General features: G+C 40.3%; 2 protein-coding genes and 1 pseudogene across 2 annotated transcripts; all 3 read right to left on the bottom strand.

Moving 5' to 3' along the window:
• Nucleotides 1–9384: 9384 nt before the first annotated feature.
• Nucleotides 9385–10396, bottom strand: LOC146651719 (meprin A subunit alpha-like). Its single transcript, XM_085383178.1, has 3 exons — nt 10363–10396; nt 9864–10085; nt 9385–9611 (listed from the first exon to the last, which is right to left on the bottom strand). Exons 1-3 carry the CDS (start codon nt 10394–10396, stop codon nt 9385–9387), a joined length of 483 nt encoding a protein of 160 aa, XP_085239304.1.
• Nucleotides 10397–39281: 28885 nt separating this feature from the next.
• adgrf3b (adhesion G protein-coupled receptor F3b) lies at nt 39282–61358 on the bottom strand. Its single transcript, XM_085383064.1, has 17 exons — nt 61299–61358; nt 61001–61013; nt 60565–60699; nt 54320–54472; nt 52017–52072; nt 51843–51901; nt 51087–51229; nt 46427–46657; nt 45679–45915; nt 45365–45502; nt 44783–44982; nt 43733–43918; nt 41723–43036; nt 41193–41234; nt 41023–41052; nt 40864–40937; nt 39282–40069 (listed from the first exon to the last, which is right to left on the bottom strand). Exons 1-16 carry the CDS (start codon nt 61356–61358, stop codon nt 40872–40874), a joined length of 3063 nt encoding a protein of 1020 aa, XP_085239190.1. The 3' UTR covers nt 39282–40069; nt 40864–40871.
• LOC146651718 (uncharacterized) lies at nt 56462–57203 on the bottom strand (annotated as a pseudogene).
• Nucleotides 61359–72089: the final 10731 nt, after the last annotated feature.

Genomic DNA, 72089 nt, shown 5'->3' with positions numbered 1-72089 from the left:
CTTTCCAAAATAAAAGCTATACTATCCGCTTCTTCTGGGCTATATTCTCAGCAGCATAAGGAGAATCATGTGCTAACAGCTGTCTAAATGACTCGGCTAAAGTTAGTAGCATGCTTGCTTTTTTTTGTCTGCTTCCACTTGTCTTTGCACTAGGATGATGTCGGCGTAAATGTGCAGTCATATTCGTTGTGTTCCCACTAGTGCTTTCAGGTTAATCTCGTTGAAATGACCTTAACGCCACAACACGGCAAATCTCCGTTAACGAGCTACCGCCGATCGCTCCGTGCATGGGGCTAGACGGCCAACACGTTAACGAGCTAACTGCGCTAACACACTAGTTCACACCAATGTAATTGAGCATTGCATGGCACATCCAACATACTGTTTTACTTTAGTCCATGACTCGCTTACCTTCAGGGTCATACGTCACATGAAAACCAAAATAATTCCAAACGCCAGATCTGAATGAGAGTGGGGGAGGTCCATGTTAAAAGGAGAGCTTAACTTCTGTCTCGCTAGCTTGCCCTGCGCTCTTCCTTCTGACTATGCTGTCTGCGTTGAGCGCTCAGTGGATCTGCGCTCGACAGTGCAGCCTAGGCGGAGTAGTCGAACACAGATTCACTGAGCGCTCAACACAGACAGCATCGTCAGAAGGAAAATTGATAAAATAAATTACAAATGTTGTATTGTTCGATACATATGCGTACCGAACCGAAAGCACTGTATCGAACGGTTCAATATCGATACGAATATCGTTGCACCCCTAATATATATATATATATATATATATAGTATATACACTGGGTGAATGTGCAGTAGTAGCAGTAGCAGCGTCTCCCACAGTGTGTGTCTGACAAGGTAAGCAGCAACATAGGGGCACCACAGGGGACTGTCCTCTCCCCCTTCCTCTTCACCCTCTACACCACAGACTTCAGCCACTGCACAGAGACCTGCCATCTTCAGAAGTTTTCTGATTACTCCGCGGTGGTTGGATGCATCAGGAGGGATGATGAGACAGAGTCCCGGGCTGTGGTCGACTCCTTTGTCACGTGGCGTGAGCAGAATCATCTGCAGCTCAACGTGGCAAAGACCAAGGAACTGATCGTGGACTTCAGGAAGACCAGGAAACACTTGACCCCTGTTTCAATCCAGGGGGTCAGTGTTGACATTGTGGAGGACTATAAATACCTTGGAGTTCACATCGACAATAAACTAGACTGGGCTACAAATACCACAGCACTTTACAGAAAATGCCAGAGTCGTCTCTATTTTTTGAGGCGACTGAGGTCCTTCAACATCTGCCAGAAAATGCTCAGGATTTTCTTTGAGTCTGTTGTGGCCAGTGCGATCCTCTATGCTGTTGCATGCTGGGGGAGCAGGCTGAGGGTCGCAGATGCCAACAGACTTGATAAACTGATCCGTAAGGCCAGTAATGTTGTGGGGATGGAGCTGGACTCCGTCAAGGTGGTGTCGGAGAGGCGGATGTTGTGCAAGATAAAGACAATGTTGGATAACATCTCCCACCCACTCCATGACATGCTGGTCAGTCACAGAAGCACGTTCAGTGAAAGACTGAGATTACCGAAAAGCACCACTGAACGACACAGGAAATCATTCCTGCCTGTGGCTCCCTGTACAACTCATCCACTTAACACACTGTTTACTACAACAGCTACACCCTTCTTGCACATGTTATTTTCAGCTATTTATTAATAAGTGACTTTTATGTATACATATGCCTGCATATATCGTGCTATTCTTAGTTAGTGTATTGTCTGTCTTTGTAATGTTTGTTTATAATGGAGCACTGTGACGAAAAATAATTTCCCCTAGCGATCAATAAAGTATTCTGATTCTGATTCTAAACGGCGTATATTTTAAAGTAAAGGCTTTAAAACAAAGTAAACGCAGAAAGTACAAACATCGCTAATGGCAAATAACTTTGCCGACATGTGGTCAACAGTAATGTTTTAATGTTCTTCATTATTAAACATTTGCACATAAATAAGTGACATAATATTCATTACCCACTTTTAAAAGTTTACTCTTCGGCCGCCCCTCTTCCGATGTTTTCTTCGGCAAAATTATCCACACCCACTGCCGCGCTATGAAGTCTGGGATATGTTGGGCCATGAAGTCTACACCCCCACATCCTTAAAATTCAGGGGAAATGAAGGACGCATTTGAGCAGCCTTAATTATGACAGCCTTCGTCGCGTCGCTGTGACGTAATCAGCCATAAAATGTGGCCTTTAAGGCTGCAGACCCTGAATTGGGATACAGCCTGTGTTTTGGAGCCTCTGGTCTCATTTCCATCTTACTCTGGTACTTCTCATCTGTGATGTCATTGCTTGGTGGGGCCAGTTGAACAGGCACCTCAGTCTTGATTAGGTGGGTCAAATCTAGAAAACCATTGAGAAGATGCTAATTTAAAATGTTAGATAGAAAAATTAAATGGGGCATCACATTTCAGATCCTTACCACTGAAGTCGGCAGTAACAATGAGATTATTGTTCTTGAGGAAGCTCCTCCTTTGCAGATGTGAGTGGGAAATGAATGTGCTCCAGCCAAAGTCTTGACTGCGGAAGCATTTACAGCTGTCATCCCACACTGGTCAGGATGTGGCTGTTGGTTTGTTCCAATGAGCATGAGTGTCTGAGTGGACAAAATAAGAATATTCATGTTTGAAACCTGGATGTTGGGGACACATTATTAATCCTTTATTTGTCCAGGTAAAAAATCTCATTGAGATTAAAAATCTCATTTCCAGGAGGAGTCTGTACATTGCCGAAAATGTACAGAGTTTGTCAAAACTAACAGAATTGTCAGAAATGGTTAAAAGACTTAATTCTTTAGCTAATGTCCTGCATGCGCTTGCAGCAGCCATAGACCAAAGTTAGCATTCATTTGAAGTTATTTTTTCAGCCTACAGCAAATACAATATTTAGGCAAACGTTTGCCTAAAGTGATCCACTGTGCACTGTTCTCCAGGAATTAGTCAAAGCTGTCTATAGATTCTTGATTGTGAGGCAGATTATCCACAATTTTCATATCCTTTCAAGGTTTTCGTGACTGGAAATAAACCTTTGTATGGCCATAATTAACTGCAAAGTCAGGTGATGTGTTTGTTTTTTAATAAGTTTAATTTCACTAGCTGGGGCATGTTTGGAGGTGTGGTCCTGCTCCTGAAATTCCAATACATAATCTCCAATTCACTAGCTGGGCCCACCTCCTCATTTTAGATTTGACAGCGTTTAGTAGGTAAAGGTAAACACTTGGACATGAATTGAGCTTGAGGTTTGGGGAAGGCCTTGAAGGGGACTGACGATGGCTCCTGGGCCTGGCAGATCCCCAAAGAAGGCATCCAGAAGCAGTAATAAATGTGCAATATGAAGGTTGAAGACGTCAGTGTTAATAATTTGATTTTCAATTCAACTTATTTATACAGCACCGAGCCACAGTGACGGACACCTCAAGACCCTACAATGATGTCTAGAGGAAAAGCCCAACAATCGTATGACCTCCCATGAGCGAGCACTTTGGCGATGGTGGGAAGGAAAAACTCCCTTTTAGCAGGAAGAAACCTCCAGCAGAACCAGGCTCAGGGAGGGGGAGCCATCTGCTGCGACAGGTGGGAGAGAGAGAAGGAGATCGGGGCAAAGACAAGCTCAGGAAAACCGAACGTCGCTCCATGGTGTGAAGTGGATGAGCTCGGACAATTAGGAAGGAATGGCAGGAGAAGAGATTAAAGGAAACAATGGAAATCTTAATAGATGAATGAGGGGAATCCTCGATCAGGTAGCGATGTGGCTCGACTTTGAGCTGAAGCTCTGACAGAGAAGAATGCTGGATTTGAGATTTGAGGTAAGGCTTGACGGCTCAAAAAGCTTGTGTGAGCTTGTCTTTGAGTAGAAGATGGAGAGGTGGTGCTTAGCTGGTTAATTGCTTCAGATAAGGTAGCGATAACAACTGAGCTGATTTCTGAATGAACAGAAGTGACAGCAGCAGCTTGGGAAGAGTTAAGGAATTGAAAGACTGATTAGAGGAAAATAATCTTCTATAATAATAACCTCCAAAATCATCCAAGAGCAGAGAGATGATAAGCCATTTAGACGTAGTCAGAACCGTGAGTCGACTTAGAAAGCGGTCTTGAATGATTGTGTTGAGGGTGGATGCCTGATGATGCCAGTGAAAGCACGTGTCACGAAAAGCACATGAGAAGTGAAGGGATGCCATGAATAATTATACGCCTAGCATAGTTTGGATGTCTTGAAAGGAGCGATAGAGGACAGAACCTGGCATCCCGGTGCCACGAAGGTTTACCAGTGCTTTGTGAGGGCAGGAAAGATGGCAGCGAAACTGGCATCTCAGTGCCGGAACGGTTTGCAGCTACATCTTGTGGAAGACTGGACGAAACTGAAAAACTGGCTTCCTGGAGAGAGGATTTTTTTTTTTTTTTTGCGCAAGTGATTGATGGCAGAAGCTGCCAATCCAGTGCCAGAAGGTTGAGCTGCTTAGCGCATGGGAATGGAACCTGGCATCCCGGGGCAAAGAGCTTTTTCTGCACTGCAAATGGGGAATAGAGACACGGAACCTGCCATCTTGGTGCTGAAAGGAACGTCTGCTGCTTAGCATGTGAGGGCTAGATGCAGAGAATCAGAATCAGAATACTTTATTGATCCCTGGGGGAAATTATTTCTGAAGCTGGCATCCCAGCGGTAGAAGGATTCACTGCTGCGTTGCTGTGATAAATGCAGAGAAACTGGCAACTTTATATTAGAAAGCATTCTGCTGCATTTGCGAATGAGGGATACAGAAGAACCAGGCATCTCGGTGCCAAGCTTCCTACTGCATTCGTAAAGGAGGGACAGAGGAAGAGAAGCTGGCATCCTGTTGCCAACGTTTGCTACTGCATTTGCGTAGGGGCATAGAGGAAGAGAACGTGGCATTGTGGTGCCGAAAGCATGCTGCTGCATTTGTGAATGAGGGATAAAGAGAAACCCTGGCATCTTGGTGCCAGAGGAGTTTACTACTGCTTTGCAATAACGGATGCAGAGAAACTGGCAACGTGGTGGAAGTTTGCTGCTGTGATTACGAATGATGGATATAGAAGGAACTGGCTGGAAGGATTCTCTGCTGCTTTTGCCATGATGGATGGATAACTGGCAACTCAGGGGTAAGAAGCTTATCCCTGCGGTTTGCACATGGCAGATATAGCAAGAACCTAACACCACGGTGCTAGAGGGGTTTGCAGCTGCTTGCAATGATAGATGTGGAGAAACTGGCAGTTCAGTAACCCGGTGCCTTTTTATTTATTTATTTATTTTTTCTATCTAGAGAACTGCCAACCTGATGGTAGAAAAGCTGCTGCTGCTTTTGTGGATGAGGGATAAAGGAATCTGGCAACCCGGTGCCGACATTTCCTGCAGAGTTTAGCCAAGGAGGGATGAGAGGCTGGGAACCTGGCAACTCGATGCCGACGTTTGCTGCAGAATTTTTCGAAGGAGGTGTGGGTGGCTGAGAACCTGGCAACCCGGTACCGACGTTTGCTGCGGAGTTTAGCAAAGGGGGGATAAGTGGCCGAGAACCTTGCAACTTGGTGCCGAAGCATACTGCATTTGCTACCGAGGGATGGAGTACTGGCAACTCTGTGGCCTTTTTTCCCCTAACTATGCTGATAAACTGGCAACTCAATAGTCAAAAAGCTTGCTGTTGCTTTTGCGAATGAGGGAGAAAGGAACCTGGCAACCCAGTGCCAACGTTTGCTGCAGAGTTTAGCCGCGGAGTTGTAAGAGGCTGGGAACCTGGCAACTCGGTGCCAAGGTTTGCTGCCGAATTGTTCAAAGGAGGGATGGGTGGCTGAGAACCTGGCAACCTGGTGCCGACGTTTGCTGCGGAGTTTAGCAGAGGAGGGATGAGTAGCCGAGAACCTGGCAACTCTGTGCTGACGTTTGCTGCAGAGTTTAGCAGATGAGAGATTGGGAACCTGGCAACTCGGTGCCAAAGCATACTGCATTTTGCCACCGAGGGATGGAGAACTGGAGACATGGTGCCTTTTTTGTGTGTGTGTCGTCTTTGCTGAGAAACTGGCAGTTCGGTGGTAGGAAGCTTGCTGCTGCATTTGCGAATGCCGGATAGGGAAGAACTGGGCAGGGATGAAAAAAATCACGACGATGGAGAACAGTAAACAGTATGGTGTCACGGTGGGGTGTGCCGAAGTGTTTTGACTTCAGGACCCAGATGCAGATGCAGAGAGAGCAGCGTTGCAGGAGACGGGATGTGACTTTAACCAAAAGCAAGCTTTATTTAGCTGGTTGCAGACAAAACATGAAACTAAGAAAACAAAGAGGAATAAGATAAGATAACTCTTTATTGTCATTGCACAGTCATATATAGTACAATAGTACAATGAAATTGGAAAACTGTCCTACGTCAGCACTACATATAACACAACACGACCCGATACAACACATCACAACGCAACACAAACAACACAACACAGTATAATAACTTAGTAATAAAAAAGAAGAAGAAGTGTATGTGTATTGCACACTGTTATTATTGCACATTAATTGTTATTGCACCTTGTTATAAATATAAATATTATTATTGTTACTGTTTTTACCGTTGTTACCTCCCCCCCAAAAAAGTCCAGGGAGGTAGCCAGTCAGGTCAGCTATTTGCATTGATCAGGGCTATTGCCCTGTTGTAAAAGCTGTCCTTGAGTCTATTTGTTCGGGACCTCAGCAGCCTGAACCTCCTGCCAGACAGCAGCAGCTTAAACACCCGGTGTCGTGGGTGTGTACAATCCCGTAGGATGCTGTGTGCCCTCTTGAGACAGCGAGTGTTGTACAGGTCCTTCAGGGAGGAAAGAGGATGTCCAATTATTTTTTTGGGCCATATTGATGACCCTCTGGAGTGCCTTTCTGTGTGCTGTGGTGCAGCTGGAGAACCACACCGATGCAATATGTCAGCACACTTTTAATGGAGCAGCGGTAGAAGACAGTCAGCAGCTTCTTCTTCAGGTCCATTTTTCTGAGGATTCTCAGAAAGTGGAGACGCTGTTGGGCCTTCTTTAAAACCACATAGATGTTAGAGCTCCATTGGAGGTCTGTATCTATGTGCACACCCAGAAACTTGAAACTGGAGACCCTTTCCACGCACTCCCCGTTGATGCTGACAGGCTGCAGCTCAGACTTCCTCCTTCTGAAGTCAACTACCAGTTCTTTTATCTTGGTGGTATTGAGGTCCAGGTTGTTATCTACACACCAATCTGACAGCCTCTGAACGTCAGCTCTGTACGCCATCTCATCTCCCCCAGAGATGAGCCCCACCACAGTGGTATCATCTGCAAACTTGATGACTGCGTTGTCTGGGTGGGAACTAACACATGTGTGTACAGAGTGTACAGTAGGGGGCTCAGTACACAGCCTTGTGGAGAGCCGGTGTTAAGGCTGAGGGCTGAGGAAAGATGAGGCCCCATTCTAACTCTCTGTACACGGTCTGAGAGGAAGTCTCTGATCCAGCGGCAGGTGGTAGAAGGAAGTCCGATTTCCAGCAGTTTAACTATTAGTCTGTCCGGGAGTATCATATTGAAAGCAGAGCTAAAGTCAACAAAGAGCAGCCTGGTGTAACGGCCCTGCACTTCCAGGTGAGAGATGGTGGTGTGGAACATTGTAGCAATGGCATCTTCAGTTGATCTGTTAGCTCTGTATGTGAACTACTATGAAACTCAGTGAAAAAACTATGAAGAAACCATGAACACTGAGTAACTATGAAACACAGTGAAGACAAAAACCTATGACACTCTATGACTGAGGGATAACAGTCAATGCGACGCTGAACACAGCAAGACTGAGCACTTAAATACACACATGAGGTGATCAAGGGAAGTGGAGACACATGAGGACACAGCTGACTAGAATCAAACATAATAACAACACAGGGGAGAGAAAAATTAACCACATGAACCCAGAACACACAATCTACTTCAAAATAAAACAAGAAACTAGACATGACAACACTAAGCTGACAGACCTAAAACACATGATAAATTAGACAAGAATCCAAACATTGAAGCCAAGGAAACAATAAATAATGTTTCAGAGGCCCAGGCTGTGACAGTATGGAGCTAGCGACACATTTCCAGCTTGCATTAAATTCTGTTAGTAGGAAGGAGCACAGAGCTGAGCTTCCGCCTGCTACCTGGCGCTGGCGGGTGGGTGGAGCTACGAAGTATGCTATAGCTTTGCTGTCGGAGCTGCGATGTGTTTGGAAGTGTGGGTTCAGCGCTGATGTCCGTCGGCTTTCCGGCTAACTCGCCGGCACACTGCACCTTCTGCAGAGATGTATTCCACCTGTGTGCAGTTCCTCCACTCTTGTACATCACCCTATGTTCCTCCCTCTTCCTTAAATGTGTTGTTCCTGCAGCCATTTTCATCCTTTTTGCTAAATCCACTACTATGTGTCCTTCTGCTGTTCTCTCCTTAAAACCATACCTACCCAACACCTCCTCATCTCCTCTGTTAGCTTCACTTACATCTCTTCTCAAGTCCACATCCCCCCTCCTGGGTACACTCAATTCCTCTATTTCTTTTCTAACTGACATCCAACCTGAGGAGTGTATGCACAGACATTCAATGTCACCAGCTTCAAACTCACACACTACATCTACCTACATTCGTTCCATCACTCTCACCTCCACACTCCTGCTTTTTCTTCTCTAACACTGCATCCTACCAGAACGTCCCGCTATTCCCTTCCTTTGTCTTCCTATAACAGCAGCACAGTTTTCATTGTGGCGGAGTTCTATAGGAGTTTTTCCCCTTAATAAAGTAAATAATCCTTTTAAAAACACATTTGTGTATTTACTCAGGTTATCTCTGTGTGACAAATATGCAAAAAAAACCCTCCAAGAAATCAGGAAGTGGAAAATAGTTTTTCAACAACCCTCCACAGTTCGAAGAACCGCAACTTTCCATTTTTTAATTTTTGTTTGTGCATGCAAATTGTGACGTAAGAACCAGCAGTTGACCTGGTACACCATAGTCAGTAGAGACTAAAAGAAGAAAAAGAAACCACTTGTCTTGCTCAATCTATTGGTTAAACCAACCAGACTAGCAGACACAGAAAATAAAGACACAACAGAAACATTTCATCTGTGCTGTACCTGAGAGAACGCGTTAACTGTTGGGATGGTTTATGTTGGGAGTATGACTTGAAATAACATCATTTGAATGTCATTTTTATTCTGCTGAGAAGTTAAGCAAATGTTCCAATGAACATTTGCCTCGATGCAAAGCTGTTTGTTCAGACATTTGCTTCAACTTCATGAGGAAGCTTAAGGCATTTTCTATGAAATGCTCATCCTTGCTAATCTGCTTATTTAACAAATACCATAAAACGTGCGTATTTTCTTCATCCTGCAAACAGTGTCTGTGCCATCATCTGTCTTGACCCATACAACCAGCCTGTCCGCGGGGCCCCCTGTCATCTTGTAGAAGAACTGCAGACACTGAAGCTTCCTCTTGGGGTAGAGGATTCGAGGTTCCAGCATAGCAGACTCCTGAGGCTCCCCAGTCATAGTGTTGAAGTGCATGAAGTATCCAGCATCTAAAAAAACAAATAAATATAAGACAATCTATAATAATGTTTAATTCCCTCTGAAATCATCAGAGGCCTGGATCATCCCACAAATGCTTGCATACTCAAAGGTACACTGATCCAGCAGGGTGAGCGGCCCGGCTGTATGAGAATGAGAGGAGGGGTATGCACATAGGAATGTGTTTTACACAGTCCTATAGCTGTCAGATTTTTAAAAAAAAAGTCGACTCATTGAAGCCCAGTGTGACAACATATACATACAGCAGTTGCACATCCTGGTGAGCCTGAGGGTGTCCATCTTGCTGAAATCAAGGTACTGGCCAATAAAATTGTAGAACTCTGGGATTTTGGTGGTGATAGTGGGGATGGATTCATTCTTGTTGGAGGAGAAGTGCCTGTAGTGCATGACGGACTCATAGTCGTATGCAGTGTTTTGATCAGTGATGAAGTCGTCATTGTATTTGTTGAAGTTATGTGGAAGTCCTGCAGGAAATGTTCTCTTATTTAATAAATGTTATCATAAAAAAGCAATCATAAATAACTGTACATTTGACACTTCAATTATGTGTCACAATACAATGCATCATAGCATTACACTATAATGATCGTAGCATGTATGTTTGCGTGTTCCTTGCCTCTTGTGCACAGCACAGGGTTTGCTAGTGTAACTATCTATGCAGCAGTACACTTTATCCTAATATTTTTTTGAGTCAATTTCTACATAGAAAATGGCTGAAAAGAATGAAAGAACTACATATACCTGACGTAACCTGGTCCAGCCAGATGTTGTCCATGCGGGACTGTTCATGGTAAAATCCCAGAGCATGGAGCAGCCAGTGGCGTGTCCAGCGGGGTGGCCTGGGGGGGCACAGGCCACCCCCCCAACCAGACTGACCACCCCAGGTGCCACCCCGAAGCTAAAACAATACAATTTAATGAAATATCAAATGTACGATTATGGTTTCACAGTGAAGCTCAGATATCCGAGGGTAAGTGAATGCAGCACCGGCTTCTGCATCATGTTAGCAAAGGTAGGAGAGCCAAGCACGAAAGACGGCACCGCAGAAAACATTTTTTCGGCGAAAGGTTAACAAGTTAACATAGCTGGACTAGCCGTCGGACATTTGCACGGTGGGCTGATGACTTATTTATTTATTTTTTGCATGAACAATGAGAGGTGGTGGATTGGCCAGATGCTGGCCGATGTGTAAAAATAACTCAGTTGTTTGACTTGCAGTCAAGCCAGCCTCCAGTTTGTTTTACGTTCCCTGTGTATCCCTGCCTCACCTTCCCTCATCCACCTGTTGCCTCTGTGGAAGCTCCGCCATAGCCACCACCATACAACACTTGTGTCAAGCCAGCCTCCAATTCGAGACTTGCAGTCAAGCCAGCCTCCAGTTTGTTTTACGTTCCCTGTGTATTCAAAGTATTACGGGAATGGATGTGGAAACCGGATTTCAAAATAAAAGCCAACTTCGAGTGAATTAACAGATATGTTAAGAACATAATAACATATAATTTAGGCTTCTTCTTTTTTTTACAAACTCTAATGTTAGATCTATATGACACAGCCTTGTACCCTAATTGTGCCCTGTCACTATCAAGGCCATCTTATTTTGGATTTCAAAGTAAAAGCCCTGTGAATCTTCATTTTTGAACTACTCTTTCAATGACTTAATAATGCTCTTAAAAGCAAAAGTCGTATTTCCAAATACCATTTGGACTTTATATCAACACTTTCCAACCACAGTCTTTTTCACAGTGATACCATATCAATATCAAGTCAGTCTGATTTTGCCTTTCATAGTAATGGCCCTTTGAAATTGCCAATATTTGACTTAATCTTCTAACGATTCAAAATGCTCTAAAATGAAAAATTCTTGTTTCCACAGGGTAAGTCCACTTTAGATCAACAGTATACAGACCCACAGTGATACCATATCAATATCAAATCATTCTGATTTTGCTCTCAAAAATAAAAGCCTTTTTAAATTGTCCATAATTGACCTACCTTTCAGTGATTTCAAATTGCTCTAAAAAGGAAAATTCCCGTTTCCACAGGGTAATTCCACTTTAGATCAACAGTATACAGCCCCACAGTGATACCATATCAATATCAAGTCAATTTGCCTTTCAAAGTAATGGTCCATTGAAATTGTCCATGTATGACCCACTCTTTCACTGACTTCAGAATCCCATTAAAAGCAAAGTTGCTGTTTCCACAAGATCATTTCACTCTACATTGACAGTATACAACCCCACAGTTTTATCACGTCAGTATCGGAATTATAATTGTTCATTTGGTACTTATAATAATTAAACGCGGATGCTGTTAACAGGACAATTATTGTTTCCACTAAGTAATTGGAGTTCATGCAAACCATACACAACCTCTACAGTGGTAACATCTCAATCTCAAATCAATCTCGTTTTGCATTTCAGAGTACAAGCCTTTTGACTTTGTTTATAGGAGCTTCTCTTTCCACAACTTCAGAATGGCATTAAATGGAAAGTTCCAGCTTCTATGAATTAATACCAGTTTGTGCCAACACATATCATTGCATATAATCTAACAGTGGAGTTGGTGACCATACTTTTCGGTGACATTAGAATGCTGTTAAATAGGAAAATCCCTGTTCCCATGCAATAATTTTTCCTCTAAATCAATAATATAGTCCTTCAAAGTTGTACGCTGTGAAAATCAAGTCGTTCTTGTTTTGGATTTAAAAATAATCGCCCTGGAAATGGTTTGCAAGCTGTTTTGTAATTTCTTTATTTAGAATGACATCTTTCCACAGACTTGAAATATGAACGTACTATCAATTACAACTTACTGGCAATTTCAATTCTGTCATAATCAATTGAGTCTGATTTTGCTTTTCAAAATGAAAACCCAATATGTGTTGAAACAGCAATTTTCATTTTTAAAAGATTCTGAAATAATTGAAAGAGTATATCACATATGGACAAATTCGACGGGCCATTAATTTGAAAGGCGAAATCAGACCAACATGAAATTTACATGGTTTTACTGTCGGGTTGAATACTGTTGATCTAAAGTGGAATTATCCTGTGGAAACAGCATCTTTCAATTTAAGAGCATTTTGAAATCGTTAAAAGAGTAGGTCGTCTACGGGAAAGCAAAATCAGACTGACTTGAAATTGACATGGTAACATCGTGAGGTTGTATACTGTTGATCTAAAGTGGAATTACCCTGTGGAAACTGAAATCTTCCTTTTTAGAGCATTCTGAAATCACTGAAAGTTAGGTAAGTTATGGGCATTTTCAACAGGCCATTATTTTGGAAGGCAAAATCAGAATGACTTGAAATTGACATAGTACCATGGTGTGGTTGTACACTTTTGATCTAACATGGATTCATCCTGTGGAAAGAGCAATTTTCATTTTTAGAGTGTTCTGAATTCTTTAAAAGAGTAGGTCGTATATCGGCAATTTGAAAAGTCTTTTATTTTGGAAGGCAACATCAGACTGATTTGATATTGATATGGTATCACTGTGGGTCTGTATACTGTTGATCTAAAGTGGAATTATGCTGTGGAAACAGGAATTTGCCATTTTAGAGCATTTTGAAATCACTGAAAGGTAGGTCAATTGTGGACAATTTGAAAAGGCTTTTAGTTTGGAAGGCATAATCAGAATGACTTGATATTGATATGGTATCACTGTGGGTCTGTATACTGTTGATCTAATATGGATTCATCCTGTGGAAATAGCAAAATTCTGTTTAAGAACATTTTGAAATCGTTAAAACAGTAGGTCGTATATGCTCAATTTGAAAGGGCTTTTATTTTGGAAGGCATAATCAGAATGACTTGATATTGATATGGTATCACTGTGGGGCTGTATATGTCATCCAGGGAAGGACGGACTTTGTTTTGCTGTGCTGTATTTTAATGTGAAGTGTACATATTTATTTTTTATATTGCATGTATTGGTTATACTTTGTGCAGTGTTTTATTTAGTTTGCATGTTTTAGTTACCGTCAAATTGTCCTGGAGAGACTCCGCCCTTTCCCCCGTTTTTATTAATTGGACACACCTGAGAGGAAAGGAAAGGTAATTTACAGAGTGCTCAATGACACATAAAAGGGTTGTAGCCGGTGTTCACAAGGGACACGGACAGGGAATGCGAGAAGAATGCGAGCAACACAGACAGAGGAAGAGACATGATCGGAGGGGAGATGATCAGAAAGAGAGAGACGATGAGAGGAAGACGATCAGCGACTGGAGAGGAGCAGATGCCCAGCGACTGAGGAGAAAGAGATTACCAGCGCTTGGGGAGCAAAAGATGACCAGCGGCTGGGGAGGAAAAGATGACCAGCGACGGGGGATGAGACAGTGGCAGTCGGACGGCAATAACGATAAGAGCCAGCTTGTGTACTGCGAGAGAACAGGAGCAGTGAGACAGCGGTACCGATTCCAGTTTAAGGAAGCGGCGGGCGGAGTTGAGAGCTCTGCCCACCCGGGTAAGTCTTTGACTTATCCTTTTTATAAAGTAAACTGTCAAAGGAATAGTGACTGCCGCTCCCTCCCTTCCTTCAGTGCACCGGGACGTGGAATGCGGGGAGGAAGGCGAGGACTCCGCTGGGTTTCCCTCTCTGACTACTACGCTGGATTTCTTAGTTTTCTGTGACTTTTAGGCCGTGGTGGATCCCACTGGACTTTTAATGTTGTGTGTTATTGATTTTTATTGTGTCTTCCCTTGGCCAAGGTTGTCTTAATTCATTTTACATTTTTAACTATTTAAATATAATAAATTATATTTTTAATCTTACAGTTTAAATTGTGTGCTTTCCCTTGGCGGCTCCACTGCTCTGCCCGTTTTGAGGAAGGTTTCCTTCCTTTTTAAAAAACACAAAATATTGTGGAAACATAATCAGCCTTTCCGCCCCGTGTCACATATACTGTTGATCTAAAGTGGAATTACCCTGTGGAAACAGGAATTTTCCATTTTAGAGCATTTTGAAATCACTGAAAGTTAGGTCGTATATGCTCAATTTAAAAAGGCTTTTATTTTGGAAGGCATAATCAGAATGACTTGATATTGATATGGTATCACTGTGGGTCTGTATACTGTTGATCTAAAGTGGAATTACCCTGTGGAAACAGGAAATTTCCATTTTAGAGCATTTTGAAATCACTGAAAGTTAGGTCAATTATGGACAATTTAAAAAGGCTTTTATTTTGGAAGGCATAATCAGAATGACTTGATATTGATATGGTATCACTGTGGGTCTGTATACTGTTGATCTAATATGGATTCATCCTGTGGAAATAGCAAAATTCTGTTTAAGAACATTTTGAAATCGTTAAAAAAGTAGGTCGTATATGCTCAATTTGAAAGGGCTTTTATTTTGGAAGGCATAATCAGAATGACTTGATATTGATATGGTATCACTGTGGGGCTGTATACTGTTGATCTAAAGTGGAATTACCCTGTGGAAACAGGAATTTTCCTTTTTAGAGCATTTTGAAATCACTGAAAGGTAGGTCAATTATGGACAATTTTAAAAGGCTTTTATTTTTGAGAGCAAAATCAGAATGATTTGATATTGATATGGTATCACTGTGGGTCTGTATACTGTTGATCTAGAGGATTAAGTCAAATATTGGCAATTTCAAAGGGCCATTACTATGAAAGGCAAAATCAGACTGACTTGATATTGATATGGTATCACTGTGAAAAAGACTGTGGTTGGAAAGTGTTGATATAAAGTCCAAATGGTATTTGGAAATACGACTTTTGCTTTTAAGAGCATTATTAAGTCATTGAAAGAGTAGTTCAAAAATGAAGATTCACAGGGCTTTTACTTTGAAATCCAAAATAAGATGGCCTTGATAGTGACAGGGCACAATTAGGGTACAAGGCTGTGTCATATAGATCTAACATTAGAGTTTGTAAAAAAAAGAAGAAGCCTAAATTATATGTTATTATGTTCTTAACATATCTGTTAATTCACTCGAAGTTGGCTTTTATTTTGAAATCCGGTTTCCACATCCATTCCCGTAATACTTTGAATACACAGGGAACGTAAAACAAACTGGAGGCTGGCTTGACTGCAAGTCTCGAATTGGAGGCTGGCTTGACACAAGTGTTGTATGGTGGTGGCTATGGCGGAGCTTCCACAGAGGCAACAGGTGGATGAGGGAAGGTGAGGCAGGGATACACAGGGAACGTAAAACAAACTGGAGGCTGGCTTGACTGCAAGTCAAACAACTGAGTTATTTTTACACATCGGCCAGCATCTGGCCAATCCACCACCTCTCATTGTTCATGCAAAAAATAAATAAATAAGTCATCAGCCCACCGTGCAAATGTCCGACGGCTAGTCCAGCTATGTTAACTTGTTAACCTTTCGCCGAAAAAATGTTTTCTGCGGTGCCGTCTTTCGTGCTTGGCTCTCCTACCTTTGCTAACATGATGCAGAAGCCGGTGCTGCATTCACTTACCCTCGGATATCTGAGCTTCACTGTGAAACCATAATCGTACATTTGATATTTCATTAAATTTTATTGTTTTAGCTTCGGGGTGGCACCTGGGGTGGTCAGTCTGGTTGGGGGGGGTGGCCTGTGCCCCCCCAGGCCACCCCGCTGGACACGCCACTGGATGGACAGCAGGGAGAACACACGGGTGAGACATGGTGGATACACAGACGGACCAGCAACTACAATGACAGAGGATACGACTTAAATACACAGAGAAACACAGGGGAATTACACACAGGTGGTGGACACAGCTGGGAGAAATCAACAAGACGAGACAGAGGTAAAACTGAACACACTCACATGAGACGCAGACCTTCACAATAAAACAGGAACAAGAAACCATCACACTAAGACACAGACTCGACATAGAGAGAATGACACATGGAACTAAACTAAACCTGCAAAAACATGACAACTCAAAATACTGGGTCAAACTGACCCAGAACCGTGACAGTACCCCCCCCCCCCTCCAAGGGCTGGCTCCCGACAGCCCAAAACAAAAAAAACAGAGCACCAGACCAGGGCGGGCAGAGGGGGTCCAGGAAGGAGGGTCCGAAACAAAAAACAAGGAGCACAAGAGTCCAAACACACAAGAAAACAGTCCAAGAACACAGGAAAGCAGATCAAAAACAAAACCAAATCAGAGCTCAAGAGTCCGAGAAAAGTTCAGGGGGTCGACCCGGGGGTCGACAACACAAAGACCAAGACAGTTCTGGAGGCCGACCGTGCACACGGCAACGGCGGCGAAGGGCAAACAGTTCGGGAGGCCGACCACTTGGAAGGCAGTGGCGGCCACTGAGCAGGTCCGGAGGTCGGCCGCGATGCCAGCGGCGGCGACGAACTCTTTCCGGAGGCCGTCCCCGAAGGCCATGATGCTGACTTAGAGGCCCGGAAAACGGACGGGCTCCTCGGGCCCTCCAGCGGAGGAACTAAACTAAACCTGCAAAAACATGACAACTCAAAATACTGGGTCAAACTGACCCAGAACCGTGACAGAATAAGAGCTTAATAAAGACGCTTAATTTCTTTTTTTTTTTCTTTTTTTTCTTTTTTTTTTTCTTTTTTTTTTTGGCCTGTCCCGTTTGGCTCTTTTGCATCAGAATTGTTGTCTAAAGGCAAAGAAAGATGCCCAACGGATTTACTTTACCAAACTGACCATCCCAGCCTTGCCGTAATGGTCCATTTGATTCACCTTTTATTGTTTATTTTATTTTCACTTACTGAATACGGGACAGACTTGACTGGGGGAAAGAAGGGGAGAAAGAAAGAGGGAAAGAGAAACAGCTGAGAAGAGGGACGGGGGAGAAGGGCAAAAGACAAAAACCAACAGAATGGGCAGAGAAAAAAAAAATGCATATATCAATCACCTGGATCACCTGCTGAGAAAGAAAAAGAAAACAAGCAGAAGAGAACAAGAGTAATAGAATAAACAACATCACAATGATATATGGGAATATGACAGTAAATACTAAATGTTAAACATTATTGTGCAGCACATAAGATCAACAGAACACAGTGTGCTTTGAGGTAGGAGCCAAAAAGGGTGTAGTTTGTGGGTGTGATCACCCGTGTGTACACCTGTGAGCATGGACGCGCTTGTTTTTTGTTTTTTAAAAGGTTCCTTCATGTAATAATCTGCTAGAGGGTGTGGGGGGGCCACAGCCCCGTCCTCCAGGGCGTGAAGCAGGTGTGGAGGAGATCAAAACTCCAGACATCCAGAGGCCCCCAGAACACAAGAGACCAAGGAAGACCAACAGAGGGGCAGCTGCGCCACTGTCCCGCAAAGAGCTGAGGAGAGTCCCAGATGAGGGCTCACTCAGCAGCCGCGGAGCAGAAGCCAGGGGGAGTTGCAGTGACGCGCCCGTGAGCTCCGCCGGCAGCCAGCTGCGCCTGAGTGACCGAGCCCCAGGCCGAGAGGCCGGGGGCACCCCACCTCCGAAGTGGCCCGAGCGAGCCCCAGGCTCCAGGCCCCGATAAGCGGCCGCCAAGGAGTGAGCCGGTGTGTACCTGGACGCCCATCCCCGGACACAAAGAACCACCAACGCACCGATGTCTGAGGGGGTCCGCCACTGGCAGGGGAAGTGGTGGTAGGGGGAGATAGGCCTCCAAACCTGGGAGTCATACTGTTGTGATACTGGGGAGAAAAGGGTAAGGTTTGATAGACTAAACCCTTACACACAAAACTTGAAAAACCTAAAGCGTGTGTGAGACTGCTAGCTGTGTTGTTCAGCAATATACTCATCTACAAATATGTTACTAAAGAAACTGCAAACTATGAAAGGAATCTGGATTTAAATAGAACATAGTAGTGCTGTAAACACTAGTATTAGGTGTCTATGGAACAAATCTCCTTCAGCGTTCAAAATGACCAAAGTGAGGACTACAGGCGTTTCTCTCAGTTGGTTGTGTTCAGGGAAAAAGCAGCTAAATACACTGAGACTGCTCCACATTTGTTAGTGAGTTAACTCTGGATATTTGTAGGTTTTGTCAAATTTGGAGTGAACAAAAGCAGAAAAACTGTAAAAGATGCAGACAGTGAAAGCCTAGTTTATTTTATGAACACAATGAAACATTTTACAGTCCACAGAGCAAAGTAGCATACACGATAAATAGATACACATAACACAGACTGTGAGAAGTAAAACTCATCGTCTTACCACATGTTATATTCTGTAAACTTAAAATAAACCACTGAAATTAGTGTTTAGTGTTTTAAAGTCATTATTAAAAAACATGAGTCAACATTACTGAAGTGACACTTTAACGATGCTTCATATCACAGTCTTTATGATGATAAAACATGTTCTCTCATAGTAGATGTCTGTGCTGACACTTGTCATGAAAATGTCCTGAGCCAGGGTTCCTCTTGGATTACCATTGATCATTAATAGGACGCACAAAAGATTTGTTGCGTTATCCCCATAAACAACATGCTTTTATAGAAATCATTGTGACACAAATATTTAGATTCTTGTTTCACAATGTGCCTGAACTCAAAATCTTTAGAGTTTCATATTTATAAAGTATCGCAAAGAATACATTTATACCATTGTATGAGCTACGCTTCTTGTAAAAAAATAAACTGATTGGTAATGCGTCTGAGAAAAGCTCCTGCTGTGACCTTCCTTCTGTGAGGGCACACACACACACACACACACACACACACACACACACACACACACACACACACACACACACACACACACACACACACACACACACAGAGAGAGAGAGAGAGAGAGAGAGAGAGGAGGAGATCATCAATACAAAGGATTGGAGCCGTTTTTGGATTTTCACTTGTTGGCTTTAATATGAACAGTCACATTAAATTCATTCCAATTTTTAGCCTTTGCTTCAATTAAGATGCTTCTTTAAATCTACAACGGCTTCCTTTTCAAAAAGTTTACTGACATAATAAGGAAGTAGCTATGGAACTCAGTAAGTATGAGCAACAATAGCTTAGGGACAGTTTCCACAATAAAGAGGATTTCATCATCTGCAGTTCGTCAAAAAAGGGCCGTATTAAAAACAATTCAGCAGACCCTCAGAGTGTGGATACAATCTGTTTTCAACTGTAGAGGTAGAGGTACACTTCATGTACTTATCAATATGCAGTTTAGAGGCTTGCATTAGAGGGCTTTGGTGCTTGGGCCTCTTTTATTTAGCATGGTTATACCTTTGTGAATTTAGCTATCATATGTTTGACATTCAAATTCAAATTCAAATTCAAATTTTATTTGTCACGTACACAGTCATACACAGTACGATATGTAGTGAAATGCTTGGACAACTGCTCGTGACCTAAAGAGAACAAAAAAGGAAAAGGCTATGTATAAGATAGGAAATAAATATGAAAAATTAAAAAGGGTAAATTTAACTAGGAAGGAATAAAATATAAATTAAGGTTAAAAATGAAATAACTGTACAACACAAATTAGAATGAAGGGTAAATTTAACTGGGAAGAATAAGATAAAGATAAATATATAAATTAAAGTTGAAAATAAAATAACTGTACAACAAAATACACAATACACAATATAGAACTATATAAGAATGTATGAAGAAATCTAAATATAAATAAATATATACACAATAACAGCAGCTGTACAAGTATTAACCGGAAATGAAGAATATAGTGACCAGTGTTGTGCAAAACCAAAGTCCAGAAAGTCCAGTGTGTGTGTAAGAACCATATACATAGACATGCAACTAAAAATTCGAAAATACATTTTTTTAAATCAGTAACTTTGCAAATTTAGAGGAATTGTTTTCGGACAACATATGTGTCACATTTTAAACAGGGTTTGAATAATCAGCACTGACCTACAGACAGACATTTATGCCCTGGGTTAACAGACATGCTTACCTTGTGAAAGGCCCTCGGATTTCTTGGAGCAGAGAAACATGCTGTATTGTTGCTTTTCTCTATTGTATAAGCAGCGCCCGACTGTCAGAAACGCTCTGTGCGGGTAGCAAAGTCGGCTCCAACGCACATTCAGGTGAAAAAATAAAAAGTTAAAACGATATACCTTGCGGCATTTGTGAAGTGCTGAGGAAATACTATGTGTCTGATGGGGTGTTTTTATATAGGTGGACTTGGTTTCAGTTGGGCTCTGAGATGCAGATATAAAGAGCAGGTTGTAAAGAGAAAGGTGGAAAAACTATGGTGGTTTGGTTAGTCAGTAGGATGTGTAATTGTCTGCCTGTAGAGATAAAGGTGTGGGGTGTAAGAAAATGTGAAAAACATTTGGAGGCTCAGTTGGACATGGTTTCAGTTGACCTCTGACATGATAAGATAAGATAATGGAACTGTTTAAAAAATGTGGAAACTATGGAACTATAGTTGGGTTGTGTGCTGGGATGCTCTTGATAAGGGAGCCTCTTTTATTGTTTCATGACTTCTTTTGCTGACTGTTGGGGGCCTAACTGTAACCCTCTCTGTCTAACTGTTGCAGAGTGTGACTAGGTGTGAATATGTGGTTTTAGAAGTATCACAAGAAAAGTTTATTTCTAAAGGAATACCTATTCTTGTTTGTGGTACTCTATTTAAAACTATTAGCCTCTGTGTCTTTTCGGAGCGCTAAGGAAAAAAGTAAAATGCCCCTAAAGTAGTTAAATCATCTATGTGTAATCATCGAGTCTTACTGTTGCAGTGTGTTTGTGACTAGTAGATAATCATAGGGCTAGTTGCATTAAAGGAACATTGGGGTTGATACAGTGCTAGTGTGACTAGGTGTGAATATGTGCTTTTAGAAGTATCACTGTTTATTTCTAAAGGGATACATGTTGTTTGTGGTATTCTGTTTAAAAACCACTAGCCTGTGAAACTATTAGAAAAGTGAAATCTTCCTAAACTAGCTAAATGCCGTGTGGAAATACACGGTTTTTAGAAGTATCACTGTTTATTTCTAAAGGGATACCTGTTATTTGCGGCACTCTGTTTGAAACTATTTGCTCCTAAATAACACTAAAGAAAAAGCAAAATGCTCCTAACTAGTTAAAATACCCCTAAACTAGTTAAATTACTACAGCTCTGCATTTAACACCATAATTCCCTCCACACTCACCACCAAGCTGGAGCATCTGGGACTCAGCTCATCTATGTGTCAGTGGATCTCCAACTTCCTAACTGGCAGACCACAGGCAGTAAGGATGGGCGGACATGTCTCAGCCTCCACCACTCTCAGCACTGGAGCCCCCCAGGGGTGTGTTCTGAGCCCCCTGCTGTACTCTTTGTACACATATGACTGTGTGGCCACTACCAGCTCCACCACCATCATCAAGTTTGCTGACGACACCGTCGTGGTGGGCCTGATCTCTGATAACAACGAGACGGCCTACCTGAAGGAGATTAGGAATCTGGAGAACTGGTGCCAGAGGAACAACCTCCTTCTAAACGTCAGTAAGACAAAGGAGCTGATAGTGGACTTCAGCACTAAGCAGGAGAGGAACTACCAGACCCCCGTCATCAACGAGTGCCCAGTGGAGAGAGTGGACAGCTTCAAATACCTCGGAGTTCACATCACGCAGGACCTGTCATGGTCCTGTCACATCAACACCGTGGTGAAAAAGGCCCGACAGCGTCTCTACCACCTCAGACGCTTGAGAGACTTCCAACTGCCCTCCAAGGTGCTCAGGAACTTTTACTCGTGCACCATAGAGAGCATCCTGGCGGGAAACATCTTAACCTGGTTCGGGAACAGCACCATGCAGGACAGATGAGCTCTACAGAGGGTTGTGCGGTCAGCTGAGCGCACCATCCGCTCCGAGCTCCCTGACCTGCACTCAATCTACAGCAGGCGGTGCTGGACCAAGGCCAGGAAGATCGTGAAGGACCTCAGCCATCCCAACAACAGACTGTTCTCTCTGTTGAGGTCAGGAAAGCGATTCCGCTCCCTGAAGACCAACACAGAGAGACTGAGGAGGAGCTTCTTCCCGCAGGCGATACGGTCTCTCAATCACACCACCACACAGTACTGACCCACACATATGGTTCTTACACACACACTGGACTTTCTGGACTTTGGTTTTGCACAACACTGGTCACTATATTCTTCATTTCCGGTTAATACTTGTACAGCTGCTGTTATTGTGTATATATTTATTTATATTTAGATTTCTTCATACATTCTTATATAGTTCTATATTGTGTATTGTGTATTTTGTTGTACAGTTATTTTATTTTCAACTTTAATTTATATATTTATCTTTATCTTATTCTTCCCAGTTAAATTTACCCTTCATTCTAATTTGTGTTGTACAGTTATTTCATTTTTAACCTTAATTTATATTCTATTCCTTCCTAGTTAAATTTACCCTTTTTAATTTTTCATATTTATTTCCTATCTTATTCATAGCCTTTTCCTTTTTTGTTTTCTTTAGGTCACGAGCAGTTGTCCAAGCATTTCACTACATATCGTACTGTGTATGACTGTGTACGTGACAAATAAAATTTGAATTTGAATTTGAATTAAATCATCTATGTCTAAATAACAGTGCTCTGAGACCTATACAATCCTTTAAAAAGAGTTTAATTAAAACACATAATGGTTTCTGTGAGGAGAAAACTCTTAGGAGGCAAGAAACTCAGACTCAACGATTTTGCATGTACATGGGCGATGCCCCGCACAGAGGAATCGCGCGGGGCTGTCAGTACATTCTTTATTTATACTCAAACAGCTTTCACACCAATAGGTGTGGCATGTACAGAACTCAATAACAACTCCTTAAAAGGAGAGACCGTTAGCTTATCTGTTGAAACAGGAAAAAGGCGTTTAGCTGTCACAGCACATTTTTTCTGCACACAATGTCTCACTTCCCTTTCCTGCAGTTGTACAACTCATAAACTCTTCTTCCTTTAAATGAAGCTACAAATAAACATAACACAAAACTCAAAATCTTCCAACATTCCCTCCTGTTGTAGCTGAATTTAAAATATACAGCAGATACATCAATGTGTTTCAGACACAGACCCTACATTGTGAGTGCTTTCGGTCTAGTCGTCATAAAATGTGTATCATTCAAACATAATCATTCATCATATTAGTTTCATACTCATCGTCTTCTCCTTCTTCCTCGTCTGGCACAGGGACATATGCAACAAGATATTGGGATATCATTCTTGATACCATTCCTCTCACACAGGGAATAATGCATGTCATAAAGATACAAAACATGATAAGTATTACGCCAATAAACATCAAAACCTTAAACATCAGCATTTTCCATGAGCCGCTCATAAGCCAATCCCACCAATTACTTTGTGAATTTCCCCAATTGGTTACCTGTGCCTGTTGAATTTCTCTAAGTAATTGTAGAGCATTTGTCATATTGTCAGAATGCACACAGTCCGCCCTTTTCTGCCAAGATCATGTCCAGGGCAACTCAGTGTTGCATAACAGTTATTCTTATGGCATCAATTTCCTGATTTTGCTCTTTGTTGATGCTGTTCGATGCATTTTAAAAACAGCCCAAAACGATAGTCCAATAGTCAGGGGGTCGCTGTGGTTTAGGACAATTCCTGAATATTGATAACCTAGACTGGCAAAACTTGCTGTGCATTTCACGTGGGTCATGTTCATAGGTCTGCCATATAATGTAGCATGCTGTGTTGTAGCAGGCATGTGTGAGCATATATAACAATCTTTGCCTTCTGTGCGATTATATATGTATCTGTACCAGGCGTTGTTCATCCAGGGATGGATGTGGTCCTGTGTCACTTCAGCCAGGTGTGAGTTGTCATGTGTCCATGCCCTTCTATGCAAGTTGACTTCTTGATCCATTAAGTACATCAGGGTCCATGCTGTAAGCAGCAGGGCCAAGGTGGTAAGCAGAATAATCTTCATGGTGACCAGACACACCGATTTACTCTGGTGAGTAGACTACAGGCGAGAAGTAGAAGGCGGGATGTACCCAATCAGCCCTCCCTTCACCTTATAGATCACCAAAGAGTCGGGGTGGTGGTGTCTTTAGGTTGGGCTATCACTCACTTCCACCTTTTTGCAATGGCTCTGGTGGATCCAAGAGGGCCTCTCAGCGATTTTGCAAGCTGTTGGTGTCGTTAGGAGTACTTGGTATGGACCTTCCCATACCATCGAGACAAGTGGGAGGTCAATCTGTAAAATTTTAAGCCAAACTCTGGCCTGTTTTCTCCCAATTATTATTATTATTATTATTAACCTTTATTTTACCAGGAAAAGTCCCATTGAGATTAAAAACCTCTTTTTCAAGGGAGTCCTGGCCAAGAGGCGACAACATGTTAAAATTACAAAGTTACATACATGTTATAAGTAACAATTACATTTTAAAAAACATTTTTCTCTGGCTCTCTCAATTTGGACTTAAAAGCATTTAATGAAATAAGATCTGCTATCTTCCAGTCTTTTTTGCATCATGTTCCATATAAAAGGGGCAGCATAAGAAAAAGCCCTCTTTCCCAGTTCAGTTCTGGCAAATGGAACATTGAGCAGAAGAAGATCGCTTGAACGCAGGCTATAAGAAACAGTACTCCTCCATGTGAGCAGATCGCAAATATAGGTGGGCATTTGTCCAAGCAGGGCCTTGTAAATAAAGATGCACCAGTGATCAAACCTCCTGGAGGACAACGAAGGCCATCCCACTTGAGCATACAGATCACAACAATGGGTCAAAGCCCTACAGTTTGTAATAAACCGTAAAGAGGCATGATATACTGAGTCAATCTTATGAAGACACTGGGCGGAAGCATTCATGTACAGCAGATCACCATAATCTAAAACAGATAAAAATGTGGCATTTACAAGACGCTTTTTTGTCTCAAAAGAAAAGCAAAATTTGTTTCGAAAGAAAAATCCTAATTTTAGTTTGAGTTTTTTCACAAGATTGTCTATGTGAGATTTAAAGGTCAGAGAATCATCAATTAAAAAGCCAAGATATTTATACGTGTGCACCACTTCTATGAGGTTTCCCTCAAGAATGGACACCAAAGGGACAGTTTGAGGAAGTCTCTTCATGTTTGAAAACAACATTAGCTTTGTCTTTTCAGCATTAAGAACCAATTTCAGCTCCAGAAGTGTGTGCTGAACCACATCAAAAGCTTTCTGCAAAGATTCTATTGCCTTTTCAAGGTTTGAGCCAAAGGAATAAATAAGATAAGATAAGATAAGATAAGATAACCTTTATTAGTCCCACACGTGGGAAATTTGTTTTGTCACAGCAGGAAGTGGACAGTGCAAAAGTTATGACGCAAAAATTAGAATACAATAAGAATAAATACAGTACACAGCTGTACAGAATAGAATCAGAGTCTAATTACTGATACGTTAGTTATAAAAAATTACGAGAAGAAAAGATAAGAAAGAAAGAAACTCAGAATGAGCAGAGCTGCTGTAACAGGCTGCCGCACACGGGGGGCGCCGGAAGTATGCCGGAAGTATGCATTTATTATTAAATAACTGTGTCATCAGCATAAAAATGCATACTAGCATTTGACACATTTTGTCCCAAATCATTTATATACATGATGAACAACAGAGGTCCTAAAATTGAACCCTGTGGCACCCCAGTGTGAATATTCAAAAATTCTGAGTACAGATTTTCACATTTAATGCATTGAGTCCTGTCACTCAAATAGTTAGTGAACCAGGAGACGACATGTCTAGACAGCCCCAAAGAAAGAAGCCTATGCTTCAAAATAGCGTGATCCACAGTGTCGAAAGCTTTTGACAGGTCGATAAAGAGAGAAGCGCAGTGCTGTTTTTTATCCAGAGCAACAAGTATGTCATTTATCACTTTTGTGGCAGCCGTAACAGCACTATGCTGTTTTCTAAACCCAGACTGCATTTTTGAGAGAACTTCATTAGAGTACAAGAACTCTTTTAATTGCTCACTGATGAGAGACTCAAGGACTTTTGCCAAGACACACAAGTTTGATATTGGCCTGTAATTAGTCAGAATGGCCGGGTCGCCTCCTTTTAATATTGGCGTAACAAAAGCAGACTTCCAAACAAGTGGAATTTCTTTAGTTTGGATTGAAAGATTAAAAAGGATCATAAGAGGTTGTGCAATGTAATCAGCTGCTATTTTCAGAAAATAGGGCTCTATTAAGTCTGGCCCTGGGGGTTTCCTGTGATCTAAGGCTTTAAGAGCTTTATGCACTTCCTGGACAGAAAAAGGAGAAAAATCAAAAAGCTCCCCAAAATATGTTTGGGGTTCTGTACAGGGAGTCATGGGGGCTGCTCCAACAGAGTTAAATAAAAAACCAGTAGCTACGAAGTGCTTGTTAAAGCTATTTAAGACCTCAGTTCTGTCATAAACTGGGACAGAATCTTTTAAAATGAATTTTGGAAGAGCCTGTGATATTTTATTTATAGATAAGGACTTAATTACTTTCCAAAATTTCTGAGGGTTATTGAGGTTTTCTGTAGTAACAGATAAATAGTATTCTGACTTAGCCTTCTTGATAAGTGTCGTGCATTTGTTTCTTATTTTCCTAAAGTCTAACCAGTCAGTCAGGGAATCATTTTTCCTAGCTTTTGCCCATGCCACATTGCGCTGATGGATGGACTCTGATAATTCCGATGAAAACCAAGGGTTCTCCCGTCCCTTGACCCTAAATTTTCTGGCAGGTGCATGCTTATTTAAAATCTTCATAAAAATTCCTTTAAAATAAGCCCAAGCCAGATGGATGTCTGGTATCAGACTCAAATTTTCCCAGTTTACCGTGGACAAGTCATAATGAAACGCTTGCTCATTAAATGTTTTAAAATTTCTTTTACAAATGATACGCGGTTTACATTTAGGGATTTTAGTGTTCCTACAAGTAGCAACTACACAATGATCACTTAAATCATTACAGAACACGCCTAGAGACAGGAACTTATGAGGGACATTTGTTAGAATTAGGTCAATCAAAGTAGATTTGTCAGGACTCTTTATATTTGGCCTTGTAGGTAGGTTGACCAACTGGCTAAGATTTACAGAGTCACAGAAGGATTTAAATTCATCAGAAGCTATATTCAGCCAGTCCCAGTTCAAGTCTCCAGCCAATAGAAGTTCATTATAATTTAATTTGGACAGAAGATGCTTTAAAGATAATAAAGTTTCCCTTACAGCAGACGGAGGCCTATAGCATCCAACAACTGTTATAGAGAGAGACTTTACTATTTTAATATTCAAAGCCAAGACTTCCATTTGTTTAGGAATAGATTCAGATAAAGCAATAGATACTTCATATCTTGATTTAACATAAATTGCTACGCCTCCACCTTTCCTAGGCCTATCTGTATGATAAAGATTGTATCCCGTTATGTTGATGTCCTCGTCTGTAATAGATTTGGACAACCAAGTTTCGGAGATAATCACAATATCCGCGTTTGTCGATTTCGCCCAAATTCTGACCAAGTCCATCTTATGTAATAAACTGCGTACGTTTAGATGAATACATTTTAACCCTGGCTGAGATTTAAAGTCGGCAGGGGTCTGAACACTTTTTAACTCAGGTCCAGGATTTGGTTTCACATCTCCGGATATAAGTAAAAGTAAAACAATCATCATTAACCTTCGTTTCATATTACATTTAAAAGCATTTTCGTACTTTGCAGATGTTAACGACAAATACTGCTTTTTCTTAAGTGAAAGTGAAAGATTATACAGAACAAGAGAACCTTGTAGTTTGGGTAATACTTCATATCGGTTTAAGCTTACAACCAAAGCCAAATGAATCGTTGGTGACTCCAGGTGCTCTGCTACAGTTGACCTAGTGCCACTAAAATAAGTCTCACCCATACTCAGCTCATATTTTGCAGTTCTCACCCAGGGAGCACCGCAATGTCCCAAGTCCCAAACCACGAATGCACACAATAAAGCTTCGATAAGTTATGTTATGTTAATCTATGGTTTTGCCACTGTACTCAAAATTCTAGGTTGAGAAAAGTCCACCTTTATTTATTTGTGACCTGTATTGACACACTAAACCATACCATTAATATCATTTTCATTTCTTTTCTTAAAACCTCCATTTGCTTCATCTGGCTAGAGTCTGTTTCTTCTGTTTTTCTCTCTGGGTGCTCAGTTGTCACAGTGAGTCTCCTTTTATGGGCATGCAAAGTTCCTGTCACACACACACTTCCTGTTACTCTCTTTTGTGTTTCTACAGGCTAATCAAACTCATTTTGTATTTACAATCTACAAACCCTCTGTAATTCTACTAACTTTTGATCTAAAATGTAGCATTATTCACACAATAATTTCATAATCCTCTCACACACACTGCCTTTTGAATAAACTAAACTCTTTGCATTTTTATCTATTTCAGGCATTTTCTGAGTCTCTGTTTTATGGTGCCGTTAGTCCTCTCTACTAACCCTGCACTCCGTGGGTGATAAGCACAATGGTTCTTATGCTGAATCCTAGTGCTTCAGAGACCTTACTGATCACATCATTGACAAAATGTGTCCCATTGTCTGATCTTCTCAGAGAAGGGATACCATATGATGGAATAAAATGATTACATAGACATTTTGCAACTGAGATTGCATCTGCTTTTTTCACTGGATAAATCTCTGGCCAGTTTAAAAACACATCTATGATCACTAAGGTATATTTTGATCCTTGACATTCATTCAACTCAATAAAATCCATGTGGATGGTATGGAATGGATGAGGTGGTGTGGGGAACTGGCCTCTCTTAGGTCTTAGGTTTCCTTGTGAGTTGTGTTTCTGACAGATTAGGCATGTTCTTACAAATTCTTTTGCTGAAATTTCAAAATTTATAGTGTAAAAGTGTGTATTGATTATCTATACCATCCCTCCTGTTGACACATGTGTTACTTTATGTGTCACTAAGGCTGCTGTCCTGTGTAACGACTCTGGTAATATTGGTTTTCCATCACAGACCATTAAATCATCTTTCAGTTGTGCTCCACATTTCAGCCACCTGTTCTGTTCAGTGGTTGTTGCAGATTTTTTGTTCGGTTTTTAGTACGTCAAGTGGTATTTGTGGACAGTAGTCGGATACTAGTAGCTCTGCCGATTGTTGTGCAGCCTGTTTTGCTGCTTGATCTGCAAAATTATTTCCTTTTGTGACAATAGAGTTGTCTTTTTGATGTGCTGCACATTTGCAAAGTGCCAATTGTTTTGGCAAGGTGATCACTTCCAATAAGGTTTTTAATAAGCTTCCGTGTTGCATTGGGTTACCCGTAGAGGTGACCATACCTCTGTTATGCCAAATTTTTGCAAAGTGGTGCACTGCTGAAAAAACATACTGGCTGTCAGTGTATATATTTATATTTTGGCCTGCGTGCAATTCATATGCACGTATGGCTGCACACGTGCAGCTGACTTTTTTACTGCCTCTGCTGCGGCTACACAGGCTTGCACATGCAGGCAGGCCTGACGCAACAGAGTCTAATTTACACGAGTCTAAGTTTCACTAGGGAGGCTAACGGGCGTTGTTTTTCTCCAAATGCTTGTGTTAACACAGCTTTCACATAACCTGCTCCTCCATCTACACGTAAGTAGAAAGGCTTATCATAGTCAGGCAATGCTAAAACTGTATTTGTCTGTAATGCCTATTTTTAAATAACTGAATGCTTCTTCTTTTTTCTTCTCTATAGATGCAACATTACATTTTCACTTAAGGCATTTTTAGATAATTTCTAGTTTTTCAAAGAATTCACACATCTCACACATCTTACATATTTCAAACTTTGAAGTTAGGGTTTCATATATATATATATATATATATATATATATATATATATATATATATATATATATATATATATTATATATATATATATATATATATATTTATATATATATATATATATATATATATATATATTTATATATATATATATACTCAATGGGGATGTGGCGTACAACACTAGAGGCCAACTCCAAGCCCATAGCACAAGTCACCATCAAGTGCGGGATCTACCAAGGAGATGCTCTGTCCCCACTGCTGTTCTGCATAGGCCTGAACCCCCTCAGTGAGATCATTAACAAGACTGGCTACGGATACCGACTACGGAACGGAGCAGTTGTCAGCCACCTCCTGTACATGGATGACATCAAGCTGTATGCCAAGAGTGAACGAGACATCGATTCACTGATCCACACTACCAGGCTATACAGCAATGACATTGGAATGTCGTTCGGACTGGAGAAGTGTAGTCGGATGGTAACAAAGAGAGGGAAGGTAGTCAGAACTGAGGGGATTGAACTACCAGAAGGCAACATTGCAGACATAGAGGACAGTTACAAGTACTTGGGGATCCCGCAGGCGAATGGGAACCATGAAGAGGCCGCTAGAAAAGCTGCAACCACCAAGTACCTGCAGAGGGTCAGGCAAGTCCTGAGGAGTCAGCTGAATGGTAAGAACAAGATCCGGGCCATCAACACGTACGCCCTGCCCGTGATCAGGTACCCTGCTGGGGTAATAGGCTGGCCAAAGGAGGAGATAGAAGCCACTGACATAAAGACAAGAAAGCTCCTTACCATGCATGGAGGGTTTCACCCCAAGTCCAGCACCCTGAGGCTGTACGCTAAGCGGAAGGAAGGGGGCCGGGGACTGGTGAGTGTCAGCACCACAGTCCAGGATGAGACAACGAACATCCAAGAATACATTGGGAAGATGGCCCCAACTGACAGAGTGCTCAGTGAATACCTCAGGCAGCAGAAACCCAAGAAAGAGGAGGGAGACGAGGAACCATCATGGAAGGACAGAGCCCTGCACGGTATGTACCACCGGCAGATAGAGGAGGTGGCTGATATCCAGAAATCTTACCAGTGGCTGGACAAAGCTGGACTGAAAGACAGCACAGAGGCACTAATCATGGCAGCACAAGAACAAGCTCTGAGCACAAGATCCATAGAGGCTGGGGTCTATCACACCAGGCAAGACCCCAGGTGCAGGCTGTGTAAAGATGCCCCAGAGACAATCCAGCACATAACAGCAGGGTGCAAGATGCTAGCAGGCAAGGCATACATGGAACGCCATAACCAAGTGGCCGGCATAGTGTACAGGAACATCTGTGCGGAGTATAACCTGGAAGTCCCGAGGTCAAAATGGGAGATGCCCCCAAGGGTGGTGGAGAATGACCGAGCTAAGATCCTGTGGGACTTCCAGATACAGACGGACAAAATGGTGGTGGCTAACCAACCGGACATAGTGGTGGTAGACAAACAGAAGAAGACGGCCGTAGTGATCGATGTAGCGGTTCCGAATGACAGCAATATCAGGAAGAAGGAACACGAGAAGCTGGAGAAATACCAAGGGCTCAGAGAAGAGCTCGAGAGGATGTGGAGGGTGAAGGTAACGGTGGTCCCCGTGGTAATCGGAGCACTAGGTGCGGTGACTCCCAAGCTAGGCGAGTGGCTCCAGCAGATCCCGGGAACAACATCGGAGATCTCTGTCCAGAAGAGCGCAGTCCTGGGAACAGCTAAGATACTGCGCAGGACCCTCAAGCTCCCAGGCCTCTGGTAGAGGACCCGAGCTTGAAGGATAAACCGCCCGCAGGGGCGTGCTGGGTGTTTTTATATATATATATATATATATATATATATATATATATATATATATATATATATATATATATTAAACTTTGCATTACTCACAGCTCATAGCTCACAGCTCTAAAACTAGGCATTTGTAAATCATATGCCTAATCACTATGTGTCACTGTGATCCACAAGTATGGTCACAAATTTGTTTCCAAACCAACAAAATAAAATAATCAAACAAAAACAAAAAACATACATGAGTCAGGACACAAAAAGAAAAAGAAAAAATGCTGCCACTGAAACAAAGCAGAAGTGTGAGGGAAAAAACTGAACTCACAGACAGCTGCATGTGTTGGCTTTTAATAGTATGCAGCTTCTGCTCTAAAAAACAAATAAATAAAAAATAAAAGAAAATGTGTAACATGCTTATCAGCTTAGCAGTGTCCACATATTTAATTCAGCTTCTCAATCCTGTAGCTTTTACTGTTGTCTACAGGGTTTGGCTTATTAGTTGTTATTATAGGTGTGCTCTATATCTCAGTAATGTTTCATCTAGGATGAATGACAGGTTTTCAAGCAGGTCAAGTGCCTCTATGCACTTAATTAGTTTAGATATTTTCTTTATTTTCTTCATCTCATATGTCATTATACTGAGTTTGAGCAAACCTTAAGCTTGATGCAGACTACTTCATAACAATCGTCCACCTCACATCATAACTGACTAAGGTGCCTCTTCATATTAATATTATGTCATTATTAATATTATCATCTTTTTTCTTTCTCTATAATAACAATAGTATATTACAATATTTTATTAGTGTATACCACTATACTACTACTGAGCCAATTTAATAGTTAGGATCATCTTACTCAGCAAAAAGATAATTTAGAATTCATCCAATCTGCACAGATTTGCTTTTTCTCTGAACAGGTTTGTGCCTACTTTTTTAGACTGGTCTTCTGTTTGCCTCATCTCAGATCCAACCTTCGGTCACATTCGTTCTCTCTGTTGCATGGCGAACCAGGCAGTTTATTATAATATATTATTTATATTTTATTTTGTATCCATCAAGGGCTTCGGGTGATCTGCAGTTTCACCATTTCCCAAGTTGGAGACATTTACCTTTTCACACACTTTCCTTGGCTGAACAATGACACAGCCTTAATGTACCTTATGCATCTCTCTGTTTTATTTAATAGGTTTTCGTGTGAATTATTTCCTTTTATTCATTCTATACATTCTGGGCATGGTCGTCATGCCAACTATGTTTCATTGTTAATATCAGTTTACAGGTGGTTATCCTTGCTATTATTAGTTTGAATATGTTAAAGATAAGTTCTAATGTAATTTTGCCTTTGTTTATTTTATTTTTATACTTCTTATATTTATATCTATTCGGTGGGGTCTGTTTCCAACCTTTTTAAACTACTTTAAACTACTTTAAACTACTTTGATCTCTAGTTTTCCCTTAATAAGGGATTTGTCAGTTGCTGCACTGTAGTGTGACCTGATGCTGATTTTACTATTAAAGTATCTTCTGAGAATTGTACTTCCTGTGGTTTTCTGTTCAAAACGGTTTTACATGCTCCTGTGTCACATAACATCTGCACTGGTTGGCCATTAACATATACTGTCAATGTAGGTTTGCCTTCTACTTCAGAAACTAATTGATGGATATTAAATACTTCTGCGTCACTTTTGTCCTTTTCTCATTTAGTCATTCATTTGAATATTGTCGTTTGTCTGTTTTATGTCTGCAATCTCTGGCGAAATGCCCTTCCTTGCCACAGTTCCAGCACTTATTATCTCTTTCTTTACTTCTTTTGCGTAAGTCTGTCTGTCCTACGTATCTCTGGCCCTTTCCTCTAAATCCTCCTCTGTCCCTATCTGTTACCTCTGCCTTTTTATTTTTCTTTTCTTGTTTCTTTTGTTTATTCTCACATCGTCTATCTGCCTCTCGCTTCCATACTTGGAAATATTCTAATTCTTGCGTGCGTTTTCCTTTTTTCTTTAAATCTTTTGCTTCTCCTACTTCTTTTAGTAGGGCTTCTTTAAGTTGTGTTAGTGCAGATGGGCTACCACTTTCACTACTGCCTGCGATTGGATCCTCCTTTTTATTTCCACACGGCTCATCTCACTCACCGTGACAGTTTTTGAGGGTTTCCACTGATATCGCACACAAGGTTTTGGGGGATACTGGGAGTCCCTAACAAGTTATTGTATGGGGTTTAGCGGTGTGAGCTCGGAAGAAGCCGGAGGGTTTTTTCAGGAGTTTAACCTGCTTATTTGCCTAAAGGTTGGGTGGGAGCCGCAGTGAGCTTATGCTTGGGGGGATCGCAAGGGTTTGTGAATCAGATTTTGATTCTCATTTTCTTTGTTTGGATTAAACAAATGCAAATAAATTGAAATAAGTTTTCCAACGGGGCATGCAGCCTGTATGTCTCACCATACAGAACGTTACAAAAGCACAAGTTTAACTAAGCACTTTTACTCTGGTTTAAGACATTTTTACACACACACACACACACACACACACACACACACACACACACACACACACACACACACACACACACACAGAGAGAAGGGGCCCAGACACAGGCGCACGCACACACGCACTGACCCACCACCAGATGGCGGGGGGTTTTTTTGCCCATAAAAAAAAGTAAACTTTTTTTTTGGCTTGAAAATAAAAAATGCTATTTGATATATAAAAACGTTATTTTTTCTTATTTTTGGAAAATTAATGAGTTATGAAATATGATAATTTTATGAATATGATAATTTTATGAGTGTCACTTGTCTTTGAGTGAAGATTTAAGGTGATGGGAAATACAAATAACTGCAATTTGAATCTTTACTGAAGCTCAGTATTTGACACAGAGTTCAAGCTCATTGCTGTAATAACTAATAATGATTAATATAATATTAACTTTAATATCGGCCATATTATATTTACATTACCAAAGTGAGATGACTTTAGTCTCATGAACAATATTAGCCAATTGTTATTTACTACCTAATCTTAAAATGACTGTCCAGTACAGAAATGAAGCCCAACAATCATGTTTTTACAGTCCTGTGGTCTCAGTCTCAGATACTTATCAAATCACACAAAGCTCATGTTGACACAAACAAACAAATGAACAAAAGATTTTCTCCTTCATTTCTGTCAAACAATGCTGTTAGAAATGTTTCCAGTGGTTAGTATCATGGTTGCTGGGCAACCTGGGCAGCGCGACGGAGGCTGGACTGTCCCATTTCACAGGCCTCGCACTTCCGGCCTTAGGGGTCTTTGAGTACGCAGCCCTTGTGGACCATTAAGGCTGCGTACTTTAAGGCTGCAGACCCTGAATTGGGATACAGCCACAGAGTGGCATGTGCTGCCAACCCCTGTTCCCAACCCCTGTTTTAATTGAGGAGTGTGTGTGGAAGTGAGGGGAAATCATCTTGCAGGTTTGTGATGGTTTTTAGAATTGCATACACCTGATCTGTCTTAGGCCATTTGTACCTTGCTCAGTTTTTATATTTGCTTTTATACTTTTATGACTGTTTATGTCTAAATGTTATCTTACTATGTCTGATATCTATACATTTTTCTTATGTTTTTAATGGTATTGTTTATGTGTTACTGTAAGGTGACCTTGAGGGTCTGAAAGGCACCTATAAATAAAATGTATTATTATTATTATTAGTCCCTAAGGAAATTATGTGGGTTACAGTTGCTCCAAGACAGCAAAAGTAACAGACTAAACTATTTAAACAATACAATATGTTACAATTTTTAGAAATAGCAATAATATATACATACATTTTGGGATGAATATACTGTGTGGCATTATTAGTATGAGGTAATTTTTCCATTTCTGGGCTTACTGCTTTCCATAATATTTAATTTTATATTATAGATTTTATTATCAAAGGAATATAAATGGATGAGGTCAATGACACAATCTATAAGGCTGAAATCTTTATAAACATGCACATTTTTATTCCATTGCAACATCAGATCAATATCACCCCTGAGCCTGGGCATTAGAATAGAATAGAATAGAATAGAATAGAATTCAACTTTATTGTCATTGCACATGCACAGGTACAGGGCAACGAAATGCAGTTTGCATCCATCCAGAAGTGCTTTAGTGATATAGATATATTACAATATATATTAGCAATAGTATAGATATGTAAGTATATTACAGAAATGGGTCTATTATGGTATGTTATAATGTACACGGTATGAAGTATGTTGTGAATGTTCTATAACTATAAGTATGTACAGGCTGTAGTGAGTACAAGCTATGTACAGGCTATGAACAGGATATAAATATGAAAAACTATACAGAATATGAAATAAATAACTTTACAGAAATCTGAGATATACAGCTATACAGAAATGGGAACTATGCAAGTTGTAAACAGTTGTAGGATTAAGTTTCTACAGAGGCTATATAAAGTGCTAGTGGTTGTAAGTGGTGGTTCAGTCCATGTTATTATTGTGTGTTTGAGGGTACAGTTGTCCATTGTGGGTGTGTGTATGTTCAGTCCATGTGTTAACGTGGGTCAGACACAGTTTTAAAGCATGTTTTTAAGATACAGTGGATTGCTTTCATATTAAAAGGTCTGTCTGCTGCTTTTCAGGTGTGCAACAAGCCAGGCCAGATACTAGTGATGTGCGGATCGATCCTGAAATATCGATTCCTCCAATACCAATCATTTATGTTCTAGAATCGATTCTCACATTAAAATATCGATATTTTAGTAATTTAGAGTAAATTTGTAGTTTATCATTAACAGTAACAGAGTGGAAAGAAACCATAACATTTGGATTGTCTACATTAAAAGGAACTACTTCCTCTTCCACCTTTCATAGTCATGTGCGAAATACGGCTGTATAAATGTCTCGCAGCCCCTTGGCGTGTACAGCTGAGCGTAATTGGAGTCATGTGCGGACGTATTTTACCTCCACAAACAGCTGAGACGTGGTTTGCGATACATGTGGCAAAAAAGTGAGGTGTTGTGGCCATACTAGAGAGACATTCAAAAGGGCTGTTGGGGGGTGATAAATACATTTTACAGGGTTTATTTAAGGGATAAAATACGTTAAATGTCACCGTTATTATTGGCCGGCTCGGAAACAGCGGGGGTGTCCAAATTCAGAGGCTACTTCCACCTGAGGACCCGGCCTTCGCGGTCTAAAGAAAGCCGGGTAGTACGGCACGAGCTCCCTCGGTGGAGTGAAACTCAGCCGTCTGCTCCTTGCTATCTAAAATATAACTGGGCGCTTGCGTGAACTCTGGACTGTCTCACACTTTGTTTAATTAGTTTTCTGTTTGACGTTTATTCAGCTGTGTGAAAACCCCGGAGGAACCCTCCCGTTAAATTTTATTTAATCTCATAATTTTAATCTCAGCCAAACAGATTTACTCACAAACATATAAAACACCAAAAAGCCAAACAATAACATTTTTAAGTTATCAAAGTGACTTATATATCATGTTTAACCCGAGTAGCAAAATACCGCGGGGGTTTGAAGACGATGTGTCGGTCGGCTCAGATATTTGACGTTTACAGAGCTACATTTTCACCTCAAAATATGTTAAACGTTTTTTTGCGACCCAGAAAGAGAAATAAGAGTAATATTAAAACTAAGTAGCTGCCGTCATTGTTGGAAACTGGAATTGGCTGGGCTGCGCTATGAATTCTGCAATATGGTTTTTCAATTTTGTTGTCCGGTTGGAAAATCGGGAGAAATTCGGGAGAATGGTGGCTCCGGGAGATTTTCAGGAGGGGCACTGAAATTTGGGATTCTCCCGGAAAAATCGGGAGGGTTGGCATGTATGGTTGTGGCAACATCACTAACCTTGTCAAACACCTCAGAGTAAATCATATCACAGAATATGACGAGCATATGTTGAGGCGAACTGAAGAGGAGGAGAGGGACAGGTGCTGCTAGGGCAAGACACACGTCTCTCACAGAGTCCTTTAGTGCTGCAGGCAGGCAAGGTGTTCAAATAGCCACAACTTCAGTTTTTTATTTCTATATGATGAACTCTGCAACAAGTAATCTGATGTCCTGTAATCATTATGATGCTATAATTTGAGATACAATAAATAAAATAAGTTTTTGTACAAAGTATCGGTATCGGATCAGTATCGTCGATACCACCCTGAATATTACTTGGTATCGGATTGGAAAGGAAATCAGTGGTATCGCACATCACTACCAGATACTACTCTGGAAAGATGTGTGAGAAGCTTAATATAGATAGAATCTTCCTGGCAGCTGTGACTGGTGGCATAACAGGAACAGTAGTGCTGACCCTGGTTATTGTATTCATTATCAGAAGACCACAGTAACTTTCACTTGAGTGGATGACATTTTCTCTGCATTTGTTCATTAATGAAATCAAAACTGTCATCAGTACTGGAGTGTAATGTAGCTGAAACTTTAACTTTGAAATGTAAATTTGTTATATTAGGGCTCATTTGGGAGGGAGATGGATTGTGAATGTTTCCACCTGCAAAGATTATTGTATCACATAAACCTTTCCATTGATTTTTGAAATAACAAGGACCTTCTATTAGGCATCAGGATTAGAAGCAATATAAGGACCAGGAGTAAATTGAGCCACTCCACTCAAAGGTGATGTCCCAACATAACATTATAAAAACAATGATTTGTCTATTTGTATGTGACAGTGATTTTTTTTAAAGGAAAATGTAAGGTTGGAATTCAATTTCACAACAAAAAAAGAATGTTATTTATTTTATTTGAACAGATTTCAGATACATACAGTGGCCACACAGGGATAGTATACAGGTTATAGTTCACGCCAAACATAAATTTAAATATACAGTAATTCATCTTAAATACAACCATTAAACAAGTCCGGACTTGTTAAAGCATTTACTTTGTTCTATGCACAGTGAGCACTTGCACTCTTGGTCTACTTAATATCCAAAATCCAGTTAAGTCGAAGATGTACACAGTTAGTTATCTTTAATTTTACTTGGAATGGAAGAAAACAAATGATTTTTGCATCTACAAAGATAACTGACAAAATCTACCAACCTTAGCTAATAATAATAGCAAGAAGAATAGCTAGAAGTACTATGTGTCATGTACAAATATCATCGGAACCTTAGCGCTAATCATTGACAACAATGCTCTATTTAAAGGTATAGTATGCTACATTTTTTGGTTATTGCTAGCAAACACAATTTTCAAACTCACTACCAGATTCACTTCAGCCAAAGACAGTATAAAAGATGTTCAATGTTACCCGCTGGTTCCTGAAATCTCATTTGAAGCTTTAAGATAATTCTTTTGAGTGGCATTTTGGTGTTTTGAAACCTGATGTGAAGAGTGAAGGGTAGAACTGACCATGAAACTTGTGTTGATGTAGATATCGTGGGAAATTCTCTTTTCTGGCAAGAAGAATGACCTAGATTTCCAAGATGACTGGAAACGAGTCACTGAAACCCTAACCCTTGCCATTCAGGCTGTCATTTATGTCAAGGACGGCATTTAGTAACGACTGCAAACAAAAGTATAAGACAAGCCTCACTTTTACATCTGGCAGGTACAGCCATGTTTTACACTATCTGTCAATGCAGCTGAAGTGCATTCTTCGTCCTGTTTGCTGTTATTGTCCTGTATATGTGTTACAGTCAAGAAACATCAGTTACATGGCAAAATAAGAATAAATAAGAAAGGCAGGGTCTCTGGAGATAAAGACACTGTCATGCACTTCTAATTGGTCATAAATAATAACTAGACAGGGGTTCTATTGCTTTTTAGGAAAACTACATATAACTATAGATAATGATATGATTATAAACAACATTTAGTTAAATCTCCTTAAACAACGCACTGTAAATGTCAATGAACTACATACTAATTTAATGCTAACTGTATTCTCCTGTAGAGGGGTAGTTGGACAGGCGAGTTGTTAGTTCAGGATTCACAGTCTGAAAAGCAAAAAAATAAAACTTTTAAGACTCAACTTTAATTCACAAAAGATCATTTCTGCTTCCATGTGGTGAAGAAGTAATTAATGCTGACCATATGGGTACTATAACTGTTTGACACGAGAGCCTCGTGAAAAACAGCACAACATTCAAATTGTGATCACAAAACCAGCAGAAAACAAGTATTCATATTGTTTCAACAGGTTCAGTGTGACCATGGTTTAATAACTCATTTTATTCAGTTTGGGTTACCCAGAAATCAAAATGTCAATTTCTGCTGCTTAAAAAAAAGCAAAACCTTGAGAAATGTGTCTTTTCCACACTGTAGATAAAGCAAATAAACAGGGTTCATAACTTTGGCAATCCATGAAATGTTTATCATCCAACATAATCAAGGCAAAATTACAATTTCTTTCTTGGCTAAATTGTTGCAATTATTTGTAATTACCTTATCCCTTATCCCTAAACATGATATCTGCTAAACACCAACGTTATCATTTTAAGCATGCTAGTATGTTGATATTACACAACCTATGCCGTTCCACCGGAGTACAAGTGCAACCCTGCTACTCAGCCTTATTATAGATTACTTTGTAAACACAAAACAACTTGTATTTGTGTGGTGGTTTACAGCAGCCATCAACAGTTAATAGATATAACCCTGAAAATGCGAGTTTAGTTACTGAAGGATCTCTCATCACTCAGGATTGATCAGTTCAGTGGGCTACCAAGTTTCAAGATAGAAATTTGGCATTATTAAAGGAATATTGTTAAGGACAATAGATAGAACTGACCTACATCTTCAGTGGTCTTTTGTGTACGTAGTTGAAGTGAATTTCTTTGTGCTGTCATTTCCTTTTGATTTTCCCTGAGGGAAGAGACCAGAAGTATTATCAACCATGTTTCTATCACTTTATCAGGCAATTCTGTATGTATCTCATTGTTGTGCTTACAGTTATGAGCTTGAACAGTTCCTCTCTGACCTGATAGTAACAATGTAGACAAATTGTTTAATACATTAAGTACATGGCAAATACTAAACACTTTCTTCTAACCATCAATTTATTTTTTTTTATAAATATATCTAGAGTGATATCTGTTCCACTAAAATGATTAAACCTACCTTCTGCTCTGCAAAACACCCTGTGATCAAAATAAAAAAACCCTGGAAGAGAGAAAAAATACGTAACATGTCTAAAAAGACACAATGGTTTTCCTTTTGAATCAGGTTTGCAGTTTTTATCAGCAGAGACAAGAGTTTAAGGGAGTTATATGCCAATGGGAAAGTTAGATCTGTGCATTGCCATTGAATGAAGTTTTCTGATCATCATCAGAAACTTGGATATTGATAATTAACTCAACTTTAATACATGGCTTTATTTTTACTTTTAAACAATGAAATAATGAATGTTTTAAAATATGTTACTTCTACAATTGATCAACAATGAAAAGCAAAAAAATATAACTTTTAAAGAAAAAGAATTATAAAAAAAGACAATTATAATTTATAAACTATAATAGAGGGAAATGGAGATTTGTCCATTGTTGATTTTCTTATTCATATTTGTGAATGTTTTAGATCATCAAATACATTTTTTGAAATAATTATTACCTAAATTTGCTTGGTATGTGCTAACTGTGCATTCAAATTACCTGGAAGGTATTAAGGATGGTGAAAATGTAGGTGATAACGTTATAGATGGGGCTATCAGACATGATGAGTTGAATGAAGCCAACAATCCATGTCACTCCAAAGACAGGTGTTAGAACAATCACCACTTTGAGGATGCCTTTTGCCGTTTCCTTGTCATCGGCCTTGCTGCTGTCAGGGACTGAGGTCTTCATCAGTGTAACGATGACAACAATCATGGAAAAGAGATTTGCCAAAACAATGGTTCCCACAGGCAGGAGAAAAGCATGCATGGAGCCAACCAAGAGTTTTACATAAACTAGCCAGCATGTTTTGCTGTCGTAGTAGTGCTGGTTGGTGTATTTGCAGTACACATAGCTGGATCCCACCATTAGGATTGGGCAAACATAGCCTAAAATGCTGGAGAGGAACATGAAAACTCTTTTCCTCAGTGGGCTGAAGACAAAGATGAGCTGGTGGACAAGCATGATGCTCAGGCACAGCATCCAGCAGAACATAGCCAAGAAAAAGAGGTGTTTGCATATGGTCAGTACTAGACACCAGCTGTCAGTTAAAGTCTTGGGATTGCTAGAAGCCAAGAAACTGCAATCTGCAAGCAAGAGGAATGTGGCAATGTTCACTATAGCTGTGTGCCGAAAATGAGAAAGGTTAGTCTTGACCACAGCTGACCACACCAGAGATTCAATGATGAGAAAGATCACCAAGGAGCAAATGGACACACCAAGGCCAATATTTGAAATAAGTTCAAGGATAGGATCTTGTTTTCCTCCATCACCCTTGGACATTAGGACAGAGAATGCAGTTAGGTGGTTGCACTCACATATTGTGTGGTTTTTATCAGAAATGCTGATATTGCATCCTTCATCTGACCATTGATTCCTTGTGGTGTTCCAGAAGACACAGTGAGGTTGAGTGGGGTTGGTTTTCCCACTGGGGAAGTCCAGTCTAATTTGTATAGTTGAATCACTATTATTGTCCAGTGTGGCTGATAATATGAGGTCGGTACGTTCAGGTTGTATGCCATTAAAGCTGTTATTTAATTTACTCATTAGATTTTTCACAGCTACAGTTTTCAGTATTCCATTGGTCTTGTTCATATTCACACCAATGTCAAACACAGACACATCACAGTCATTACTTCGACAGAATGTAAGGTCTAGATTTGTACTGTTGATTCCGTCGCTCTGGTTGACCTTAATGTTCTTCACTAGACCTTCCACAGACTCTAGGTAGTTTGATGACATTTTATAACGAATTGTGTCATTTACCCCACTCCAGGTGCCATTCAACATATTGCTTGCTGCACTAACAAAATCCTGAAAGACAGTAAAATAGAAAATAAACTTAAAAAATTTATTTGACTGAACAGTGACTTTTCACACTTTCTCAGTTGATGCTAGGACCCCTATTCAGGCGTAATCCGCTTGGGTGTACAGTCAAGGATCTTTAAGTACTGCATGGTCTGTTGTTGAAATTTAAAGTGGAAGAGAAACTACATGTATAAAGGGTCATTTCCACTACAGAGCCCTGTTTTGGTTAGTTGTTGCTAATAGACTTACATCATTTATGTTAGCTAATTAGTAACAGAACAAGTAACATGTTTAGAAAGAGTTATATGTTGCTGTATTGACAGTTAGCTGCATCACAGAGTCGTGAAGGACATTATTTTAGCAATTCTTTTGTTATTCTATTATTTCTTAAAGGTCTTACTGTAGATTAAAGAAAATGTAACATATTTAAACTGATGAAACTGATAATCTGCCATATTAATCCATATTATACAGTTCGTGGACATTTTTTCCTGCAGAATAGGTACTTGTACATTTTTATTGACTTATTTCCATTGTGTTGTATTATTGGTATTATTCCTCTAACTATCTTGACGTGACATGAGTAGTAGAATGTAGAATGAGTATATGTTGAGGATTATTTGAATTTCTACTTCTAAAATGAAGTCTGAACTTTTATATTCAGAACTATGTATGTATAACAGAAAAGGTAGATGTGCTTACAGGAAAGATATCCTCTCCCAACACAGTTGTGTTTGATGCGTCGGCCATCATATTTAGAACACCGATGGAGGCGCTAATGTCAGCAATACTTTCACCAGATCCAGAACTTAATGTAGAGCTGTTCTTTAGCCCTTCAAATATATTCTTGGCCACCTCCGTGGTGGCCCCTAGTCCCTTCAGGAAGGCCTAGATAAAGGAATTAGTGTGTAAAGAAAAGAAAAATCCTATAATTCTATTTTATAGTTCACAACAGTAAGCACAACAGACACTTTATTTTAAAGTCTTGACATACTTTTACATTTGGATTTGTATGGGTTACATGCAAAACATTAAACAAAGCAGTAGTTTTACATATGCAATATGCTACGCTGTGTAATTGAAATCGCTCCAGATTTGACCATACTCCTTCTAAATGGTATGATCTATATAGCTTAGTTTTGGAGTTTATTAAATTTTACTTATAATGTTGGGTGAAAATGGTAACAAATTGCAACAAAAACCTCTTCGTGATTAGTTGCCAGCAGATATCTGTAGTTTACATGAAAAATGCCAACTTGTCTGTCAAACACTCACCATTTTATTCTCTTAGTCGTAGTGACAGTATGATGCAAACAGTAAACTGAAGACTGAGTTGAAATGTATTGGTTGCATTAGTAAGGAATACTTTATCAGTTTCTGGTTTGTGTAAGTGTATTTGGAGCCAAGTTAGCATCTATTCTGTAAACCACTGGTTATTGTGGGAACCTGCTGGTGACTAAAGCAATTCACTCTAGCTTCCGTCAGCAAACTTCCAGTTACTACTTAATACTGGAATACACTTTTTCCGTAGCAACTAGTGGTCACCGACCAGTCTCTAGGCCTGTGTGACTGAGACCTAGCCTCAGCAGAGAGCTGAGAGTATGAACTTTAAAGTCAAGGTGAACTAAGATGAAAATTTACAAACCTTTATCATTGCAGTTTCAGAAACTAAAAATACTGAAACACATACACAAATGCAAACGAGAGCAAACAAAAACGTATTATTGTAATGACAAATAAAGACACACTCACTTCAGCTGCATTTGAAATTTTGTTCAATTGTTCACTGACGCAGCTTGAGAACACTGCCTGCCAGGCTGGGCCGTTACAAGGTCGGGACTTATAGCCAACCGTGCCTGCTGGGCATGTTCGAATAATCACTGTGTCTCCAGCTGGGGTTTTTGGCCATGTATCTTTATCCAGTAGCTCCTCTTTACAAAATGGCTTCCCAGCTTAATAATAATAAAAAAAAAACATTAGGAAAAAGAAAATAATATTATTAATTATATTTATATCATTAGCTGGTGCAGCATAGGCCTTTGCAAACATATGCAATTCTAAAGCCTGAGAATATGTCATTATACTACACATGAAATTTACAATAAACAGATTAAAGTAGACCCATTATACATTTCAGGCATATATTGCTGAATATTGGGTAGCCAGTCAGTTGAAAGTTGGCTTAAAAGAAAGGTGGTATTATTGGAACTGTTTTTCAGACAAGATTGCACCAGCCCCTGGCATAATAGTAGAATAGAAATCTGGAGCTGGAATGAGCATAATAAGGCCCCTTTAAACGTATTTAAAATAATAGACAATTTAAAGAATCCTTACCATAGATAACTGGGATGTTCAATTGTGCACTTTTAATTTGACCGATTACATTCTTAAAACTGATATTAACATATGGTTCAATCGTTTGTTTGCAGAGGATGGCAGGATTGAATGTGTAGTTGACGTAACTGCTTGAAGCTGTAACAGAAGATGACATTTTTTTTAAGTGAATAAAGATTTTGTGCAGTAAGCTTTACACATATTTTGCATTACTGATTAATCTGAGTGTTTTTAATGACATAAATAAAAAACAACAAAAAAAACTATGTATTTGTTTCTGTTAGAATACTGAAAATTCAAGGAAAAAATCTTACTTGTCATTTTTACATCAGGAGACACTTTACCATTGTAGCCCCACGAAATGGCATAGGTTGTATTGCTTGCTGGGGTTATGGCACTGACGGTAATGCTTACACTTTCCTGATTTTCTGAACAGTCCACAGTAAGAGGCATGCTACTCAGGGTAATTGTATCAGGTAGGAGGGCCACACTCAGATTAGTCCTGCCTATGTGCCTGATTGACCCAATGGTAAATCCACACTCATATGTGCCTGCAGGGAACATAAGACAGTTACAGTTATAATGGAGGGTTGGCCCTTTACACATTAATTGACATTTCAGTTAACAACACATGCAGGAAATGACAGGAGCTGAGCCACCAGTTGCCATATTACTGACCATAGTGGAAACAGCACTGAGAGTATAAACAATATATGTCAAAAATATTACAATGCAAGTTTATAAAAAATCAGATTCTTATTTGTTATGAACAGGTTCAGAGCAGAGCTGATCAAACAGTTTAAATCCATTGTGCCATTGTGCTACCCACACAAAGGATCAAACCAGTTTTTTTGACCTGTCCCCTCATCCCTGTTGAAAATCAATAAAATATCGATCACAAAAAAGAAAATAAATATTCAAACCTGTTTAGAGGAAGTGCTTCACAGGATTAATTCATTATACTATCTTGTTAGTGTGAGTTTATAACTAAGTGTATTTTGTATACTGATTTCATATCAGAGATGTTTTATCTCTAATCAAGAAAAAAGTGTAAACACTTGCCTTCCCAAGTGCCTGTCACCTTGTTGAGGGTAACACCAATACAAGATTGGAAGGTATTTGTGCTACAGGTCTTATTCAGCTGGACCACACTGCCGTCGTTGAGCTCAAAGCGCTGATTCCCTGTGGTTAGATTCCAGCCTGCGCTGTCTGTGGCCTCCTCAAGTTTGCATGCAAGTTGTGGCGTGGACTGATAGCAAACTTGAGTCCCTGGGGCCTCTACAATGACCATTCCTGTGTTAAGATAATACATGGAAATATAAATTATAAAAATGCTAAAAAGGTCACTTTAAACTTATCCAACTTTAAATTTAGCCAACAACATTGTTTTGGAACATTTATGAACATTTATTTTATTCATACTGAATGGTTAGAATAGATAATGTCACAGTTCTGGGTCATTTTGACCCAGCATTTTTTGTTTTTTATATTCTGGTGTTTATCTGTATTATGATTTATGTTCCGATTCTTGGCTGTGGCTCAGGTGGTAGAGCAGATCAGCTACTGATTGGAAGGTTTGTGGTTGGAGTCCTGGCTTCCCCAGTCTGCATGCCAAATATCCTTGGGCAAGTTACTAACCCCAAGTTGCTCTCCGATGCATTCATCAGAGTGTGAATGTTGGTTAAATTGCACTTGATCTTAGAAGTGATTGTATGAATGGTGTGAATGAGGCATGTTGTATGCAGCGCTTTAAGTACTCAATAGCCCTAATTTCACCCAGCTGTCTCCCTCCTGTTTTTCATTCCCTGATTACTATGCCATTTATTTAAACCCTGTATTTGCCTTTGTCGCGTTGTACCCTCTAAATGCTGTGTGTTTGTGTTCCAGCTCCTTTGTTCTGAGTTGAGTTTTGTTTTGCTTTTGTGACTTTTATTTTATGAGGTTTTTCCAGCAATAAAAGCTGTGTTTTGAGTTCCAGTCCCATCGTTGAGTGTCCTGCATTTTGGGTCCTTTTTTTCCTTCCTGCCTGCACACAGCCTATCATGACCGATAAATTGTAATAACCATGCATTAGTGAAAACTAAAATTAATTGGCCTTGAAGACAAATCATGGGGATATGGTAAGCTAATGTTACTGCAGCTAAATTGGTATGGTTAAATATATGTGGGCATAATATTTCATTTTGTTTTGTTTTTCCAATTTTTTCACATGTAGTTTTATTGATTCTGAAAAGACAGATCGACATATTTGACATTACTGGAATTAACTGAAGAACTCAAACATTTTATAGACAATAAAGAGTGTGCAGTTGGAATACCTTTATCTAGGGATTGAGAGTAACGAAGTTTCTATTCTCTGTATGTCCTGTACATGTGGCAGAATTGACAATAAAGTTGACTTTGACTTTGACTCTAGATCTCAAAATGCTTTTGACACAATATATTATTAAACAAACTGGAAAAGTGTGGTATTAGATAGTTTGTGCTGAATTGGGTGATGAGACAGCAATTTGTAGATATAAATGAATACAAATCAACCTGCATGGATATACAATCTGGAGTTCCTCAAGGTCCGGTGCTAGGCCCGAAACATAAAATATTCATATCACATATGAGTCTCAAAAATAATAAAATGTTTAAGACTCATGCTACGTGTTCTCACTTTGTTGCACTTGTGGAAATATATGTTTTTCAGTGAGAGTTTACAGCAGCTTTGCTGAATGGTAAATGGCCTGTATTTGTAAAGCGCTTTACTAGTCCCTAATCAATCAATCAATCAATCTTTATTTATAAAGCACTTTTCATACAAAAAAAATGTAGCACAAAGTGCTTTACATAGTTAAAAGCAGCCCACCCCACCCTCCAACTCACTCCCCACACTCTCATTAACATAAATGATGTGAATACACACATATCCCCCCCCCCCCCCACACACACACACATACACACACGCGCACACTTAAAGAGTAAAAATTGGGCTGGGCTCGCATGAGCCAAGTGAGGAAACACTATAACAGGGAGCCGTCTGCACCGGGAGCCGGTCACAGACCGCAGCCTCCAGGCTGGGCACACAGCAGGAGGGAGGCCAAGGAGCCCCCCAGCCAGGCTGAGAGGACCCCCAGAAACCCAGCAGCCACAGTCGATCACAGCCCCGGTGCAGAGAGCGCCCTCTGAGGAAATATGACACAATAGGATATATACAGGGTAAAATGATATATACAGGGTAAAATGATAAAATAAATAAGAACAGGATACAATATAAATATAAATATAAATAGAGTAAGAAGATTAAAAAATGAATAAGAATAAAATCAATAAATATTAGGTAAAGTCTAAATTAATAATAGAATAACAGGATAGAATAAATAAGCATAAAATAAATAAACGTTAGGTGAAAGCTAAATTAAAAAGGTGGGTCTTGAGCCTGTTCTTAAAAACATGTACGTTCTCTGCGGCCCTGAGCTCCTCCGGCAGGCTGTTCCACAGACGAGGACCATACCACTGAAAAGCTGCCTCTCCGTGAGTATGTGTCCTGACTTTAGGGACAGTCAAAAGGCCAGTACCAGAGGACCTCAGGGTCCGCGAGGGTTCATACGGTAAAAGCAGATCTGAGAGATAAGAAGGCCCAAGACCATTAAGACATTTAAAAACCAATAAAAGAACTTTAAAATCGATCCTGAAACACACGGGGAGCCAGTGCAGCGATTCTAAAACCGGTGTAATGTGGGCCCGCCCTCTGGTCTTCGTCAGCACACGAGCTGCCGAGTTTTGCAAAAGTTGTAAAGTTGAAATATTCTTCTTAGGAAGACCAGAGAGCAGGGCATTACAGTAATCAATGCGACTGGTAATAAAAGCATGCATCAGCATCTCCGTGTTGGCCCGAGAGAGAATAGGGCGGACTCTGGCTATATTTTTTAGATGATAAAATCCAATTTTGGTTACATGTTTAACATGTGGGATAAAACCAAGCTCAGAGTCAAAAATAACACCCAGGTTTTTCACTTGTAGCGAAGGACATAGTGAAAATGCCTCTAATTTAGACAAGAGTTTCTCTCTCTGAGCCTCAGGACCGACGATTAAAACTTCAGTTTTGTCCTGGTTAAGCTGTAAAAAGTTTTCTGCCATCCAAGGACCTTAAAGCGCTTTACACATTCAGTCATCCACCCATTCACACAAACATTCACACACTGTTAATTAAAAAAAGAAGTGAGTAAATTTGGCTTGATATGAAAACTTTATGTAGCCCTGGCTATATAAATAGGTCATTTATTTAAATAGTTCATTTATATTGATAGTTAAATGCAAATGTTCACTGTGTTCAATAATGTGTATACAAATGCCTGTAAGGTATGTGATGTGTGTCACTTAAATGCACAGCCTTTTTATTTGTATTTTGAGGTTTATGTCATTATTTTTGAAATGTTATTGATATGTACTACAGCTCCAGTGAACCCTGAAGTAGTCTCTGGTAGATGGGTGGGAGTAAGTGGGGAGTGCACTCTGCAGGAAGCGAGAGAGATGAGAGCTGAACAACAGTGTCGAGTGAACGCAGAGTTCATAGAAGGGCGACAGACGTATTTTCGGGTTGACGGGTAGTTAACTGTAGTGGAAAACTGTTGTACTCTACTGTGAGTAGGAGGAGACGGACGTCTTGCTGGTGTGTCAGAGAGGTCCCTTCTGCTGGTGTGCTGAAGTTATGTGTTCACATGATAGCACGTGGAGACGACGACTGTGAGTGCTGCTGCCGCGGCCTGCTGGTAGCCTTGACCCAGTTTCCTCCACTATCCCCTTGAACTGCCTGGAGGTGTGAGTACTGTTGTTTGCACGTGCTTTTTATTTTACTACTTGGCAACAAGTGAAGCGACCATATTGTTTTAGGTCCCAAAGCACCCGAGCCACGACTCAGGCCTGCAACGAGGGGTTTGCTAGCAGAAAGACTGTAGCACTTGAGGTGTGTGTGTGTCGGTGAGAGTGCGTGTGGGCCCACAATATTATTTGATTATTTTGTTTCTGTTCAGGTAGATGGCTTACCATTGTTTATCAAACTTTATTAATTTTACTTATTTTCCTTTGTGTTGTTGTTAACCAATTATTCACTAAAGTGGAGTTAACTTTATAATTGACCTGCTTGTGTGTGGTTTATTTCCATATAGTGTAGTTTTATTGCATATTTTATACCATAAGCATTAAAAAGGGAGTATCAGTAGAAAAGTAACAACAGGAACCCAGGGCCCCTCTCAATAGAATGTGGGATGGGTGTTACATTTAACTTTGCATTAAATGTAAGCAAAACAAAGATCATGTGCTTTGGAAAATGAAAACTAACTCATTAAGCATTGTTGCTAATGTATGGATAGAAAATACACTTGGGGTGTGAACAAAAACAGCTGGACGGCTCATTTTAGACATAAAAGCAAAAGAGCAAAGACTGTTGCATTGTTGGAAACACAAGTCTCATTCTGAACCATACTGCTTACTTATTTTGTCATAGTTGAATTAGTGTGTGGAAATATGGGGTAACATATACAAAAACACAATACCCATAATGCACATTCCAAAAAAAAGAGGTATGATACTTAATATAACTCCATATCTGGAGCACACAAACTCTATATTTTTAGGTCCAAACAAATGTCATAAATCTCTGGTACAGAGAAATATATAGATTAGAAGATCAAGTTGTACAGGAATTGAAAGAATAGTAAAAATAATTTTTACTGACCTAAAGTGTCCACAAATATAGCTGTAGGTGTAAGCAGACTTGTAAGATTATTGACTATGTCTTGAAGTTTACTAGTCAGCACTCTGACACTGACAGCTACCTGAAAGTCAACATACTGCAGCGATGGGGATGTGGAGATGGTTCTGTAGAGAATGATGGAAAAATAACTTGTTATCGACATAAAAAAAAACATTACAGTACAAACAGTAAGTTTTATTTACTGTGCATATCTAATAAATTTTGTCAGTCTCCAAAAGTGTCTAAAACCGACATTATATTACATATTGCAAGGTCTCCAAAAAGTATTTGGACAGTCTCTTTGGAATCCTAAGATTAATCTTTTTCGCAATCACTTTTGTGCACCATGAAATGCAGAAAAGAAAATTAATGAATGCAGTTTTCAAGTGCTGTCCCCTCTATTGCCAGGGAACAGCTATTGACACTAGTCATCAGGTATGCACAGAGTTACTGAAATGATGAGAGTTTTACATAGAATTCTTTGGCATGGTTTCAGGGTTTCCCATCTACCAATCAGCTTTGAAGCTCAGGTCTCTGAAACAGCCCTGAAGACATTAGCTAACTCAGGTAGAATCATTTACAAAAAACTCACCTATAATAACTAACAGTTTAGTTGGTGACTATAAGTGGTGTCACAATAATAAGTGATGTTGTTTAAAAAAAAATAACATTGACGAAAAACAAACACAAAACCAAAAAGGTAACTTATATAACATATTTCTTTGTAAAATACAGTACCTTGGACCAGTAACGTTCACATACTGAATAGCATTCAGTTTTTGAAATTGGTTTCGAAGCTAAGAAAAGAAAAAGCATGACATCGTTGATATTTTTGTACTATGTAACAATAGAAAACATATTTATATTTATAGTTTATTTATAGAATAGTACAAACGTGAGGATGAGACATACCGTTGTGGTCTTGGTTGAATCCCATGCTGCAGTCTGTACTGATCCATTGATGAAAACTGTGTTCATTGTAAATATTACAGTTTGTTATTACTTTGGGTTTTATTTTGGTTGTCAAAGACAAGCATGCATATCAGCATGGGGACTGCTTTGAATGCACAGACTGGGATATGTTTAGAGAAGCTGCTACATACTCAGACACCGTGGACCTGGAGGAGTACACAATCTCAGTGACCAGCTACATCAGCAAATGCATTGAGGATGTCACTGTCTCCAAGACCGTGATCTGCAAACTATAAACCCTGGTTCTCTGCAAAGCCACGCAACCTGATGAAAATCAGAGACTCTGCCTTTAAGTCCAAAAATAGAGGAACTTACACTACAGCCAGAGCAGATGTATCACGGGCCATCAAAGACGCAAAGCGGCAGTATGCAGATAAGATCAACACACATTTCACAAGTACAAAGGACACTCGGCGAATGTGGCAGGGCATCCAAACAATCATGGGCTACAAGCCAACACCTCCAGCATGCAGCAGGGATCCCTCTCTGCCAGACCAACTAAATGACTTCTTTGCATGTTTTGAGGCAGAGAACAAAGAGCCAGAATAACAACCTGTCTCGCATTAGTCTTCTGAACATTTAGATGGTTGTTAACTTCAGGAAGACCTCAATGGCTCACACTCCACTGCACATCAACGGATCTGCTGTTGAGATGGTCAACAGTGTGAAGTTCCTCGGTGTGCACATCTCAGCTGACCTCTCCTGGAACCTGAACACCACCACCATCATGAAGAAAGCCCAACAACGTCTTCACTTTCTTAGGAAACTGAAGAAGGCCGGTCTCCTTCCTCCTATCCTCACATCATTTTACTGGGGAACCATTGAGAGCATCCTCTGCTGCTACATCACTATCTGGTACGGGAAATGCACCCTCGCTGAAAAGAAGTCTCAGCAGCAAATAGTGAGGAGAGCAGAGAGGATCATTGGAAGCCCTCTCACATCCATCTCCCAACTCTATGACAGACACATCATTCGACGTGCGAACAGCATAGTGAAGGACACTTTCCACTCCTCACATGCACTGTTCTCCCTCCTTCCATCTGGCAGACGGTTTCGCAGCATTAAAACTGTAATGACCAGACACTGCAAGAGCTTCTTCCCCCATTCAGTCATAGCCCTCAACTCACTACCACAAAAGGACTGATATAAACATACACCTCTACAAACACCTTACAATAATCATCAAAAGACTCAAAAACAACAAAAACTACCACAAATCCACTACAAACTGGTCCTGGGAACAATATTCTCATTTGCACACTCAGTCACATACTTCTGAACACACACCTAAATTCTTTAGGTGAAATCTTTACATTTTTGCATTTCGTACACGTCTTTGTCATGTCTCATCAATAATATCCTGACAATAGCTTGAAACTGGTATTCAATACCTACTGCACATTCTCTCAGTCCTGTCTTTGTTTATCTTTGTTTATCGTACAGGTAATATTGTATAGTTACCAGTATAGAATTGTATAGTTAGTAATTAGTACCTTTTTATCCCTTAATTTTTACCAAAACTTAGCATGTTATTTATTTATAATTCCTAGTTTTATATCTCTTGGATATATATTCTTTATATATTTATAAATGCACCATAGGGGGCTTAGGGTGGAACAGCATTTCAGTACACTGTATACTGTGAATACTACTGTATTGACAATAAAGCTCTTGAATCTTGAAAAAGTAGAAGAGTGAAAAGCAAAGGATAAACATAGCTGTATTCAACAGATTTGTACACCACACTTATTATAGTTTATATTAATTTAGTTTCAACTGGAATCCAAGTACATTTTCTCATTTTAATTTAGGTGTAATTGTTCAAAATGTTCAAGTTGTTACATTACTTTCAGTGTATGCTTTGTTTTTGATTAATTTATTTGTAACATAGGTGCTTTTTTCATGGCAATATTTTGGAAATTCAAAACAGTATCTTAATACTATTCAACAAAACAGACACTGTTGTCAAATTTGACCAAAGACATGTTTGACTATTGTTATATATATATTTTTAAATAAATAATATTGTTTATTTGCAAAAAAAGTACTTCTATTTTTAAGTACTTTTAATGCTTTCAACACTCATTTTAATGCAAATAGTTTAATTTTGCATTAGTTCTCTATAACACTGGTATACACTAAAACTTATTCCATATCATTAATCAACAGAATAGAAAAAAAATAAAATAAAAAATAAACAAAAAAACAAACAAAAAAAGAGTTACACATTTCAGGAGATCTACCTTGAACTTTAGGAGAACAGAGGGGTGTGATGTAGGATACATTTTGTTTGCAAGTAGCATCCCCGCAGCAGCTGTAGTTGTAGCACACTTCATTGCTCCAAAGATAATTTGTAGAGCAGTTGCAGTTCGTGTCAGTTCCAACAATGAGGCATTCTAGAAATAAAAGAAAACATTCTTAATTCTCTGAGTTTTTTCTTTTTAGTTTTTTTATTTGAGGGTTAGGGCCACTCTGGATCATCAGAACTGTATGGGAAAATTTGACTGACACCTGCTTTCCTTCATAGTACAACAGTAGACAACATGTAATGTAAAAATATCTTGTCATGGTCCGTGGTCCTGTGTCTAAGGTGTCTGTGTGTGTGTGTGTTGGATGCCCTGGTGGCCACACCCCTGGGCTGGGCCATTACCGGCACACCTGCTTTCCATCCGGGGCGATTACCTTTTTTTTTTTATAAATTAGTGTGAAAATGAAAATCGCTAAAATGACCATTTAAAGGTAATTTTTTAAACACACATCTACATCCCACTTCTGGTTTGGCAGAATCTGCAGATGCAGCTTGTAGCAATGCTCATGCAAATTCAGACCACACACCATTACTTCCACAGGCATGCTGAAATGATCTGTATGTAAACATGCCATGTTTTTTCTTGCAGTTTCAGTACAAAACTATCCAAGGCCTAAAAACTCTGTTTGCATTAGGAGTGTGTGTGTTATTTTGATAGTCTTGTGTTTCCTGTGCTTTGTATCGGCTTTTACTTCCCCTGTCTCATTTCCTGATTTGTTGCAGCTGTCTTCCTTGGTGTTTCCCATCTTCCTAATTATCTGGTGTGTATTTAAATTCTCAGCTTCCGTATGCTCTTTGTTATGTCCTCTCTTGCAGTTTTTTTTTGTTGAGTAGTTGTTGATTTGGTTTCCTTGTTCCTGTACCTGCATTATTTTGTATTATGATTAAAGGACATGGGAAGTAAGTAATGAAACTGCTTGCAAGTTTATTTCTTACTTTCCAAGTCCTGTGTTCCTGCCTGCTTGCCAGAATGGCAGGCAGGAGTCTGACCTCATAATTAGTTTGTGGGTTACTATGTTTTTTTTCTGTTGTTTTTTCTGTTGTTGTTGTTTTTTTGTTTTTTTTTAACCCTGCAGTAGTTTTATGATTTAAGCTTTCTTTGTGTATTAAAGTCACCAGTGACCATCAAAAAAAAAAAAAAAAAAAAAAAAAAGATTAGTAGGCGGGGCCAGGTACGTGCGTTCTTTTAGAGCAGAGCTACAGATTAAAAATGGCCAAGGCGAAGCGGTCAAAAGTCTGGCTGTACTTCACAGCAAAATATGCAGACTCAGCAGCCTGCAATAAGTGCTTTAAGGTGATACTGTCAAAGGAGGTAACACCTGAAATCCGATGAAACACCTGGCGACGCATAGCGTTTTCTTTTAAAAGCCCAGAAATGCGCCGTATGATAGCTTGCTGTGAGACCTCACACCGAGCACATCTACTGTGCGTGGGTTGCCTGTTATCGGACCCGGAGTTAGCAATATCCCCCAAAAACCCCGAAGAGGAGAGTCCTGGCCCCTAGCCCTGCCAGTGTAGCAGAAATGATGATGGCAGCAGCAGCCGTTCTTCTCTGCGTGAGTAGCTTAATGTTGTTCATGTGTAATTTACGTTGCGTAGGCTAACCACGTTATTACATTAATGCATGTGAGGTGAACTAGCAAACACCATCATAGCTACATGCGGCTGTCTTCTTGTTTGATGGCAGATACTCCCTTCACCCTGGCCAAAAAGGCTAAAATGACCAAAGAAAAAGAGGGAAACAGATAAACATGAGAGGTTTTTGGACAAAGTGTTTTTTCCATTGATTAAGCACTGCTTCCAGCTAAGAGTGATACCATATATGCCCCATAGCTGCAGAAAAGGCTAACTTTGTTATCTTTTTACAAAAAACCAGCTGAACATGAGAGGTTTTGGGACCAATTTTGTGTTCTCCATTCTTTAAGCACCGGTTTGAGCACCGTTTGAGCACCGGCACCGTTTCAAAAGTACCGGTTTGGCACCGGTATCGGATAAAACCTAAACGATACCCATCCCTAGTCTCCAAAGACGTTTCAGAGAATTTGGCAGTACATCCAACTGGCCTCACAACTGCAGATCATGTGTAACCACACCAGGCCAGGACCTTCACATCCAGCATGTTCACCTCCAGGATTGCCTGAGACCAGCCACACGGACAGCTGCAGCAACAATCGGTTTGCATAACCAAAGAATTTCTGCACAAACTGTCAGAAACCATCTCAGGGAAGCTTATCTGCATGTTTGTCGTGCTCATTGGGGTTTGAACCTCACTGCAGTTCGTCGTTGTAACTGACTTGAGTGGACAAACACTCAAATTCAGTGGCATCTGGCACGTTGGAGAGGTGTTTTGTTCACAGATGAGTCCCGGTTTTTACTGTTTAGGGCAGATGGCAGACAGCGTGTGTGGGTGAGCGGTTTGCTGATGTCAACATTGTGGATCAGGTGGCCCATGGTGGTGGTGGGGTTCTGGTATGGGCAGGCGTATGTTATGGACAATGAACACAGGTGCATTTTATTGATGGCATTTTGAATGCACAGAGGTACCGTGACGAGATCCTGAGGCCTATTGTTGTGCCACTCATCCACGACCATCACCTCATGTTGCAGCATGATAACGCATGGCCCCATATTGCAAGGATCTGTACACAATTGCTGGAAGCTGAAAACATCCCAGTTCTTGCATGACCAGCATACTCACTGGACATGTCACCCATTGAGCATGTTTGGGATGCTCTGGATTGGTGTATACGACAGCGTGTTCCAGTTTCTACCAATATTCAGCAACTTCACACAGCTATCGAAGAGGAGTGGATCAACATTCCACAGGCCATGATCAACAACCTGATCAACTCTATGCGACGAAGATGTGTTGCCCTGCATAAGGCAAATGGTGGGCACACCAGACGCTGACTGATTTCCCCCCCCCCATAAAGCAAAACTGTGCACGTTTCAGAGTGGCCTGTTATTGTGGGCAGTCTAAGGCACAACTGAACATTATTTACGCTGTCTAATCAATAGTGATGTGTGGATCGATCCTGAAATATCGATTCCTCCGATACCAGTCATTTATGTTCTAGAATCGATTCTCACATTAAAATATTGATATTTTATTAATTTAGAGTAAATTTGTAGTTTATCATTAACAGTAACAGAGTGGAAAGAAACTATAACATTCGGATTGTCTACATCCAAAGGAACTACTTCCTCTTCCGCCTTTCATAGTCATGTGCGAAATACGGCTGTATAAATGTCTCGCAGCCCCTTGGCGTGCGCAGCTGAGCGTAATTGGAGTCATGTGCGGACGTATTTTACCTCCACAAACAGCTGAGATGTGGTTTGCGATACATGTGGCAAAAAAGTGAGGTGTTGTGGCCATACTAGAGAGACATTCAAAAGGGCTGTTGGGGGGGTGATAAATACATTTTACAGGGTTTATTTATCGGATAAAGTACATTAAATGTCATCGTTTTTATTATCGGGTTGGAAACAGCGGTGGTGTCCAAATTCAGAGGCTGCTTCGCGGTCTAAAGAAAGCCGGGTAGTATGTCATGAGCTCCCTCGGTGGAGTGAAACTCTGCTGTCTGCTCCTTGCTATCTGAAATATAACCGGGTGCTTGCGTAAACTCTGGACTGTCTCACACTTTGTTTAATTAGTTTTCTTTTTTGACGTTTATTTAGCTGTGTGAAAACCCCGGAGGAACCCTCCCGTTAAATTGTATTTAATCTAATAACTTTAATCTCAGCCAAACCGATTTACTCACAAACAAATAAAACACTGAAAAAGCCAAACAATAACATTTTTAAGTTATCAAAGTGACTTATATATCATGTTTAACCCGAGTAGTGAAAGACCGCAGGGGTTTGAAGACGATGTGTCGGTCGGCTCAGATATTTGACGTTTACAGAGCTACATTCTCATTCTTGAGGCGAACTGAAGAGGAGGAGAGGGACAGGTGCTGCTAGGGCGAGACACACGTCTCTCACAGAGTCCTTTAGTGCTGCAGGCAGGCAAGGTGTTCAAATAGCACAACTTCAGTTTTTTTTATTTCTATATGATGAACTCTGCATTATTAAGTGATAAGAACAAGTAATCTGATGTCCTGTAATCATTATGATGCTATAATTTGAGATACAATAAATAAAATAAGTTTTTGTACAAAGTATCGGTATCGGATCAGTATCGTCGATACCACCCTGAATATTACTTGGTATCGGATCGGAAAGGAAATCAGTGGTATTGCACATCACTACTAATCAGCCCCTTGATATGCCACACCTGTGAGGTGGGATGGATTATCTTTGTAAAGGAAAAGTGCTCACTAACACATATTTATAAAGATTTGAGAACAATATTTGAGAGTCATGGGTCTTTTGTGTATGTAGAATAATTTTCAGATGTTTGCGTTCGGCTTGTGAAAAATGTGAGCAAAAACAAGTGTTGCGCGTATCAAAGAGAGGGAAGGTAGTCAGAACTGAGGGGATTGAACTACCAGAAGGCAACATTGCAGACATAGAGGACAGTTACAAGTACCTGGGGATCCCGCAGGCAAATGGGAACCATGAAGAGGCCGCTAGAAAGGCTGCAACCACCAAGTACCTGCAGAGGGTCAGGCAAGTCCTGAGGAGTCAGCTGAATGGTAAGAACAAGATCCGGGCCATCAACACGTACGCCCTGCCCGTGATCAGGTACCCTGCTGGGGTAATAGGCTGGCCAAAGGAGGAGATAGAAGCCACTGACATAAAGACAAGAAAGCTCCTTACCATGCATGGAGGGTTTCACCCCAAGTCCAGCACCCTGAGGCTGTACGCTAAGCGGAAGGAAGGGGGCCGGGGACTGGTGAGTGTCAGCACCACAGTCCAGGATGAGACAAGGAACATCCAAGAATACATTGGGAAGATGGCCCCAACTGACCGAGTGCTCAGTGAATACCTCAGGCAGCAGAAACCCAAGAAAGAGGAGGGAGACGAGGAACCATCATGGAAGGACAGGCCCCTGCACGGTATGTACCACCGGTAGATAGAGGAGGTGGCTGATATCCAGAAATCCTACCAGTGGCTGGACAAAGCTGGACTGAAAGACAGCACAGAGGCACTAATCATGGCAGCACAAGAACAAGCTCTGAGTACAAGATCCATAGAGGCTGGGGTCTATCACACCAGGCAAGACCCCAGGTGCAGGCTGTGTAAAGATGCCCCAGAGACAATCCAGCACATAACAGCAGGGTGCAAGATGCTAGCAGGCAAGGCATACATGGAACGCCATAACCAAGTGGCCGGCATAGTGTACAGGAACATCTGTGCCGAGTATAACCTGGAAGTCCCGAGGTCAAAATGGGAGATGCCCCCAAGGGTGGTGGAGAATGACCGAGCTAAGATCCTGTGGGACTTCCAGATACAGACGGACAAAATGGTGGTGGCTAACCAACCGGACATAGTGGTGGTAGACAAACAGAAGAAGACGGCAGTAGTGATCGATGTAGCGGTTCCGAATGACACCAATATCAGGAAGAAGGAACACGAGAAGCTGGAGAAATACCAAGGGCTCAGAATAGAGCTCGAGAGGATGTGGAGGGTGAAGGTAATGGTGGTCCCCGTGGTAATCGGAGCACTAGGTGTGGTGACTCCCAAGCTAGGCGAGTGGCTCCAGCAGATCCCAGGAATAACATCGGAGATCTCTGTCCAGAAGAGCGCAGTCCTGGGAACAGCTAAGATACTGCGCAGGACCCTCAAGCTCCCAGGCCTCTGGTAGAGGACCCGAGCTTGAAGGATAAACCGCCCGCAGGGGCGTGCTGGGTGTTTTTATATATATATATATATATATATATATATATATGTTTGTATATATGTGTGTGTGTGTATATATATATATGTATATATATGTGTGTGTATGTATGGTATGTACGCATGCATACATGTGTATAGATATATGTATGTTTGTGCGTGTATGGGTGTATCCGTATATTTGCAGGTGTATGTATAACTTGTACATATCTTTCTTGTGTAAATGTAAATTTGTCTGTTATTGTGTAAATACTTACGCTATTGTGTACTTCACATACATGGAAAAATGCCAAACAGCCTTTCACTATTCTTGTAACAGTGACTATAAAAGCTATTCTATTCTACTTCAAAAAAATTACAACTTAACAACAAATTCAAGAAAGTGTTCCAGAAACATACCTGCTACCAGTTCAGTGTTTATGATTTGTACTGTTTGTTTGCTCAGTGAGAGGTTTGTTGAATTGATAGCTGACAGGACAGTTTGGGCATCCAGTGTGACATTACTCTCCACCATTATCTCAGCGCTGTAGATATCTTAAATAGGAATAAGATTTGATATATGTTATTATTTTGTGTGATTAGCAACTTATTTGAATAGAAGAGGTATTTGAGAAATAGAATAAATGTAAAAATTATATTAACTACACGATGAATTATTGTGTTCAATTTAGGAATTCAGATTTATTGGGATAGTAAAAGGTAGATTTTGGTTCTCATCATTACTTGTGAAATACCTAAGGCTTACTAATAAAATAAACTAAAATACATTATTAAATAAACTTAGCTTAATCAATGTGATCACCTTCAACTCCTCCTTTTTACCTTACTGGCTTACCTTGTGCAAGGACCTGCAATGGCAAAACCAGAAAAATGACAAAATAACGCATTCTCAAAAACTAACAATTCAATGTTAAGACAAATTAAAGTACACAAATCATATCTCTGTCCATAAACGTGAATATATGGATATACTGTGGAGTTGAGATTTGGAATAAAACAGGTTGAATTTTCTACATTAAACTAGTATATAACACACAAGAGTAAAATATAATTAACATTTAACTTGAACCTTGATTGGTAAACTGTACTCCTATACAAAAAAGTACCCCATTAGACTGAAGAGGGTTCTCTACCTGGTAGTAGATGTACACAGCTCCGGTCAGAAAAATGAAAACCTTGGAATACATTTTCATCACCTGGAAAAAAACACAAGTTATGACAAGCTGAGAAGAGAGATACTCAATGAAGAACATACATAAAGTACACAATTTATCCAAGGTACAGCACATGGATGCATAAAGAAATACTGGTCCTATTTGTAAGGACATTAACACTCTCACAACTATTATTGTGATTTGCTATTATAAATAAAATGGAACTCAATTGAAAGTGTCAGAACTTAAAGTGTCGGGAAGTATAATCACTAAGCTAGAACTCTGTTTTCTGAAGCCAGTAAAAGCACCGGATTCAAAAGTGTGCAAAGGTAGGGGTTTTAAAACCAAAATACTGAGCTGAAATGCAGTATAAGACTTCACCTGTTTCTATTCCTACATGTGCTTATTGAAATCTCACTATAAAGTTTTGTCTTTTTATTAACTGTGTCAACACTGGGTCTCCCATATATTTAACTATGAGTCTCAAACTATCTTGAACTATTTTTGTCTTTAGCTTCCATAACACTCTTATCAGCTGCTATCTGCTTTCCATTCCAAAGTACAGGAAGCTTGTATTTAGCTAGGAAAAACCTGTTTGCATCATTTTGCATGTTGGCTATGAATACAAACAACAAGTTGGTGGTTTTTCTTTTAACAGTGCACTGTTCATTCCTGTCCACACCAACGGTAGGATAGCACCACTGTGTACACAAAGCCCGGTGATGCGGTATAGCTTATGCCCACATTATTTTCTTGTTGAGTCAAAGACACGGCCGATGTGTTTGGTTCAGCAATCGTAATGTATCATAAATATTGATAATTTAAAAACACATTTTTTTTAAATCCAGAAACAGAAATGTATGCACCAAACCATGTTATAAACTAAAAAAAAAAAAAACCTAAACTAATCAGTGAACTGAATAGATATAAAACACAACTTGTTCACCTACTGTGATTCTACTCAACTTGATGAAATCACAAAGTATTTTCAGTTCTGTTATTTGGCTTGTGGAAGGGAAGATCCTGTTAACAAAACAGAGGTTAAAGGGTTTCTTATCATAGGAATAGCATATTGTGATACTGAATGGTAATGTATCTCATGACAGCCATAGCATGCTGGGGGCTTCTATAGCAGAAACATAAAGAGATTCACATTTAAAGGTTTAACTATTACAGGATTTATGACTTTTTAGATTATGTTAAACTATGATTATTTAACATCTTAAGAACCACAAAGGTCAGGGATAGTGTTTTGGTAATATGCATTTTTTAAAACTGATATATCCAGATGGAGACATTGACAACATAAAACCTGAAACTTAATTTGAAATGTCAGAAACTTTTAACTCCAATAATTTAATACAAGAGGCAGACTTGTGTGTAGTTCAGTCAGGTGGTAGTGAGAGCTCACCTCTGTTATTTTCCTTAAAAAGATACAACAATCTAAAGAAATACACAAATAAAACATTCTTACCTTTGCTGCACTCTACACAAAAATGATTGTTAACCCATTAACTTTGCTTCAATTAACAAACAACACTCCATGTCTATCAGACACCGATCAGATTTCCAGTCAAAGTGAGTGAGCAAATTGCTTATGAACACTAAGTTACACTGAACAGAGGGTGTGTGTTAAGGGTAGTGCGTATGCGTTTGGTTGGGAGGGGATGTGTTACGGGACACATTCCCTCACAGATAGTGCTGTTCTGGCTTTGAAAGACCATTTGCATTGATGGCATCTCTCCATATGTGTCGAGCCTTTTGACTTTCCATGAATATTTGTCTAACAAATCGAGCATTCTCCTTCAGGAGGTCAGAGCGCAACTGCCTGCCTCATAAAAAAGCTCAGTGTGTGTGTGTGTGTGTGTTGTGTGACAGGGATGATTCTAATGTATATAATATAAAACAAGCATTGAACAAACTAATAAATGCTGTAGTGAGAAATGTCTTTTTTCAGCTATCTAGAGTTAAGCCTTTGATCTTTTGCCTTTGGCAAGAGATCAAAGAGATTTTTGCAATGCACTTTATGTTGGTGTTAATTCAAGCCACCACTTTAATGCTGCTCCCCATTTGCTGCAGGGACACAGAAACATTACAGTGGTTTCCTGTATGGAGTACCATAATGTGAAAACAATATGTTAGAATATTACACAGTAGCACATTCTTTTGGGTTGTAAGAGACATAGTTCAGTTTTGGAGGATGGTTAATTTTGTCACCAATATCCATCGATTTACTCATCCATCCATCCTTCACTTATCCAGTTTTACATTGGTAAAAGATGTAAAGATATCACTCACAGACTGTGGTGTTATGGCAGCAGCAAAGTTTACTTACACTAAAAGGAAACTAGACTCACCAAACCCAAAAGGCTAACCCTTGAATGCAAAAAAAACCCCAGTATCATAGAAACATTTCAAAAATTGTACTATTGTATTATCCAGCTAGGGTTTACAAAGTTATCTATGTATTTAAAATCTATAAATGTTCACATTTATGGTTTTCTTCATTAAAAATCATTTAAATACATCTATTAAGCTTTTGCAGGGCAACAAACCATTTTACGTCATACCTGAAGAAGTGGGTGAAATTCATGGAAAGTTTCTTTTCAAGTGTGCACACAAGGTGCGTGCATACAGTCACACATCTGCTTTTTGCATTTTCTTAAGACTTCCTCACTTATTTAAATATTTCAAATTAAGTGGGAGCATCCATCATGCCAAGGGCGAGCCAGAGGATGATACACAAATTAAAGGTGATGATGTATCCAAAACAGGAAATACCTCTGATCTTATATCAAAAGCGTAAAGACCAGTCATAATCTGTCTTTTTCACTTTTTATATTTTCCTGCTGTTCTTCAGGATTGCAAACTAATGCATATTGCGTATTTGCACATCAGCAAACATGATGTAATGAGCTTTGAGTCCCTTTTAGCACATTTGGGACAATTCCCAAAGAGATCCTAGCCTAAATCTTGCCAGAAAGAAATGACAGGAGTGTTTACATCATTTGCAGGAGATGAACCATGAATGAAAATCATGTGGTTGTGAAAATGCCATCTCCAAAGAAGGGAAACAGAGAGAAAAGACTAAGGCATGAAACATTTTAAAAAGAACTGCAGTATGGCCTTATGGACTGATTAAACCAAATTTGAAAATTTTGGAGTCTTTCTCAGTAAGTACAGTGGTGGTCAGGAGAACAGTAAGCCTAACTAAAGGCATCTGCTATGATGCTCACACCTCTGATAAGGTTTCACATGTATCAGTACTGATAAATGATCAGAATTATAATATTTCTGACTGTCTGAGGCAAAATTGAATCGAATCGGGACCTTGTGAATCGGAATCGAATGGCTTGTAGAAATCAGTGATGATACCCAGCCCTAGTGAGCAGCCTAGGCCCAACAGAAGTGGATATAGCTGTGGTTAATAAGAAAAGATGAAAAGGACTATTGATAAATTTTTTGATCCTTCTGAAATTCATAGCCAGTGCTCTGACACGGAGCCATCAATCGTTGAACGCTGAAAAAGCAGTGTATCCAGAAAATACATTATATGCTGCAATAAACGCACTGCCCAAGTGTCCCCTCTCTCCACTGACTTTAAGCGGCAGGCAGCAGCAGCAAACAGGTCATCAGAGGAGGCTGATGTGATGATTAAGTATAACATTGCCTTACAATATTGTCAAAGAGTGCCAACGCACTTTAAGCACAAGCAGTTTTTCAGTAACTTATCTTTCTGGTAGAAATGTGCTCCAATTTTGCATTGAAAAGATTGTTAGGTTAATCATTTACAAATTAATAGTGTCTGTATGGACAGCAATTTCTCCCCCTTAAATGTGCACACGTAAAACTGGGCACAAAACGTGTTAAGCGATCGTGCTGAAAAATTTTGGTGCACCTAACCATTGTGCTGGTGCGCCTAAGGAAAAAAGTTAGGCACACCAGTCTAACCATGGCAAAAAGTTAGTCTAGAACCCTGACTTATGTAATACAATCTGAAAAGCATCTGATTGGCAATAGATAATGGTAGGTGCTACATTTCTTATCATATTGGCATTAAAGCAATTAACATTAAGACAGACAACAACACTGGTGAAAGGTACGGGTCTGATCAGTGCTGTATGCCACAAGAAGTATTTGACATTCAGTGAAGCACTGGGATGAGTAGAAATGGCTGTTTTTTCAATTTCTGATCATTAAGGAGGGCAATTCCTTATTTTACATGCTGGGGTTCAATTTCACTGGTAGGCCCACCCAAGTCTGTTTGTCATTGTGATGTTAACCCTTGAATAAATAAGTTCACTGATCCTTTTCAGAAAAGCTTTGCCAACTGATTTGTTTTGCAAAGCAAAACAAAAGAAGATCAGTTTTGCATGTACTTCAAGGACAATGTTGTTTTAGAGTTACATAACGAAGAACATTATCTGTAACATGCATTTAAAAACAGAAGAGTGTTTGTGATACTATGAGTATGAGAGCGTTTGTTTGAAAATGCATCGCTTTCTCTCTGTTCTGTCCTCCCGTCTACACTGAGATGTCGTTTTCCCCAAGGAAAAATGCAGTGTTTTGAAAACGCATCATGTGATGCAGTCATGTGACCAATTTCTTCAAATTCTTTAATACTCACTGCCTTTTGCACATGCGCAGGACTGGAACGTAAGAGTTTTTGGCTGGTTCGATGTGGACGCACAACTGTGTGAAAACGACTGAAAATACTAGTGTGGACGTGGAGCGTTTTCAGACGAAAACACCGTTTTCGGGGACATTACAGTGTAAACTTGGTTCTTTTAGTGAAAGACTATCTCTCCACACTGTTACATATTCCATATGTACGGGGGTACGGGCCGGTTAGGGGAAATCAAATTTGGGGTTAGGGGGGGATCTCAAATTTGGGAGCACGGACCCCGAAGGGGGCCGGGCTCCGATGCACAGACCGTATCTACTCCCGTCTCAGGTGTCCAGGATTCCCGAAGCATGACCCAGAGGAAATTTAAAGTAGAATCCCGTGGATGGGGTTAATAAGATGGGGGGAGGAGAGGTAAAGAGGAGCAGGGAAAGGATAGGGGGAGGGGACTGAGCCTGCCACCTCTGTGAGGCAGGAAATGCACGGGCCATCCCTCCCGAAGGAAACCCACCCTGCTGGTTGTCACGATTACGGGAAAGCCTCCACCTTTTCCCGTATCGGATGACGGTCCAACCTGCGGAGGTCATCCGGTCCTCAGTCTTTGGCTACTTTTTGCATTTGTGTTGTTGTGTTGTATGTTTTGTATATTGTTATAGTTTTTGTGATGTCGGTTCGCCTTTGTTATCTAAATAATTATAACTCTTATATGAGCTTTTATGAGGCGAGATACAAATGCAGAAAATGAAAGGGAAAAAAAGGAAAAGAATAAAGAAAAATTAAAACAAAAGCTTTTATTAATTAAAAACGTTCAAAAAAATAGTGTGCCATACACGCAACGTTTCGACCCCTCAAGGGTCTTCTTCAGGTGCTTGGCACACAAAAAAACTGCTGCGAAAATGTGGCTGTAATGCACAGTGCTGCGGCTGGTAAGAGATGTTCACTCTTCAATGCTCCAAATCCGAATGAGCTCCTGGCTGACTCCACCTCCCTTTATACCCTTCTGTCTGTGAATGTTTTTTCTTTTGTCAATCCCTTTCCAATTCTGTTTTGTAAAATTTGTATTAACCTTCTGTATGTGAATCCTTTTCACCATTGCCATTAAATATGAACTGGAAACATTGTACAATAAACTTTTTAATATTTAATATTTTTAACTGTATTTGGTTTTTGAGTAAGAAACAGGCCACCAGCAAGCTGGTAGATTGGCGTGCATGGACCATCGATGGGGCTGGTGTCCCTGCCCTGGTTCAAAAAATTACCCATTTCTAGTGTTTAGTGCACTTCATTGGGCCTTCGCTGTCACGGTATGGCATGGCAAACTGTGGAAGGAGTGGGGAAGGAGGACCCAGGCGCGGTGCTCTATGTATAAACAGTGTGTTTATTTACAGTGTGCAACAAAGTAACAATAAATCCCCGTGTTTTCCCAGACTCCCGTGTCGTGTCTCTCCGTGAATAGTCCGTGTCTCTGTGCTCTCCGCTCCCGTGTCAGCATCCCCCGGTGCTCGCTGCTCTCGTGTCTTCCACGCTCCTCCTGCGGGAAACAATAGACGCAGGCGTCAGGACACATACAACTGCGGGCATACACACACACTAACTCAATCAACGGGACGACTAACGTGGAGCCTCAAGGAAATGATCCCGCGTTGGTGGGAGCTCCAACTCTCTCCTAAGTAGCTCCCCCGACGAGGCCTGATCAGCAGCAGGTGTGTGACTTCGGGTGTGGCCAGTCCCTCCGCAGGGCCACACCCCTCAGGCCTGCAGGTGGCCGAGCTCCATCCTCCAGGCACACCCGCAGACATACACACCCATACCTCGCCCAGTCCCAGGACCCTGACATTCGCGACGTTTCAGCGTAGTTTCGCCTTCCTCAGGCTGGCCCAATGTGTTTCTGACTGGGGTTAGGGAATGAAGACTGACTCCTCCCCCCTCTTTCGAAGGCAGAAGGACGTGCACGGTCCATCCCCCAGGTGACCAGTTGCTGCTGGAAGTTGTGCCTGTTTTTCTTAACTTTTTCTGTTTCTTAGTTTTTTCTTTATTCTCAGTTTTTTCTGCTTTAGCTCTCCCTTTTTCAAACTTTTTCTGTTCTTTGTTCTTTCTGTTTTTCTTTATCTTTCTCTTTGTATTTCTGTTTGTTCTTTATTCTTTCTGTTGTTCTTTATTCTTTCTGTTTTTCTTTATCTTTCTCTTTGTATTTCTGTTGTTCTTTAGTTTTTCTGTTGTTCTTTATTCTTTTTCTTGCTCTTTATTCTTTCTCTGTATTTTTCTGGTGTTCTTTTCTTTATTCTTACTTCTTTAAATGGCACCCCCTTCTCTTTAGACATCCCGTCCTATGTTCTGTATTTTTCTGTTATGGCACCCCCTTCCTGTAAATCCTTTCCTTGTGTACTCTGTTTTTTCTGACTTTCTTGTCTTTTGTTCTCTTTATTTAGGCTTTTAGGTGTCCCTTAGGGTTAGGGCTAGAAGGGGAGGGGGGAGGGGGGTAGGATTATGGTGATAACAGGCCACCAGGGGCCTGACTGCACTGTCCATAGGGTTAGGGGAAATCAAAGTTGGGAGTCCGGTCCCCGAAGGGGGCCGGGCTCCAAATGCACTGTCCATACCTGCTCCCATCCCGGGCGTCAAGGCCCCCCATAGCATGCCCCAAGAGGCTGTGATCGTCCAACGGACCGGTAATGATGTCCCTATCCCGTTTCCAAAAATTACCCATAATTAGGTTAGTATTGTAGTTTTGTTTTGTGTTTTAATAATGTACTTATGTGTCCTTTCTTTGTTTCTCTTTGTCTTTCACTTCTTTTTCTCTATTTGTTTTCCCTTTCTTGGGTTCTCTCTTTTTCTTTTTACGTGACTTGTTTGTCTTTTCACTTTGCTTTCTGTCTGTGTTTCCTTTTGTCTTTATTTCTCTTTGTCTTTCACTGCTTTTTTTCTCTATGTGTTTTCCCTTTCTTGGGTTCTCTCTTTTTCTTTTTACGTGACTTACTTGTCTTTTTACTTTGCTTTCTTTCATATCTTTGTTTGTCCCACTGTTGTTCTCTTTGTTTACACTTGTTTTTCTCTTTGTTTTCTTTCAACACTTTGTTTATATTTGTCTCTTAATGGCACCCCCTGTCCTTTTTGACATCCCGTCCTTTGTTCACTCTATTTGTATTTATGGCACCCCCTTCCTTTAAATCCTTTCCGTTATTTGGCGTACGTTATTCTTTGTTCTTCTTTGATCATTTGGGCCGTCGCGACGTTTCGGCCGATATAGGCCTTCCTCAGGCTGGCCCAACATGTCTGTATGTGTTTTCTGTGTGCCTCCCTTGGCTTTTATAGTGTGCTGTCTCCTCCCACTCTTGGGCTTTCCGTTTCATTATTTTCCTGTTTATTATTCTTAATGTTTTGTCCTGTCTTTTCTTTAGCTTTCTTTGTTTCCTTTGTCCTTGTTCTGTCTTCCCCTGTGATTTTTTGTGTGATGTCCAATTGTTTTATGTCCTCCAAGTCCTCCTTATATTTTTCTGTCCCGATTATGTGTTTCTCGTTTTGGCGTTTTAGTGTTATGTCCAATTGTGTTGTATCCTCCAAATCCTCCTTTTAATTTCTTGTCCTAATTATATGTATGTCTTTATTGACTTTTGTGTTTTTGTCCAATTGTTTTGTGTCCTCCACGTCCTCCTTTTATTGTTTTGTCCTGATTACGTGTTTGTCTTATTGACCTTTGTATTATGTCCAATTGTTTTGTGTCCTCCAATTCCTCCTTTGTGATTAGGGTCAGGATGTGTTGTGTCCAATTGTTTTTGTATGTCCTGTGTGGTTAGGGGAAGGTAAGATGAGGGCTCGATTGCCGAAGGCAATCGGGTCTCAATGCACAGGCCATCCCTGCTCCCGGCTCAAGGAACCATGTCCCAAACTTGGTGCCCTGAAAAAGGGATTATGTTAGTATCCTGGACATGAGGTTTACAATTCCAACATAGGGTTAAAAATGGTTAAGGTTAGGATTTGGACTTAGGGTTGGGCTTCAAGGATAGGATTAAAACCAGCACAGGGTTAGAACTGGTTAGGGTCAGAATAAAACTCATGGTCAGGATGTCACAGCAAATATATACAGACAGGTGGAGTGTTGGTGACAATGATAATGATAATGAACATGGCAAACACAGGAAAAACAAAACAGTAATAATAAACAAGTATATACATTATGTGGACTTTATGTCCTTTAAAAATTTTTTTCATTTAACCCCTTAGGGTGTACAGTGTCCAGTTTGGCAATCCAGAGTCTTTCAGCCTTCCTCCTCTGCTGAGTAGTCCATCTGGGATTTGCCTGTGTCACTGTTGCTCTGACAGATTCCCAGCCGTGTGATAGGAAGTGTTTAACCAGTTGTGTGTGTGTGTTTTTCTTCCTTAACACATTGTATCTATGCTGGGTAAATCTTGTCAGGATCGTGTTGCCTGTTTCTCCCACATACTGGATCCCACATTTGCTGCATGTGATAACATATATACAATTCTTGGAGCGTGGAGTCCCATTAGCTTGTGAGCAGAATACATTTCCATTTGAGAAACTCCTCACCCATTTCTGGTGCTTAGGGTTAGGGGTTAGGGGAAAAACAAGTTGGGAGTCCGGTCCCCGAAGGGTTAGGGGAGAAATAAGTTGGGAGTCAGGGGTAGGGGGGTTAGGGTTAGGGGAAATTGAAACTCCTCCCTCGTTTAAGAGGGCAGGAGTATGTGCACGCTCCGCACCATGACCCTTCCCGAGACCCGTTACGTTATCGCCACCCCATCTACCGTATCCGGCAATCCCCAGATCCGAATCGAGGTAAGTACCGTCCTTTTCTTTTTTAGGTTCAGGTAAGTACCAAATTGTGCGTAATTTTGCCGAATTTGTGTTTTATTTGTCCTGTTCTTTAGGTTCTTAACTGTTTTTTAATAAAATTTGTCTTTGCTCAATGAATTTAGTCTCTGTGTCGTTTTTATTTCCAATTCTTAGGCTTTTAAACTGTTTTTATCCATAAATTATCCAATTTTTAGGTTATAGATTTATGATAGTCCATATATTAGGTTTTTAATTTTTTAGGCCAGTAAATCAATACATAAATGAAAAAACATCAAAAGAAATCCCCCCCGAAAATAACAAACTAAAATAACAAACTAAAATAACAAACAAAAACACGTTTTAGTGCTGACGCATGGCTGTAGCTACGTTTCGGCTGGATTGTGCCTTCTTCAGGCTGTGCACATGCGTCGCTGGCCAAATCAAAATGAAGAGACTCTTCTCTGCCCCTCCTTTTATATGTGCTGTGGCTCCTCCCTCCAGCAGCCGCTGAAAGTACCGGATGTACGTCACTTTGCTTTTTTTCTTTTTTTGTGTTTTTCTCTTTTTCTTTTTCTGGTTTTTCCTTTTTCTTTTTTCTTGCTGCTTACTTTTACTTAATCCTTTGCTTCCCTTCTTTCCTTCTCTCCTTTCCTACCTTTTCTTTGCCTTCTTCCTTTTGTCTCCTAATCCCTGCATCTCTTCCTTTTGCCTTAAAGTCCCTCCTTACTCTTCTCCCCTCCATTGACTTTCCTTTGACAGTCCCTGTTTTCTGGCCTCTATTTGTCTTTGCTTTGGCTTTATTTCTTTGTCTTTGTGGCCCATCTATAATTTTCCCTCTCTTGGGTTTCTATTTTCCCTCTCTTGGGGTATCATCATCCGCAACTGGGGATGGAATCTCTTGGGTTTCTATTTTCCCTCTCTTGGGGTATCATCATCCGCAACTGGGGATGGAATTGGGGTATCTGCACAAAGGGGTCAGCATTGGGGTTGGGGTTAAGGTCAGGGCTTAGGCTGGGGATGGGACTAGAGATAGGGCATTAGTCATGTGGCTAGGGTTAAGGTTAGGGTAAGAATGTGGGATGGGGATAAATCAGGCCGAATTGGCATTGGGATTGGGAATCAAATTTGGGGTCCAAATCAGGGGTCAGAGGAATTCAATTAGGCATCCTGAGCGAGATGCAAAATAGAGGTGAGGGGTAACCAGATAAGGAATGGAAATGGCTTCGGCAACGGGTCCCAGTCAATCTGGGAAACCCAGCGGGTCCATGGTAGGACCTGGCGGGTAAGGTTAGGGGAAATTGAAACTCCTCCCTCGTTTAAGAGGGCAGGAGTATGTGCACGCTCCGCACCATGACCC

The sequence above is a fragment of the Rhamphochromis longiceps genome, linkage group LG15 (genome assembly GCF_057381845.1).
Source record: "Rhamphochromis longiceps isolate RC_006_pf linkage group LG15, R_longiceps_female_GT1.1, whole genome shotgun sequence".
NCBI classification, from domain to species: Eukaryota; Metazoa; Chordata; class Actinopteri; order Cichliformes; family Cichlidae; genus Rhamphochromis; species Rhamphochromis longiceps.
This window is presented reverse-complemented; position numbering and strand designations above follow the sequence as displayed.

What these genes read in the sequence shown, in the direction of transcription:
- LOC146651719 (XM_085383178.1), bottom strand. Translation starts at nt 10,396, where the DNA reads ATGGACAACATCTGGCTGGACCAGGTTACGTCAG. An exon ending in GCTGGACCAGGTTACGTCAG is followed by an intron (nt 10,086 to 10,362) that starts GTATATGTAGTT and finishes CATTTCCTGCAG; the next exon opens with GACTTCCACATAACTTCAAC. An exon ending in CACCAGGATGTGCAACTGCT is followed by an intron (nt 9,612 to 9,863) that starts GTATGTATATGT and finishes TTGTTTTTTTAG; the next exon opens with ATGCTGGATACTTCATGCAC.
- adgrf3b (XM_085383064.1), bottom strand. Translation starts at nt 61,358, where the DNA reads ATGAAAATGTATTCCAAGGTTTTCATTTTTCTGACCGGAGCTGTGTAC. An exon ending in TATATTTGTGGACACTTTAG is followed by an intron (nt 46,658 to 51,086) that starts GTCAGTAAAAAT and finishes ATCTTAACACAG; the next exon opens with GAATGGTCATTGTAGAGGCC. An exon ending in GAACATCCCAGTTATCTATG is followed by an intron (nt 44,983 to 45,364) that starts GTAAGGATTCTT and finishes ATTATTATTAAG; the next exon opens with CTGGGAAGCCATTTTGTAAA.